Raw genomic sequence first — 72,089 nt, forward strand, 5'->3', positions numbered from 1 at the left:
GCAGCTCTCCACCAAGCGCTGACCCAGAAATCCAGGCTGTTTCCATCTTGGAGTCCTGCTATCCACATCATATAGTCTCCAAGTTTGCTGCGGAGGGAACAGAGTGAGCTGGACAAGGCATAACTGCTCTCAGCTGCCTTGGCCTCAAAATGACACCTCAATCTGTCCTTGTATTCACTGGGGAGGACTTAGTCACATGGCCCCACACAGATGCAAGGGGGCTGGGAAATATAATTCAGCTGTGTGCCTAGGAAGAGATTTAGTGGCCACCTGGCCAATCTGTGATACAAAGGCAAACCCAACCCATGTCTAACACACAGCCGGCACTGCTCATTGGCTCTCTCTGCAAGAAAGAAGGGGCTTTTCCCGCTGCTGTAGTGAATCATGGATGTTACTGAATGTCTCAAAAAGGAATGAAGAGGGATTCAGAAAAATGGCGGCGAAGTGAATGGAGGGATTCAGACCGTCTCCCAAGACCAAACTGGATTTACAACGAAAACAAAGGCAAACCGTCAGGAAAGGGCAGCTGAAGGACACCTTGGAGGACCACTTAACCAGAAACACCCACTCAGTCCTGGTAGGCTTGCGAGGACGGGAGAGGGGACCAAGAGCCCAGGGTCCGCAGTGGCCTGGGCAGGGGCCAGGGAACTAGAGGGGAAGTTAACTCTACCGTCTTTCTTCCCACCTTGCCCGGCCTGGAAACCCTGTAGCCGGCTAGACTAGGCTCTCTGCTGAAGCCGCACAGACTCGCAGCCGGCTAGGCTAGGCTCTCCGCTGGAGCCGCACAGACTCCTGGCCCCCAAGGAACTGGGCGGGACCAGGGAACTCGGAGGGACCGGGGAACTAGGCGGAAAATTAATTCTGCTGCCTCCCCTCCTGCCGTGCAAGGCCCTGTAGCCGCTGAAGCCGCACAGACTCCTGGCCCCCAGGCAACTCGGTGGGACCGGGGAACGCGGTGGAGAGTTAACTCTACCGCCTCACTCCCTGCCGTGCACGGCCTTAGAAACTCTGCAGCCGGCTAGGCTAGGCTCTCCGCTGGAGCCACACAGACTCGCAGCCGGCTAGGCTAGGCTCTCCGCTGGAGCCGCACAGACTCGCAGCCGGCTAGGCTAGGCTCTCTGCTGAAGCCGCACAGACTCGCAGACCCCAGGCAACTCGGTGGGACCGGGGAACGCGGTGGAGATTTAACGCTACCGCCTCCCTCCCTGCCGTGCACGGCCTTGGAAACTCTGCAGCCGGCTAGGCTAGGCTCTCCGCTGGAGCCGCACAGACTCCTGGCCCCCAAGGAACTGGGCGGGACCAGGGAACTCGGAGGGACCGGGGAACTAGGCGGAAAATTAATTCTGCTGCCTCCCCTCCTGCCGTGCAAGGCCCTGTAGCCGCTGAAGCCGCACAGACTCCTGGCCCCCAGGCAACTCGGTGGGACCGGGGAACGCGGCGGAAAATTAAGTCTACCGCCTCACTCCCTGCCGTGCACGGCCTTGGAAACTCTGCAGCCGGCTAGGCTAGGCTCTCCGCTGGAGCCGCACAGACTCGCAGCCGGCTAGGCTAGGCTCTCTGCTGAAGCCGCACAGACTCGCAGACCCCAGGCAAATCGGTGGGACCGGGGAACGCGGTGGAGATTTAACGCTACCGCCTCCCTCCCTGCCGTGCACGGCCCTGGAAACTCTGCAGCCGCTGAAGCCCCACGGACTCACGGCCCCCAGGGAACTGGGCGGGACCAGGGAACTTGGCTGGAAATTATTCCCACCACCTCCCTTGCCACCCTGCATGGGCCCTCCTAACGCTATAGCCTGCTAAACTCTCCGCTGGAGCCACACAGACTCCCGGAGAACAGGGGACTTGGCGGGATTAAAGTGGGTCCTCCCTGGTGCATCCAAACCCAGGAGAGGGAGCCACAAACAGCAAAACACGAACACCCACTGGGAAAACTTGGCAGACTCCAAAGCCCACTGTGATAACCAAAATGGTGAGAAACAGAAACAAAAGCCAAATGAAAGATCAAGAGACCTCTACAGAAGATGAAATAAATGAGGTGCAGTTAAGCAAGTTAACAGAACTAGAATTTAGAGCCATGATGTTGCGGAAGCTCAACAGCATGTGTAAGGACATGAGCAACATGAGTAAAGACATAGAAATGTTGAAAATAAACCATCTGGAAATGAAAAACCAACAGGAAGAAATGAAGAATGACATATCAGAAATGAAAAACACACTGGAAGGTCTAAAAAGCAGAGTAGGGGAAGCTGAGGACCGGATCAGTGAATTAGAGGACAGGCTAGAAGAAATCAACCAATCAGAAAACCAAAAGGAAAAAAAGATTAAGAAACAAGAAGAGAGCTTAAGAGAATTGTGGGACAACTGGAAACGTAATAATATTCGTATCATAGGAGTCCCTGAAGAAGAAGAAAGTAAGCGAGGGCTAGAGAATATATTCAAAGAAATAGTGACAGAAAACTTCCCTAATTTGGTGAAGGAAGAAGGCATTCAAGTTCAAGAAGCTCAGAGAGCCCCAAGTAAGAAGAACCCAAACAGGCCCACACCAAGACACATAGTAATCAAACTGCCAAAAATTCAAGACAAAGAGAGAATCCTAAAAGCAGCAAGAGATAAGCAACAGGTTACCTACAAAGGAACCCCCATAAGGCTCTCAGCTGACTTCTCACAAGAAACATTACAGGCTCGAAGGGAATGGCATGAAGTAATCAAGGTCATGAAAAACAAGGATCTGAATCCAAGACTACTCTACCCAGCAAGGCTATCGTTCAAAATAGAAGGTCAAATAAAGAGCTTCCCAGACAAAATAAGGCTAAGGGAGTACATTAGCACCAAACCAGCACTGCAAGAAATGTTAAAAGGACTGCTGTAATTACCAGGAGAAATGGGGAGAAAAATAGAACCACACTAAACAAAAATGGCAATAAATAAGTACATATCAATAACCACCTTAAATGTAAATGGACTGAATGCTCCCATAAAAAGACACAGAGTAGCTGATTGGATAAGAAAGCAAGACTCATCTATATGCTGTTTACAAGAAACCCACCTCACAACAAAAGACTCACACAGATTGAAAGTGAAGGGATGGAAAAAAATCTTTCAAGCAAATGGAAAAGAAAAAAAAGCTGGGGTAGCAATACTGATATCTGATAAAATAGACTTCAGATTGAAGGCCATAACTAGAGACAAAGAAGCCCACTACATAATATTGAAAGGATCTATCCAACAGGAAGATATAACATTGATAAACATATATGCACCCAATATAGGAGCACCAAAATATATTAAAATCTTCTGGAGGACTTCAAAGGAGAAATCGATAGCAATACAATCATAACAGGGGACTTCAACACCCCGCTCACATCACTGGATAGATCCTCTAGACAAAAAATTAGCAAGGAAACAGAGACTCTAAATGAAGCACTAGACCAAATGGATTTAATAGATATCTACAGAGAACTACACCCCAAAACTACAGAATTCACATTCTTCTCAAGTGCACATGGAACATTCTCAAAGATAGACCACATGTTAGGGCACAAACTAAGTCTCTACAAGTTCAAGAAGATTGAAATTATAACAAGCATCTTCTCAGACCACAATGGTATGAAACTAGAAATCAATTGCAAGAAGAACATACAAAGACATTTTAACACATGGAAGCTAAATAGAATGTTATTAAACAATGAATGGGTCACCGAGGAAATCAAGGAAGAAATCAAAAACTTCCTGGAAACCAATGAAAATGAGGACACAACAATACAAAATCTATGGGATGCAGCAAAAGCAGTTCTGAGAGGGAAGTTTATAGCACTACAGGCCTACCTCAAAAAAGAAGAAAAATCTCTAATAGACTACCTAACCTCACAACTTAAAGAACTAGAGAGTAAACAAAAAGAAAACCCCAGAGCAAGCAGAAGAAAAGAAATAGTAAGGATCAGAGCAGAAATAAACGACATAGAGACCAAAAAAACAATCCAGAGGATCAATAAAACAAAGAGCTGGTTTTTTGAAAAGATAAACAAGATTGATGGACCCTTAGCTAGACTCACCAAGAAACAAAGAGAGAGAACCCAAATACATAAAATCAGAAATGAAACAGGAGAGATAACAACTGACCCTACAGAAATACAAAAGATCGTTAACAACTACTATGAAAAATTATACGGCAACAAATTCGAAAATCTAAGCGAAATGGACAAATTTTTAGAAACACATAGCCTCCCAAAATTGGATCAGATAGAGATTGAAAACTTGAACAGACCAATAACAACAGAGGAAATTGAAGATGTAATCAAGACTCTTCCAGCAAACAAAAGCCCAGGACCAGATGGCTTCACAGGGGAGTTTTACCGAACATTCAAAGAAGAACTAATACCCATTCTCCTCAAACTATTTCAAAAAATTCAAGAAGAAGGAAGACTGCCAAACTCGTTTTATGAAGCCAGCATAACTCTAATTCCAAAACCAGAAAAAGACACAACAAAGAAAGAAAACTACAGGCCAATATCCCTGATGAACATAGATGCCAAAATCCTGAACAAAATACTAGCAAATCGAATCCAGCAATACACCAGAAAAATTATCCACCATGACCAGGTGGGATTCATCCCAGGGATGCAAGGCTGGTACAATATTCGCAAATCCATAAATGTGATACACCACATAAATAAATTGAAGAATAAAAACCACATGATCATATCAATAGATGCTGAAAAAGCCTTTGACAAAATCCAGCATCCATTTCTGATAAAAACGCTCACCAGTGTGGGAATTGAGGGATCATACCTAGACATAATAAAGGCCATATATGAAAGACCTACAGCCAACATCATACTCAATGGGCAAAAACTAAAAGCATTTCCCTTAAGAACAGGAACAAGGCAAGGATGCCCACTTTCGCCACTCCTATTTAACATAGTACTGGAAGTCTTAGCCACAGCAATCAGACAGGAAGAAAAAATAAAAGGGATCCAAATTGGAAAGGAGGAAGTGAAAGTGTCATTATTTGCAGATGACATGATACTGTACATAGAAAATCCCAAAGACTCCACCAAAAGCTTACTAGACTTAATAAATGAATTTGGCAAAGTAGCAGGATACAAAATTAACGTCAAGAAATCGATGGCATTCTTATACACCAATGATGAACTCACAGAAAGAGAAACTAGGCAAACAATCCCATTTACCATTGCGGCAAAAAAATTAAGATACCTAGGAATAAACTTAACCAAAGAGATAAAGGACCTATTCGCAGAAAACTACAGATCTTTGAAAAATGAAATAGAGCAAGATGTAAAAAAGTGGAAGAACATACCCTGTTCATGGATTGGGAGAATTAACATCATTAAAATGTCCATATTACCCAAAGCAATCTATAGATTCAACGCAATCCCCATCAAAATACCAACGGCATACTTCAAAGAATTAGAACAATTACTTCAAAAGTTCATATGGAACCAAAAAAGGCCTCGAATAGCCACAGCAATCTTGAAAAGGAAGAACAAAGTTGGAGGGATCACAATACCAGATTTCAGGTTATACTACAAAGCCACCATAATCAAAACAGCCTGGTACTGGCACAAGAACAGGTATATAGACCAGTGGAACAGAATAGAGAACCCAGAAATGGACCCTAGGCAATATGCTCAATTAATATTTGACAAAGGTGGCAAGAGCATACAGTGGAGTAAGGACAGCCTCTTTAATAAATGGTGCTGGGAAAATTGGACAGCTACTTGCCGAAAAATGAAACTAGACCATCAACTTACACCCTACACCAAAATAAACTCAAAATGGATAAAAGACTTAAATGTAACCCATGAATCCATAAAAATCCTAGAGGAGACTGTGGGCAACAAAATCTCAGACATCATACGCAGCAGAATTTTTACTGACACATCACCTAAGGCAATAGAAACAAAGGAGAAAATGAACACATGGGACTACATCAAACTCAAAAGCTTCTGCACAGCGAAAGATACAATCATCAAAACGGAAAGGCTACCCACTGTATGGGAGAGCATAATTGCCAATGATATATCAGATAAGGGGTTAATTTCCAATACATATAGAGTGCTCACACAACTCCACAAAAGGAAGACAAAGAATCCAATTAAAAAATGGGCAGAGGAACTAAATAGACACCTCTCCAAACAGGACATACAAATGGCTAAGAGACATATGAAGAAATGTTCATCATCACTAATCATCAGAGAGATGCAAATCAAAACAACAATGAGGTATCACCTCACACCGGTCAGAATGGCCGCCATCAACAAATCATCAAACAACAAGTGTTGGCGAGGGTGTGGAGAAAAGGGGACTCTAGTACACTGTTGGTGGGAATGCAGACTGGTGCAGCCACTATGGAAAACAATATGGTGTCACCTCAAAAAATTAAAAATTGAACTCCCATTTGACCCAGTGATCCCACTTCTAGGAATATACCCTAAGAAGCCTGAAACACCAATCAGAAAGAATATATGTACCCCCATCTTTGTAGCAGCACTATTTACAATCGCTAAGATCTGGAAACAGCCCAAGTGCCCATCAGTAGACGAATGGATTAAAAAGCTGTGGTACATATACACAATGGAGTACTACGCAGCGGTAAGAAAGAAAGATCTCTTGTCCTTTGAGACTACATGGAGGGACCTGGAAAGTATCATCCTGAGTGAAACAAGCCAAGCAGAGAAAGACAAATTTCATATGATCTCACTGATTTCTGGAATATAATGAACATAACAGTTTGAGGACAATCCCCTAAGGAGTGGGGAGCTGAGAGAGGGATGAACAACAGAATTTATATGCATATAGGCATGAACAGTGGACATGGACAACAATCGGGGGAAGGGGCGGGGAGGGAAGGGGGAGGGGGGAACCACTGGGGGAAAAAAGGAGAATCATTTGTAACAAAAATTATTCAATAAAAAAAAAAAAAAAGGAATGAAGAGGAATTCCTCTCTCCCCAGATGCCAGAAGCACCTTTCTGTCCTGCCCCCACCATAGCTACCAACTTGCTGAAGTTTGTTCCTTTCAAGCATGGGATAGTGTAATGTAGTTGGCATCACGGTCAGATGGACCTGCATTCAAACCCTGATTCCATTGGTTCCTAGCTGGGCAAGCAGTAAGCTCTCCGAGTGGCAGCTTGCTCGTCTGTCTAAACATACGCCAAGCATTAGATTCCTATTTTTTTCTCATTTCTTACTGTAACGCCAGCGATACCTAGAGTTTGTAGGAGAACTGGTATTAGTCATCGGAGGGTTCCTGAAGTGTAATATATTTTCCCAACCTGTTGTGGCTAGGACACTAAAACTAAACATACACCCGTGAAAGCTGCACAAGCTCTGAGAATAAGATAAACTATCCCTTCTTAGAGGTAAATTCACTTCCGCGTAGTGAACATTTTACTCCCAGAATGTCCTTCGAGGATTCCATCATCACAGCTCTACAACTTGGCTAGCTGAACGAAAAATGGAGAAATGGAGATGGACTAGTTCCTCTCCGGGACTCGAGTGAGGATAAGAATCTCTTCCTGGGAGGAAGTGGCTCCGTTTGGGAAGAGACTGAGTTCTAGGTGCTTTGCAAGCCCACACCTCATACACTGCCACCTAGCAGGAGACCTGAGCTTCTCCTTTTGAACACATAAGACCCTAACCTACACTCCTGGGTTGGAAACACCATGCCCAAAGGTTTAATCAAACTGTCTAACTCCAAGCTCCCATGTCCTTTCAAAGGAAATTAAGCAGTTTGCAAAGACGAAGCTTTGACCAGTCTTAGTAGGGCCAGACCAGGAGACCAGCTTGGTTTCTAATGCCCCAAAGAGCCACCCCAAATAGCCGCCCCAGTGCTCCTCATTGCACAAGCTCCCCTCCCCCAGACACTCCCACCCAACCTCAGAATTGTTCTTTCCTTCCTTAAATCTTCAAAACTTATCTGTTAGATGGATCATTCCCTCAGATCTTTACCAACCAGCCAGTCAGCCAACCAACCTGATAATGTCCCTCATGTTTGCATCCACATATATTCCTTTAAGCAGAGTCTCTTTGAAATAAACTACCTGACTCAACACAAACACAAAAGTGCATCTAAAAATTCTGGTGGCCTAAGTTTGGTTGAGAAGATATTTATCTGTCCTAAAAAAAAAACCATTGGCTTAGATTTGGCTAAAAGTATACCATCCCATAAAAGTCAGCCTCGGGTCTTGAGGTAGTTATGATTCTGCAAGGAACATAGCTATAGGTACCACCTAAATTTCCATCACATGATATTAATCTTCTGGGCAGGGGGCATTATTCTTGTCATTCTTGATAATTTTGTGCCTCTGCTTGCCAGGGAACATGAAAGGTCATTATAAAGTTTCTTTGGTTTCATTTGAAAATTTTCAGGAGGAAATCTCCATTTTTTCCAATCCACACTTTTAGAAACATCATGGTTTTGTCTCCCTAATACAGGCTTTCTTTTTTTAGGAACTGCTTTTGTCTCTTCTGTTTCCTTCAGAGGCTGACCCATAAAAGTGCTCCTCAAGTGCAGGAAGCCAAATCTGAAAGAAACATATATTCATGTCACCATTGGTTACGCCAATACTTTTAACTCCTGCTTTTAGAAGTCACATAGCGGTTTCACTATAATAGAGATTTCTGTCTGATAGACTATAATTCAGGACTTGCAGAAAAAAGGATCTACAGAACATGTCCTAGAGGAGCTTACCACCTTCCCACAAACCCTAAATCTGGGTGATGTGCACCCCAAAATAGATCAACACTCATACCTTACTGCTGCCTAAGTTGAGTTCCACTCACACCTGGATCTTATTTGCATCTTATAGGCACTTGAATCCTGGGGATGTTTCTTAGGAGCAGACCTGCCGAACCATCCATTGGGCTGGACAGAGAGAAGGCAGTGATGAGGCTGGAGCTGAGGCTGCCAATTTGGAGAACTGACCTCTAAACAGCAAAGGCCCTTGTTTTGTCCAGGTTAGCAGGGATGGAGTCATTCTTTGTTCAGACCTCTGCCTTCCTCTGCCCTGAGCTCCCACCATGGAGAGTCCTGGCTGAGGAGTCAGGAGACCTTGGGCTCGGCCAAGAAGCAGGCATGCTCGCGAAATGAGGTGGGGCGGGGACAGCGTGGCCTGGATCGGACTGTCTTTCCATTGCTGGGAGGGGAGGTTTTCCGTTCCAGGAAACAGGTAAGAAGAATGAATCCTTCCTAGAAAAATTAACAGAGAACCAAATGTTACCTAGAATTGATGGCCCAGGAGTATCTGTTTAAGAACTCCCAAGTAGCCCTGGCCAGTTTGGCTCAGCGGTTAGAGCGTCGGCCTGCGGTCCGGAGAGACCCGGGTTCGGTTCCCGCTAAGGGCACGTACTTCGGTTGCAGTTTGTCCCCGGCCCTGGTTGGTCGTGCGGGTGGCAGCCACTCGATGTGTCCCTTCACGTCGATGTTTCTCTCTCTCTCTCCCTTCCTCTCTCTCCCTCCCGCTGTATCTGTACAAAAAATGGAAAAATATCCTCGGGTGAGGATAAAAAAACAAAACAAACAAACAAAAAAAGAACTCCCAAGTAAGGCACCCTCAAAACTTCCTTGTCCTAGAAAATGACAACAAAATAAAGACTTGATTCTTCTTTTCAAAACCTGGAAGGTCATGCTTGAGTCTTCTCTTCCCCTCACCCCCACCCCACCCCCACATTTCATCTGCCATGATTTCCTGTTATTGCTAAAAACATAAGATAGACCCCAAGGGTCCAGTTCTCTCCACCTCCCTCCCCCACCTCCACCCTATCGAGCACCTCTCAGCCAGACCCTCTCACTCGGGCTCCTCCAGTCCAGTCTCACGGCAGCTGGGGAGGGCTCCCTCACACGTGGGACTGCCCTGCTCGTCCGCCTCCTAAGGCCCTGCGTGATGAGGCTCCAGTGGATCGCCCCTGCCCCCGCCACACCCTCCTGCTCTCTGTCCTGTGTTTGCCAAACTCATCCCTGTCTCCAGGTGTCCTCTACCTACACTCTCTGTCCCTAGAGCTTCACGTGACTTCAAGGCCTCAACTCACATGTTCCCTCCCAGAGAAACCCATCCTCAGAGTGTGATTCCCCTCCTGTTGTGGTGTCTTCCGCGCATGCGGCGATCACTGGAGCGACTGGGCATCGTTTCCTACTTGCCTATGACTTTCCTCTTTACTGCTGGTCCTCTTCCCTCCTTCCCAGCTCCGTCACCAGCACGTAAGTCAGGCCGGAGGAAGGCCTGTGCCGTGCTGTTCACTCTGAATCCAAGCCATGGCGGTTGCTTACAGTATGTGCTGAATTCATTAACAAGTAATAGTTATGTCATTCTTTGGACACTGTGTTATAAACTAGCAGACTGGCTTCTGTTTTAAAAATGCTTTAATTGATGCGCAAGAAGACGGCAGTGGAAGGCCATCCATTTAGCCCCTGGAATTTCTGCCTCCAGACGGAATTACTCTTGTCCTCAGCCTTCTCACCAGTCTCTCTCTTGTCCTCCTACTCGCTCCGCGGGACCTCCCCTGGGGGCGCCCCCATTTCTCTTGTCCTCCTGAGAAGCTGAGTAACCTTCTTTGTGGGATCCGCTGGGAACCCACAGAGGAAGGGCAGTCATTCTACATGACAGGGCTCAAGAGTCTGGGTGTTCCAAGCAGGCCTGGCTTCGGATCCAGCCCCTTTCTTGCTGGGTGACCTTGAGGGAGGCCCTCCGTCAGCTTCAGTTCCTCCTCTGTGAAACGGGAGGACAAAACTGTCCCATGGGGTGGTCTGTGGTGACGCTTGGAGGAGCTCCTCCTACAGAGCATTCAGCACAGGGCCTGGTGCACGCAGACACCTCCGTAAATAGAGACTATTCTACCAGTAATGAAGCCCAAACAGGAGCCAGCTGAGAGAAGCAGGAGAGCGGTGAATACACACCAGCACCAAGCTCAGAACGACTATTAGGAAGAGACTTGTATTTAGCGCACGCAGGTCCATGGTGACAGATTGCACCACGGAGCCCACCCTGAGGCTCCTCTGGAGAAGATGCATTCAGACGAAGGTGGGCCTGCTTCCAAAGACCCAGAGACCACGTTCCATCAGTCCACCACCCAGGGAAATCCTAAGCAGCTGCAAAAAAGAATGAATCGGATCCCTACACCGCGTTGTCCAAATGTAAGGTCTAGTGACAAAAGCAAGATGCAAAACTCTCTGTCCCTCTCTTGTTCCTCTCCACTCCGCACACGAGCGGGAGGAGGCCCGCACAAACACCTCGCACCTCTCACCCCATCCCTGACTCTCGCCTCCCCGAGAGGGCGGGCCAACCTCTGCACCATCTTTTCCAGAATGCAGAGAACTGGGTAAGTGTCCAAGGCCCCCCAGGTCTTGAACTGCTGCGCCAGGTGTGGCAGGTGCTCCTGCCGTCTCTTGGGCCACTCTCAGGACTTCCTGTCCCAGGTGGGAAACCAGCAGGACAGGGGCAAAGAAAAGTGAGCAGATTCACGCTTCTTTCTCTCTGGTCCCAGGCCTCCTCCTGTATCTGGGACTGGCGATCAGGCACCTCTGCCCTGAGCTGTGAGCCTGGCTGTCTCCATTTCATGGTGCCATTTTGGCTGAACACCAAGCCAACTGCTCCAATTCAGCCATTACCAGAGCTGTCAAAAATACAGAAGTTAGCCCTGGCCGGTTTGGCTCAGCGGTTGGAGCATCGGCCTGCGGTCCTGAGAGACCCGGGTTCGGTTCCCGCTAAGGGCATGTACCTCGGTTGCAGTTTGTCCCCGGCCCTGGTCGGTCGTGCGGGTGGCAGCCACTCGATGTGTCCTTTCACATTGATGTTTCTCTCTCTCTCTCTGTTCCTCTCTCTCCCTCCCACGCTACCTGAACAAAAAAATGGGAAAATGTCCTCGGGTGAGGATAAAAAAAAAAAAATACAGAAGTTAAAAATAAATGTAATGTGGCGGACAGACTTTGAGAACGACCCTCAGTGATCCCTGACCCTGGCGTTTGTACACATGTGTAATCTCCTCTCGTTGAATGTAGGCAGCCTGGGGACTTGTTTCCAACCAATGGAAAAGGGCAAGAGGGGTGGGAAATCCCTTTGTGATTAGGTGACATCAAATAGTAATGTCCAGACTGGCAGGCTCTCCTCCTCCGGCTTTGATGAAGCCAGCTACCGTGTTCAGAGCTGTCCTATGGAGAGGACCACGTGGCCAGGAACGGAGGCCCGCCATAGCCAGTAAGGCTCTGAGGCCCTCAGTCCAAGAGCCTACGAGGAACTGCCAAAGTTATATGAGTCTGGAAGTAGATCTATCCTCACTGAAGTCACAGAGGAGCCCTGCCCAACACCTTCATTACAGACACGGGAGACCTGGGGCAAAGGACCAGATGCGCTAATACAGCTCCAGTGCTTGGAATCATGCGTGTTCGGTAAAAGTCCAATAAAGCTTAGTGCTGGCTGGTTTCTGCCTGCTTTCTGTGAGGCCCTTCTGCAGATGGGATCTCTCTCGGGTTCCTATAAATAACAAAAATCCATGCAAACCAGCTTCAACCAAATGGGGAAGGAGTTATCGGATGGACTTTGGAGTATGGCACAAAGTACAAGGTTAGGAAGTGGCCAGGTCCTGGCCAGTTTGGCTCAGCGGTTGGAGCATCAGCCCACAGACCAAAGAATCATGAGTTTGATTCCCAGTCAAGGGTATGTACCTTAGTTGCAGGTTCGCTCTCCGGTCAGGGTCATGCGGGAGGCAACTGATCCATGTGTCTCTTTCACATCAATGTTTCTCTCTGTCTCTATTCCCCACCTCCCTCCTACTCTATTTTTTTTTTTTTTAAATCAATGGAAAAATATCCTTGGATGAGGATTAAAGAACAGAAGAAATGCCCAGAGGCCTTGCTGGGCCACAGCAGCACAGCCTGATGCAGCAAAGCCTCGGCCTCCCTGCACCTCTGCTTGAGGCTCCTCTGAGGCCCTGGTGGGAGCAGTGACCACGCTGCTCACATACCAAATGTCCAACAGAAACTGATTAGCTACTCCATGTCCGAATTCCAAACTCCCTGAGGGAAGGATCTGATTGGTCAGATGGATACTCATGGTCCCCTTGGGAGAGGGAAGAAGTGTCCCCAGTTATAAACTGAACTGTTGGGACTACACCGTGGGGGCAGGACAGGTTGCAAACGTGAAGAGGGAAGGGCATGCCCAAAGGGTGTCTACTCCAAGTCCTTTCCTTCTTGTTACTAGGGGACAGCAAGGAAATTGACAATAATGTCCAAGAAGCTTTCAGGGACTCCAGACAAGAGGTTGTCTAAAGGGTTCATTTGCCGTGAACCTTGGAAATCACTAGAAATCTCTCGCTTGGAGAGAAATTTAGCAAGCTCTATTAGTTAGATGTATTCATCTTTTCTCCTTGATACCCTGACCCCTATGGGGTTGCTGCTCTCCTGTTAGGCATCAAATTAAAGGTAAGGGGGTGGCTCTGTCTGGTTGATACTCTGCCTCAGCCTAACGGGATTCATGGAGCCATGGGAAGTGGTATCTATCATGCCAGTCAGGGGACCAGGTTGCACAATGGCCATAACCTAACTCAGGGAAGAGAATGTGTCCTCTCTCAAAGTAACCGTTACCAACAAAGTACAGGCCCAAGTCCAAGGCAAACTCTGTATCTCATACACAGATGCTAAAGATGAAATAGACCATTCAGCTTGAATTATACCTTACTTAGTAGAAACATTATCTCCAATTAGCATAATTATCTAATGAACAATCAAAGGGGAAAAACTAATTACCAGAATCCTGGGCTCTCTGAGTTGAAAGGAAACTCACAGGTCAGTGTAAATGCCTGCCCTCCCCCCAGCCCAATGGTACAGGAATTGCCTTTACCACATCCCTACAGGTAGAAGCCAATTCTGCTTCACACCTCCGCTGAAATCGCCTTCCATTTCTGGATAACTACAGTTATCAGGAAATCCTGACTTAAGTAAAACTAAAAATCGGCCTTCCCCTATCTTCTACCAGTTGGCACACATCTGCCCAAATTTTACATCTGAGCTTCATAAACAAACCCTCTTTTGCATACTTGTCATATTAGAAAAATCAGCTTATGCCCAGTGGCATATACATGGAGTTGCCCACCCAACAGCCATTCCTCATACCTCCTCCTTCTGAGCTAAGAGAACACCGATTTTGTTTCATTACGATATGGGCAGCAATATGCTCAAGGAACAACGTCCCTTCCTCAGCCTCAGAGATGACGTCTGGTCCGTTGTGGAGCCTGGAGGACGAAAGGGATGACCACATGACACGACCTGGCCAATGAGATATAAGGAAGCCTGCTAAGAAACTTCTGGAAGAGTTTTTGCTTCCTGATAGAAGTGTGTAAGAGCTCCCTGGCCCTAGTTCTTCCCACTTCTCCCTGCCTTGAATGTGTTTGTGTGAAGTGTGGAATTGGAGCAGTGGCAAACATTTTAGTACCATGAGGTGACAGACTAAAGGATGAGAAGCCAAGATGCCAAGGATACAGAACATGAATCTAGAAGGAGCCTGGGCCTTGGATGATACCATTAAGCCACTGCTGCTCACCCTGGCGTGGCCTGTCTCCAGACATCCAGTCCTCTGAGATAATCACATTGTTATCACCCAGCCACTGCTAGTTAAGCTTTCTGTACGTTGTAATGGAATATGTTTTAACCAACAACAGCTCACCAGAGCTTCCCATCTCTAGGCTCCCTCAGCTGAGATTCATATGATATTTCAAATCCCCACCTCAGCTCCACCGTTCTAACCTCTCTCCTTACCACAATCTCTGTTTGTCAATGTAGTGAAGAAAACTCAACCCAGCTCTTGGTGATGGCTGCCCAGAACAGAGCTGTCCCCTCTTCAGTCTACCCCCAATTTCACTGGCTACACCCTGGCAGCCTTATCTTACCCCGGGGTTACAGATTAGGACAACTCATGACTCTTTCCCAGACACGTGGCCCGAGTCTCTTACCTGCTGTCCTTGTGCAATGTGTGCTTTGGACCCAAGTGCTAGACTGTGCGTTGGTCTCTGTCATAGGCCACGTTGCTTCCTAGACTGCCAATGTTGCTTTGGCTCATTATTCTTTCATCCAGTCTATTAACTCTACTCACAGCCCCATGGCAGCCTGGAAATGTGATCAGCATGCTATCAATGTACTCACCCACACAGTTCTAAAAACAAAAAGACACAATAAGGCAGCAACCAGAGACTAAATGCAAACACAATGCTAACAGTTGGCCTGACAATGATAACAGCCCTGTTAGTGTCTCCAAAAATACACCAACTTGATACCCATTTGGACTGAACCTTTTCTAGTACTAGTTGCCAGCAGGAGAAGAAGGCAGGATTCATTCCACAGGAGCTGAACTTGCTGAAGAAGGAATGACGAAGGGAGGTCAATTATTGTGGCAGTTTCCGGTCTCTCCGTGCTGCGTGTCCTGGGATTGCAGCTTGTTAGCTCATCTGCAACACAACTTGAAAAGAAGTCCTGGAGCTTTAAGAGCCTTGCTCTGAAAAGCCTGTGTTGTATAGAATGCGGTTATCTGTTTCATAACAATAGAACATAGTCATGATTTATAAAGCAAAGCAAAGATATACTGTCTGCCAAACTAATAATATATATTTTTATTCTAGACATAATAACCAGATCTGAGGTAAAGAGAACTCCTACATGAAAACAGGTATCTGTGAATGGAGGGTGCGGGGGGAGAGATAAAGAGAGAAAAGAAATCACAAGGAAAAGAAAAATAAGTTCTGGAAAAGCAACCAGAATAATTGCCTTTGCATTTCCTGAGACCTGATTTTTTAATCTTGCCTACCACATTCAGGTTCATGTCTAACACCCACAATGCCGCTGTTACTACCACCACCGCCAACCCCATCACGCCACTACTACCAACAACAGCACCATTACTGACACTGCCATCATCAACACTCACTTCACTTACCCCAACCCCATGAATAAAACGCATGGTCTTCCCTGAGCAAAGCCCCAGGTTCTCTAAAGGACAAAGAGATCGGAGTTACAGTTCTACTTCTAATAATTTATTGAACTGGTGACCTTGGGCAAGTCACTTCTTTGCATCTCAGATCAAGAAATACATGTTGGATGAACGAAATAATTAATTAGTATTATATAGATCTGTTTTGTGTCTGTTATTCTAAAGGTCAGCAAAACTACAATACAAATTATACTAATAGCTAACGTTTCTCATGCTTGAGATTTACAAAGTAGCCCTGGCCAGTTTTGCTCAGTGGTTAGAGCGTCGGCCCACGGACCGGGGAGTCCTGGGTTCGATTCCCGCTAATGGCACATACCTCGGTTGCAGTTCGTCCCCAGCCCTGGTTGGGGTTGTGTGGATGGTAACCAATCGATATGTCTCTCTCACATCGATGTTTCTCTCTCTCTCTCCCTTCCTTTCTCCCTCCCACTCTATCTGAAGATTTAAAAAAATGTAAAATTATACTCTGGTGAGGATAAAAAAAAGATTTGCAAAGTAAATTTATATGCATAATGTCATTAAATATGACCCATAAAAATTGTGAGTTATTAGTCCCCCAGTGTCCTTTAGGTGAGCTTTGGCTTTTGTTTTTGTTTTGATCCAGGATCTACTTCCATATGGCAGTTACTTATTCGTCCCTCTAGTCAGGAGTAGGTCCCCCATCTTTGTTTTATATAATATCCTTCAATTTGTATTTTCCTAAGTTATTCCTCATGATTAAACTTCGGTTAAGCGCCCTGACAGCAACGCGGCTCATTGGCGTTGTGTTCTCCACAGAGCATGGCATCAGCCGCCAGCTGTCGCCTTATCCCTGTTGCTGTGGCAGGTCTGATCACATGGTCAGAGCACTCTCTACTGGAGTTCTCCATCATAAAGTGACCCTTTTCTCTCTGTCATTAGTAAGTAATCTGTGGGATATATAAAAATAATTTTTAAATATGAAGGGCTTAAAAGATCTGTAGGATGTAAAAAAAAAAAAAAGGTTTTAAATATCAAGAGTGCTGCCCAGCTGGTGTGGCTCAGTGGACTGAGCGTCGTCCCAGGGACTGAGAGGTCCCAGCTCCAAGCCGGTCAGGGCACATGCCCGGGTTGCAGGCTCGATCCTCAGCAGGGAGTGTGCAGAAGGCAGCCAATCTATGTTTCTCTCTCATTGATGTTTCTCTCTCTCTCTCCCTCACTCTAAAAAATCAATACAAACATATTTTGAAAAATAAATATCAAGAGGGCAGGAAATCTTAAGTGATACAGAAGCAGGTCAGCATAAGTGTTCAGCCTCCCATGAGTATTCGCCCCTGGGACCTGGCTGAGCTGGAGCCCATTCCCCCAGTCTCTTCCTCCCTCCAGGACAGAAAGTCTTAACCGGGAAGCATGAAGCCCCCTGAAACTGTATGCAAAAAAGGGGTGTGCCCCAGCAAAGAGCATCCGCACTTTAGTATGTTCTCAATGTGGTCCTCATTCCCAAAATCATTAAGAATCACTCTTCAGTGCAGACATTGTTAGTGAAAACCTAGAAGCCAGGAAGAAATATCAGACTGGAGGGAAAAAATGAGTTTTATTTTTGACTCACTGATGTGAGCTTACAGAGGGTCATCTAGAAGCCCTCTCAAAGATAGAGATGCTCATTTCAGTCATGGAACTTGATGTTTTGAAGTTGTTTACTTGTTTCCTGCCTGTCTTCCCCCCGTGGCAGGAAGCTCGCCCACAGCCTGGCCCATTCACGAGTGTCTTCTCAGCTCTGTACCCCAGGACCTTGCACCGTTCCGGCCAAGGCAGGTCTCCGTTTTGTCGGCCAAACGAGAAAATGAACCAACAGGCGCATCAATGAGGATAGCTGAGAGTAGACAACAGTGAAGCTAAGACTGGAAAACAAGACATTTTAAATTTAAAAATATTTGTTAAAGGAGTAAACAAATGAATTCACAGAGGCATGATTATTTTTCCACAGAAAAGAAAATGGAATAAGAGCTCAGATAAATCAGCTTTAACATTATGTGTAACATCAAACTCTGATGTTAACTTTTAACACCACTTGAGCCTAAAACCAAGATAAAAGTTGATTCTTCTTAGATACAATGAGAAAGTTAAATTTCAAAATGATAATAAAACTGAGTGTAGCTGAGGACGTGACAAGGCAGGCATTTGGGAAACTGAGTGCCATTGCTAAGCACACGTCCAGCTTGAGGGACACAGGTCACGAGGCCAGGTGCTGGGGTGCTTCCTGCTGCTCCCCTCTGGCTAAGGCTCTTACCACACCCGTACTGCTATGATTCTCGCACCTGCAAAGTGAGGGCGCCAGACGTGCTGGGAAGAGGACCTGGGGCAGGTGCCCCCGCCCCACACCAGCTGAGCATCCTTGGACAGCCACCGCTTCTCGGCCTCGGTGTCCTGCGCTGCTACCGGAAGGGGATGAGGTGTCTGGGTCCCTCCAGCACCAACGCCCCTGCCTCGGTGAAAGACCAAAGTAGCTGCCAGGTGCCCCTCCCCTTCCCCCCTCCACAGGGCACCGATGCCAAAGTCTAACCCATGGTTTTAGTCCAAAAGCACTTTACTGCCTCAGTTATGGAAACCAAGTGAAAAAGACAGATTTTGCTTCAAGTGGTGACCATCCTGATTCAGGTTCATCAGGAAAACATTCTTCTAAGCAAAGCTGGTGAAGTCTTCAGTGCCTCTCACATGGGACACGGTGGCTTCACAAAGCCTTTACCGGAAGTACGCCTTCTACATGAAGTTGACTGTCCAAGGGGCCACGTCCCCGAAGTCCTGAGTCACCAGTGAGGTAGGGTTCCCACCTCCCGGCTCCCAGCACGAGGAGTTAACAGTATGGGGAGCCAGACAGCAAGCTAGGATTTAGTGTCCATGGCTGCGGAAATGAGAATCCCCCTGGAGATGTTCTCCTGCATTCAGCAGTTTATTCCTGCTGGGTGTTCAAAGGACACTGTAATTTAAATTCAGTATCTAGCATCATTGATTTTCTTGGCTTTGTGCATGTTAAACCTGGTATTTTTATTGAGAAAGAGAGAGAGATTCTTGCCCCTCCTCTTTCTTTTCTCTCCATTAACCTGATTCTCTACCAAGTTATTCTCGGGATCTTGGGAGATTGCAAAAGTTAATCCTTATGCATTGTTCATTAAACATTTACAGACACTGTTCTGAGCACTTTCCGTGTATTAAATTCGTATAACACAGGATAAGTAGGTATTCTATTGTCCTTACCTGTGTTTGGGGAGACTGAGGCCCAGCGAGGTCAGGAAGTCAATAGTCTGAGCTCCACAAACTCAGTGGGGGACAGCCCTGACTGGGCCCTACCCTTGAGGACCAGAAGGTGAATGAGAGAGAAGATGAGATACTTTCTGCAACAAATAAGAGCAGCAAAAAAAAAAAAAAAAGAACAAATGGAGGAGACTAGTCTACTTTGTCCAAGGACACGTAGCACCTAGGAAGAGGTGAGGCTAGCCTGGAACCCAGGCTCTGACCCCCAGGACCCACCTCTGGGCACCCGCGTTGTTCTTCTCAAAAAAACTTATCTGTCATTTCCAACATGGTTCTTTGGGGGAATTAAAGTAAATTATTACATATATGACAACGTGGAAAAGAAGAATATATAAAATCATGTTAAAAACTTTTAGCAAATATATAAGTGGATGAATGAGAATCCTCTTAGCTACACATTTGCTTAAGCTCTGTACTTCCTTAAAATGCAGGCATATGGGTGGGATTTCTGGTTCAAAAGTTTCACAAAACAGGCCCTAAAAAAAGTTATCCAGAATACAGGAATACAGCTTCTTGTTCCTATGAAATTATTCCCAGAAAGATTATACCCGTGTCAACTTCTCCCAGCATTGCAGCCACCCCCGTGTTAATTCATCATGGATGTAAATCTCTGAGAAAGATGGCATCTCGTTGCTGACTTCCTTTGCATTTTTTAAATTATTAATATCATTTTTTTTTTTCATCCTTATCTTAAACGTGTCTCTGAATTTAAGAGAAAATTTGTAAACTCTGTATGGAGAGCATTCAGACAAGGGATAAGTACCACATATTTCTAACTTAATTAGTACCCCATTAAAATGAGCTCCGCACAATGCCTCCGGAAATGGGCTTTTGTCTGAGAGACAGAGAAGAACGTGGCATTTCTTTTCCAAATCAGACAGCCGAACAGGCCGGCCAAGTTGCGTCCTGGAGCAGGCTGTCTCTGTGCCACCCGTCCTGGGTAAACACCTCCCAGCTCACAGGACTTTCCACCCCAATCCTTTTTTTCTTATCCTCACCCGAGGACATTTGTGCATTCATCTGCAGATAGAGCGAGAGGGAGAGAGGGAAGAAGAAAGAGAGAGAAACATTGATGTGAGAGAGACACATCGACTGGCTGCCACCCACACGACCCAAACCAGGGCCGGGGAAAAACCGCAACCCAGGTACATGCCCTTAGTGGGAACCGAACCCGGGGCTCTCTGGTTCATGGGCTGACACTCTAATCATTGAGCCAAATTGGCCAGGTCCCCATTCCCAGTTCTTTAAGTCACTGTAAAGCTTTTCAGAAGAAAGAAACAGGAAACGGGGCACCAGTTTTTAGCATGGCTAATTTAAGATGTAGTAACGCAATAATGCTGTTCACTTGAATAGCCTTTAAGCTTCATTTTGAAAACAGCAGTAGCCATCTTGAGACATATTTATGGTGAGTTCTCAGCACTCAGCTTGTGGGGTATGAAGCAAAATTCTAAAATAACTACTTATAAAGCTTAAATGAATTTAATTAGACTGCTAAAAATGAAAAAAAAAATGCTAAATTATAAACCACCATGCACATGATTAATTACATTTGCAATATGCACAAAGCGCAGAAGGAAACCACCCCAGGGCTTGCTCCTCCCAGGCTCCTCCCTGCAACAGAGGGAGGTGCTGTTGCCAAGAAGACAGCCCCCAGGGAGGCAGACCTAGAGCCCAAAGCAGGGAGTTTGATCAGTAAAGAGGTCCGGGGCCTCTCCAGCCTGTGACCGCTGAGGAGCCCCTCCTTCCTGGCCCAGAACCTGGAACCCCTTCCTGTAGGGTTCCCCAGTCAGATTCCAAGATTTCTCCCGTACCAGGTCTAGCCCTTCGTCATTCCTTCCCGGGCCCTCTGGACCCACACACACCGCTGTCTTTGACCATGTTGCCCACGGCCGTCGTAGTAGGTGCTCACTAAGTCAGCGCTGACTGAGAGGAGAGATGGCAGGTGAGCTCTCCCTCAGGGAGATGAGAATGACAGACTGGAGGTCCGTGACACCTGCAGTGGGAAACAGCGTATCATCAAATGCTGTGTAGAGAAGAGAATCCAGTTTTAAACTTCATGAAAAGGAGTGAATGAGAAGAAAATAGTTCTGGAAAGATGCTCTCCCATGTCAACATTCAAAGGTGATGAGCAGAGGACAGATGCAGAGCAGGCACCGAGCAGTTCCCACTCCGAGGAGGCCTCTTCCCTCTGATGGGAAATAAACATTTCACTAGAAATTTCCTAGCAGCCCTCTCCTGAGTCTGTCCTCTGGAGACCCGCCACGGAAGGTAAACCGGGGAAGTGTGGTCAGGGCTTTTCTGCCCCTATCAGTGGAAGTGGGCAAGGAAGAAGGGAGTTGGGGTAGTCAACAACGTTTGCCCCGTGTGTTCCCAGTCATGGGTTCAACAGTAGTTACTGAGTACCTGCCAGGTGCCAGGCATTGGCTGGGAGATGGGCGATAGCTGTGATTAAGACAGACACCGTTCTAGAGCTCATGGATCCTTTGTTCTAACAGAGAGATCCAATCAATAAAGGTACTAAGATAATAAATCACATAGGAGGTTAGATAAAACAATGAAGAGGAAATATGGTAGGAGGGGCCAGGTGGGGTGGGACTGTGATTCTAAACAGAGTGGTCAGGGGGAACCACCAGGATGAGGTGACTCAGATGCAAGGGGCTCACCAGGTGAGCACCTGGGAAGGAGCTTCTCTAGCAAAGGGACAACAGGACAACCACCCAGGGGCAGGAACATGCCTGGCACATCTTGGGCACAGTGAGGAGGCCAGGTGACCGAGCAGCTGAGGAAACCAGAGGCCAGGTCACCGGGGGCCTTGTAGGATGATATGAGTATCAGGATGTGGGTCTGAGGAAATTGAACTCGGGTGCCTTGGGAGAATTTGGAGCAAAGGAGAGACAGAATCTAAGTTACACTTTTTAAGTGGCTTGATTGAGCTATATCATTCACATGCAATATAATTCACCCATGTAATGCACGAGCTTCACGGATGCATTCCGAGGAGCTGCCGCGTTTCCCAAGGAGGCGCACCGTCCGCTCTGCATCTCCACCTGCGGTGCACCAGGGCTCGGTCTTCCCACATCCTCGCAGTGCGTGCTCCTGCCTGTTTTTCATTGTTGCCTTCCTAGTAGGTGTAAAATGGTCTCGCATTGTAGTTTTGATTTGCATTTCTCTAATTACTAATAATGCTCAGCATCTTTTCATGTGCTTATTAGCCATTTGAATATCTTCTTTGAAGAAATGTCTATTCAAATCCTTGCCCATTAAGAAAAACTGGGTTATTTGTCTTTTTATGATGTGTTTTAAAAGGCTTATTCTGACGGCTGTGTTGAGATAGTGTGTACAAAGAAGACAAATTCATTGTGAAAATGTAAGAAAAAATGTTTAAATATATTTTAAGGTACGAATCTTGGAATCAAAAGAGCTGAGATCAAGTTTTGGTCCTCATGGTGCATCCTTGACCAGGTGTGGGTTCTTGACCAGGTGTGAGTTCTTGACCAGGTGTGGGTTCTTGACCAGGTGTGAGTTCTTGACCAGGTGTAGGGCCTAGAAAACCACCTCTCTGAGCCTCAGTCTTAATCTATAAGACAGAAATGCCAGGCCCTGACCAGGACTGAGGGCAAGCTCAAAACGAGGAAACCCGCAGGCCTAGGCCTAGCACATCCCAGCACAGGTCCAAGGACCAGGCTGCAGACCGACACGTAGTAGAGAGAGACGGCTGCTTTACCCTGCAACCCTGAGACCCTCAGACATATTTGATGATACTGTGGGAACTGGATTCGGCCCGCTGAGCACCTGAGATCAAATCAACGAAGAGGCGTGGAAACGGGTAGTGTGTAGTTGGATCATTTGTACCTAATGTTCTGGAATTGATGGTGAGTCTGCACTCACCAATCCCAACAGCGGACCATAAAACGTGAGGGGCTAGTGCATAAACAATGACTGTCGAATATTCATAAGGCAGAAAATCAGACGGAAATATACTGTAATAGTCAGGGAAGGCTGCTGTAACCAAGGGTGCACCAACACAGTGACCTGAGAAACAAAGAGTTGTACCTGCTCTCACACATTCCGGCGTCAAGGTGCCTGGGCGGGAGGTGGGCACCTCTCCATCCTGTGCCCTCCCACCTCGCCACACTGTCACCACAGCACGGTTGATGCTGGGTAGACGGACGCTCGTGCAGGTTCCAGCCAGCAAGAGGGCGAGGGAATGCGGAGGACGCTTCCACGGCCGCCCCAGGCCCGTGGACGGCCCACATCGCTCCACTCACGTTCCGTGGCTAACAACCGCATCACCTGTTCACACGGACTGCCAGGGAGGACGGCCGAGGTCTGGCTACGATTCTGTTTCTGTGGAAGAAGAAAGATAGGCTTGGCCTCTGCTTCATACGACAAAACGCTCGCGAGGCTATGACTGTGAAGAGAGCTTCTCTTTGCATAGGTATCTGGAATTTCTAAAATGTTCATATTGTCCTCGGGTACTGCACAACCTAACGATTTGGTTCTAATCTTGGGTTCTGGAGTCGGACTGTCAGGATGCAAACCAGCCTTACAAACTACATAACCCGTGATGCCCCCACGAGCCTCCGTTTCCTTAGCTGTATCACGGGAACAGTAGAAGAACCCACCTCCTGGCAGATGGGAAAGTTGAAAGACTAGGGATCTGTCTCCGAAGGGCTTAGCCGCAGTAACCATGGGGGGGTGGTATTGGTCATCACTAGCATTGCCATGATTATCGTGGTAATTATCAGCATCAAACCACCTAACACCCAGCCCCTGGTTGTGTTGGGGCCTCATTCCCCACGAGGGGCTGCCTTCTTTTTCTTCTCTCTCCTCCCACCTCCTCAGCCCCTTCGACAAATCTGAGTACTTATTCAACACGCGAGGCTCCTCTGTCTCATCTCTCCCGCCGCCCTGGGAGGCCTCTCTAACTCTGCCTTCTCCCTCACCTCCCTGCAGTGGTCCAAGGTCAGGGGGCACTCCGGGATCCTAGTCGGAGGTAGAAGTGGTAGCTTAGTAGCCCTGAGTTCTTTAGACCTGACTGAAGAGCGAAGCGGAGCTCCCATCAGCATCGCGGAGACATCCTGGAGAGGCGTGAACCCTGAGCTGGTCCCCTTCCTGGGCCGAGTTTGCAGGGCTGACCCCACATCTTCTGTCTCCTCCATCTGTCTTCCTTTCCTCCCACGCCCCCACCCCCAACTCGAGGAGCCTCTTAAACAGCTCATTAAAACTATTAAAAGCTGAAAATTGACCTTGGGAAATGACTGTGCAATCACTTTATTAGATTGCTTAGGGGAAAAAAAGTTAGAAAGCCTGGCTGTCTTGCTACCGACTTCTCAGGGCTCTCAGACGAGCTTCTAAATTTGTATCCTAAGAATTACTGTGCTTCCATTGAGGGAAAAAAGAAAGAAAGAAAGAAAAGAGAGTGAGAAAGAAAAGAGAAAGAAAAAAAATCAAGTCCTGCCAGGGCTCAGAGAAATTCTCCAGTTCTTCCTCCCAGGGCCCTTGGAGAGCGCAGAAGCCAGGTTTTAGATTTAGGGCAGGGAGGGTCGCTGCTGTCGGGCTTTTTGTAGGGGTGGAGGTGCACAGAGGGGTTGAGGAGTTTCCACCAAACGGAGCTCTCTCTTTACAGTCCTAAGATAAATGTTTGCAGGCAGTCATGATTGGTAGGACATGAGAGGCAGACAAAACACCAAAAACCCACCTACTACAGAAAAGCGAAGGATGCCAAATAGGTTTCAAAGACAAAGCACAGAGGCAGTTCTTTGTCCTGTTTTCTAGCAGGTTTGTGTGTTGGGGGCCGGGCACTTGTGGAGAGGAAATGGGAGTGAACTGAGGAGACGCAAGGACAAATGCCCACGCGTGTTTGAAGGGCCCAGGGCTGCTCTGGTCCAGGGTGGCATGAGGTCAGAATGGGGCTCAGAAGGCTGGGTTTGAGGCCCCCAATCAGAGCAAGGCAAGGCCCAGTGCTCCTCCCCACCCCCACTCCCACATCTAAGGAGAGGGACCACTGGACCTCCACGACCCCCTCACTTCTAGCAGCCCAAGAGCCGTCCTGGATCAATATCGTCAGCATTTCTGAGCACCTACTATATGCCCCGGGCACTGCCCTAACCATTCACCTGGCCCTTCTATTCTCCTGTCATTTCATCTGCACAGCACCCCTGTCGCAGAAGCATCATTGGCCCATTTTCCAGAGAAGGCGACTGAGACTTGAAGAGGGAAGGTGACTTGCCCCAAACCACGCAGCGTGTACCAGAGCTCACACCCACCCCATCTGAGGCTCAGGCACTGCATGCGGTGGGTTCGTGTGTGGACACACGTGTGCGAACAGCAGAAAGCCTGGTTTTCGACCTCCTTTCATTTTAGTCACGCTCTCCCCCTCCCTCAGCTCCTCGAGGGACGGCCCCGTGTCCACCTCCATATTCCCAGCACCTTGGCTGGAGCTGAGGAGGGAGGACGGAAGATGAAGAAAAGGACCTTTTCCCTCTGATATTCCATTTTCCCTGTTCAATTTTGTGGAGGATCCTGGCTAACATTCCCCAAAGGTACTGACTGCATCCTGTCCAGGCTTCCCCCGCAGTCTGGGAGAGCCCCCCAGATGGCCTGCATCCCAGTCCCCTCTGAAGAACAGCTGGAGCGAGCGTGGCCACACACGAGTAACGTAAGGCGAACCCCAGGTCCCTCACATAGGCAGCGAAGTGTGCAGGTCAAAGGTATGACACAGGACACTCATTCTGAAGTCTGAATTCGATTGCTTCATGTTTCGGAGTTGGTTCCTCTTTTCTAATGTCCATTCTTGTTTGTTTTATTTCCATCTCCTCTTCAAAAAAAAGAACAGAAGGAAAAGTGTTTTTGTAATATCCTAAGAATGGGGTTCCAAATTCGCACTGGCACGGTCCTCAGAACTTGAGTTCCCATCACCCTCCTGACCACCAGCTGGCCCCAGCAGCCTTGAAACCAGCTGCTGCATCAAGGACAGCCTGTGATGTCCTCCTCCTGGCCCTTCACGCCACCGGGACCGATGATTGCCACTGCAGGGGATGCTCCCCTTCTGGGATTGTGCTGTCCAGAGGGTAGGCGCTCTGGGTTAGCAGAGCAGTTCCTGAGCACAGGACACTGCGCCTCAGATCTGGTCTCCACTTCCTGGCCATGGGCCCTAGACACCTGGACTAACCTCTTGTGTGCCTCCGTTTCCTCCCTTTAAATAGCAACAGGGCCCGGCTGGCGCGGCTCAGTGGCTGAGCGTCGACCCATGCACCAAGAGGTCACTGGTTTGATTCCCGGTCAGGGCACATGTCCAGGTTGTGGGCTAAATCCCCAATGGGGGATGTGCAGGAGGCAGCCAATTGATGTTCTCGCTCATTGATGTCTCTCTCTCTAAAATCAATAAAGAAAAAAAAAATATTAAAAAAGCAATAGGACTCCACATGTCTTTGGGATGGTTTGAGGACTGAGTACAATAAAATAACACGTGCTGCATGGTAATTGGCATTGTTATTAATTTCTATGCAAATTGCTTCTTTCCTCTACAGACTCAGAATTCTCCCTGAGCCCATTTTCTTTTGAAACTTAAAGAAATGAAAACCACAATGAGATACCACTCCTCATCTCTCAGGTTGGCAAAGTCCACGTCTGAAGATCCAGTGCTCTGGGAAGTGGGCCGTCTCACCCACGGCCCGCAGAACGCAAACTGCCGCCGCTCGTGGACGGGGTGAGGCAGGCGCTGACGAACACATGCCCGGGTCTTCGGCAATCTGTCCCGGAGGTATACTGGCAAAAATGCATGAAAATACATGAGAGACAGATCAGTGAATGGCAAAGTATGGACCTTATTTGGATCTGGATATGAACAAACAATGTGTAATTACAAGACAGGGAAATGTGAACACTGACTGGCTATTCGATACTTCTATGGAGTTATTAGTACTTTGAGGTATGATCATGGTATTATGGTTATGCTTTTCCTGAAGGGTCCTTATCTGTTAGAGATACTTTCTGAAATATTTATGAATGGAATACAATGTCTAGGATGAGCTTAAAAATAATCCACGGAGAAGGAATGTGTGGGTGACAGGCACTTGGAGGTTTGTTACCGTGCCTATTTTTATATGTTTAAAAGTTTCCATAAGAAAACTAGGGCTTTACAGATAAGGCTGAAATCCCCCTTCATACCGTCTAGTTCTAGGACCCCCCCCTTCCTCAGGTAACCACTGTTTTCTGTTTGCTCTGAAGTCTGGGCATTTAAGGACTATGTATGTGTTCACAAGAGATGAGGGATAGTATTTTTTTAAGAACTGCTTTTTTGCCCGGCCGATGTGGCTCAGTAGTTGAGCGTCCACCTATGCACCAAGAGGTCACTGGTTCGATTCCCAGTCAGGGCACCTGCCCAGGCTGTGGGCCTGATCCCCAGTAGGGGGCATGCAGGAGGCGGCCAATCGATGTTTCTATCTTTCTCCCTCTCCCTTTCTCTCTCTCTAAAATCAATAAAGAAAAAAAAATTGTTTGAAGAACTACTTTTTTTTCATTTATGGCAGTGACGTCACCCTGATGTAGTGTCCTGCCGCATGCCTTCTCCCAGCCATATGTCATAGAGATGATCCGTGTAGCCCAGAGATCTGGCCCATTCTTCCGCCGCACAGCGCAGCACGGTGAGGGTGTGCACCCATGACACACCCACCCCCACGAAGATGGACATTTGCATTGTTTCCAATTCTTTTGTGACTACAATCATTGCTTCAGTGAATATTCTTGGATATGTCTCCTCACACGAGAGCGAGTGTTTCTACAGGACGGATAGCAGGGAATGGAATGCAGGTACAGGTTATTTTCAGCTGTGTGTTAATAGTTACTAACCCTGCCTTCCCTGCGCCTTGTTTTCTATCACTAAGGTCTCAGAGCCTGTTTCCTCCTCAAACGGGCACTCAACAACCAGAAGATGCTACTTCTATTGGTGTTACCGACATTCCTATTATTTCATAATTGTGTCCCCACCTCCTTCATCTTCAGAGTTATTTGTCTGGGCTCACACCTCTACCCCTTGCTCTGTGATGCGATCTGCCCTGCTCTCCTGCACCCCTGCCTCTCTCCTCCCTTCCTCTGCGAGACCGCTTGCCATGGGCCTGCACCCTCCGGGCCCTCATCATCGCCCCTTGCTCTCTGCCCTTCAGCCACACGGGCCTGTCTCTCTTCGCATGTGCTCTGACCCTCCAGGCTTCACACACTGTTCCCTCTGCCTGGAATGCTCCTGTCCTGCCCCATCTAGTGACCCAGCTTAACTGTCTCTTCCTAAAGGCAGCTGGCCCCCTGGAAGTTCCAGGTACCTTTCATGATGGCACTTAGATCAATTGTTAATAATACATGTGTGCTTTGATCATCTAAGGTCTGTCTTTCCCAATAGATCTCAAGCACCATGAGGACAGGAATCGAGTGCATGTTTGCCCACCACCGTACACCCAGCGTCTACCACAGTGTCAAGAACGACCGCTGTTAAATAAATGCATCGACAAGAGAAGGAACTATGGAACGCTGCTCGCCTACGGACAGCTCCCTCCACTTGCGTGTTTGCTCTTGACCTCCTGCCTCTGTGGAATGACAGTTCAGGCGCAGGGACCACTGGTGGAAGAGATTCCAGCCCTTAATGGGGCCTCTGGCCGGGCCTCTCTCAAGGCCCCTCTGCAGATCCCAAGTCCCGTGTTCTAACAGCAGAGCAGCTCCTTCTGAAACACGCCTCGGGCTAGAAGTCTCACAGCTGTCTGTCCATTCCCGTGGCACCTCTCAGAGCATGTCAGTGTGTGGTCTGCTGTACTGCCCCGAGGGGTCAAGCCTCCTCGGCCTCCCCAGCCGATGGCTGTGCGTCTCCTGGAGACAGTGAACGGGAGATCGCAGGGCCTTTAATACCGATTCTCTTCTTTTTTTTTTTTAATTATCCTCACCTGAGGACATTTTTGCATTTATCTTCCAATAGAATGGGAGGGAGAGAGGGAGGAAGAGAGAGAGAAACATCGATGCAAGAGACACACACAGAGCGGATGCCACCCACACGACCCCGATTCCCAACCAGGGCCTGACAAACTTCAACCGAGGCACATGACCTTAGCGGGAACCGAACCTGGGACTTTCTGGTCTGCGGGCCGATGCTCTAACCGCTGAGCCAAACAGGCCAGGGCCTGATTCTCTTCTAACTCTGGGGTCTCACTGTGTGTTGGTCCACAAGCTAGAACATACCCCCAATGCTTTCAAAAATACAAAAAAATCCTGGCCCTGCTGCTTCCTCTCCGCAGCTCATTCGCGTTTGCCTGACTGGACCACCACCCTGCATGGGTCTTCATTCCCACAGCGCGAGGCCTGCTGCCACGCCCACTTGCCACGCCCACCTGCCAAGCCCTGCCGGGGTTGTGAGAGCACCAGGGGGCTTCCTACCATGCGGTTCCTTCTTTTTTTTTTTTATCCTCACCCGAGGACATTTTTCCATTTTTTGTTCAGGTAGAGCGGGAGGGAGAGAGAGGAAGAGAGAGAGAGAGAAACATCGATGTGAAAGGGACACATCGAGTGGCTACCACCAGCACGACCAACCAGGGCTGGGGACAAACTGCAACCGAGGTACATGCCCTTAGTGGGAACCGAACCTGAGTCTCTCTGTACCGCAGGCCGACGCTCCAACTGCTGAGCCAAACCGGCCAGGGCTGCGGTTCCTTCTTTAATCCAACTGCCAGAACACTGAATGCCAAGCTCTTCTGGGCAAGCCCAGCAGCTTCCATGGCTGGCATAGTTGTTTTCTTCCCCACCTTTTTTCCCTTTGAAAATTCTTATTTCGCAAATTTTATTATATGGTGGGGTTTTTTTTGGTAAGTTGCTTCAAATTCTGTCAAGGGAGAAAAAGAGTCCGATAAGTATCCTGAATAAAATTTTACTTCTAGAATCTCCACTTTCTGGTTCTACCACACGAACTTGGAAAGATTCTCAAGAGTGAAATGGTTTCAGGCAGCGGGCCCTCCGAGGGGAGCAGGCTTCTCGGAGAAGCCAAGGGCCAGGCTGGCACCGGGTGAGCGGACCAGCTGTGGCAGAAAGTGAAGAAGTGTGAGGGGACGTGTCGGAACATGGCCCAGCTTGAGAAGCCAAAGCAGAGAAAATGTCAACCTCCCAATAAGTCATGGTAATAAAAAAGCATAACTCGCTGCATAAAATAAGAATGAGTAAGCCCACACTCAATTAACTTATTAATTAGTTGGGGGAGACGTTGTCCTTCTGACAGCACAGAGACAAGAAATGTAAAAGAAATGATGGAATTAGAAAATCGCCATTTGGCAACCACCGGACTAGCAGCTTCCTGGCAAGACTCATCCGTGGAGGAGAGCACGGGAGGGTGAGCGTCTCCGACGCCATCAGCAGTGAAGGAGGAATCGGCGCCAGGTGCTCCTGATGTGAAGCCCTGAGAAAAATGCAACATCCTTCAGCGGCATTTGTGCTGAAGAACCAAAGTCTGAATGTACTCGTGGGGAAGCATCAGGCACATCTAAGGGAGAGCCATTCTATAAGGTAACTGGCCCGAGAGCTGTGCATACAAAAGGGTGAAATTTGCCTGGCCGGGGTGGCTCCGTGGTGGTCTGAGCCTTGTCCCATGAACTGAGAGGTCCCCATTCGATTCCTGGTCAGGGCACATGCCTGCCCCCTGTAGGGGGCGTGCAGGAGGCAGCTGATTGATATTTCTCACAACGATGTTTCTATCTCTCGTCCCTTTCTCTCTCTCTAAAAAAAATCAATAAAAACCTATTTTTTAAAAGTGAATTTTACTGTATAAGGATTATTCTTCAATACTCCTGATTTTTTAAAAACATTGTCAGGGAAAACAAGGAAAGACTAGGAACTAATCCATATTGTGACAGACTGAATAACAAGCCAAGGAAATGCAACATGGGAAAATTATAACCGGATTTTCTTTTGTCATAAAGAACATTGTTGGGATCATGGGCACAATCTGAATAAGATTTGCACATAAACAAAATATCGTGTAAATGTTATTTCCTGATTTTGATAACAGTATTATGGTTATGTAAGAGAATTATCTTGTTTTTAGGAAATAGATTTCTTAGTATTTAGCAGCAAAGGGGCATTATGTCATATCTACAATTTAAGATTAAAAAGCAGATAGATTGACTAGATGAATGGATGAATCGGTGGATGGATGGATGAATAAATGAACGAATGGCATTAAAATAAAATAAAATGGAAACCAGGCTTGAAGATCCTCCTAGCAGGAAAAAAAACAAGTTAAGCCCCATAAGCAAAACTTATTCTAGCTTATTTTATGAATGTAGGCAAAACTTGACGTCGGTTATTTCTTGTAAATGCCTCTGATAATTATAAACAAAAATTAAGTCACCTTCCTAAAATGATATAAGATAATCACTTTTAACCAACCCCCTGCCATCTGCAAAACTCTATTGAAATAACCAATCATTGTGAAGGTTAAACAGCTTCCTCATTTTCACATGAACAGCTATCTTGTAATGTCATGCCTCTGAGCTTCATACCACTTTCAAGTCTGTCTTCATGAACGTTTTGTTGCTTGCTCAATAAAATATTCATGTCTAGTAAAGCTCTGTGAATTTCCTTTTGACAATAGATGGATGGAGGGATAAATGGATGGATAAATGGATGGATGGACAGATAGATAACATGCTAAAATGTAACATCTGAATGACCTGGATGAAGGATATACTGTATAGGAATACTTCATACTGTCTTTCAACTTTTCTGTAAGTCTAAAATTATGTCAAAGTAAAAATGAAAAGAAAATGACTCTTAGAAAGAGGGAGAGAGAAGTTTGGCATCCAAAGCACCCGACCTGACAGGTGGCTATCTTCCGAATCGTCATAACCTTAGGGGGACTTGCCCTCCTCCCAGAGCCTGCGCTGGTCTCCCACGACACACTCACTTTCAGTAATCCAAACTTAAAGCCTTTCCCTCTACTCAACACAGCCAAGTGAAACCGCAGAGCTGTGAAATGACCTTCTGTCCTGGCATTGCATCCCTGTCCCTCCTAGCACAGCTCTCAGCTGTGATTCTACATAGATTTGTGTCACCTCTGGGTTCATGTTCGTCTCTCCCACTGTAGCACATGCTTCTGAAAGGCAGGGACTGTGTCTGGCTTCGCTGAACATTGTACCCGCAGTGCAGGGCCCAATACAAAATGAAAATGGGGATCCCTGGTTCAAAAATGATTAAGAATTTCAAGAAGGGCCCTGGCTGGTTTGGCTCAGCGGTAGAGTGTCGGTGTGCGGACCAATGAGTGGCGGGTTCAATTCCAGCCAAGAGCAAATATTCGGTTGCAAGTCGTCCCCCCCCCCCCCCGGCTCTGGCCAGGGTCATGGGGGAGGCAAGCAGTCGATGTGTCCCTCTCATGTCGATGTTTCTCTCTCTCCCTTTTTCTCTCTCCCTCCCTCTCTCCCACTCTATCTGAAGATAAATAGAAAAATACCCTTGGGTGAGGATTAAAAAAAAAAAAGAATTTCAAGATAGCAACATCAAGCACTGGACCCAGCTCAGGGTCCTTCTAACCACAGTGCCCTGTGCGAATGCAGACTGCACACCCACGAAGCTGACACCGGCCTGCTCAGCACCAGGGACAGAGAAGAGACCTGTAAATGTTTGCTACAGAAGTAGATGAATCAATAAAAGCCCCTTGAACACAGTTCCAGACTGTATCTAAATCTCAGATCTCCTGCTGCCAAAACTTATATTGATAATTGATGTGGGCCTTCATAAACCAACTTTGAATGGATTCTGGACTGCAGGGGGCGCCAATTCCCACAAGGCAGCTGGGACAGTGTATTCTTAATGCTCCACATTCTCCTTCCTCAGCCTGACCTAGGACAGACCACCCTGGGCTGTCCAATCTCCATGCAGGAGGACAGCTCCTGCCTGCCTCCCCTCACAGCTTCTGTGCCTCCTGTTTCCCCCGCCCCCTCCTCTTCCAACTCCGTCCTGGTACAGAACATTCTGAGGAATGCCAGCCCCTCTGGAGGCCTCCCCGCATTAACAGTCCCCGGCTGTGCTAAACTGGGCACTGAGGCGAAGCCACCAAACCCCTTTTCACCCGTGACCTACATTGCCATTGGTTCCACGGACTGTGCATTCTGCAAGTCGAGGGGGGAAGTGTTACTATGACAACAGCTCCTGGAGCTGCAGGGATGCAAAACACCTACTTAAAAAAAGTTCACTTACCCATATGGCAAACGGACTTCATTAATTGTTTCTAAATCAAATATTCAAACAAGGTGGGCTGAAAGGAGAATATTTTTAAAGGGCTAATTCAGATTTTGGCATCAGGGCTACCAGATGAGAAATCAAAAATATAAAGTACCATCTTTTTTTATGTTTGGTTTTTTTTTTTAAAGACAACTATTTTTGCAAATTAGTGGTGTGCTGACTGCTCACGTGAACTTGCCATTGGAGTAGGAAACAGACATCTACTCTCCTGAAAACTCCAGCCTTGGCTGATTCCTATCAAGTTTTCCTCACTGCGGTCTGGGTTTTCTAGCTCTTTCCACTTCACCACCCAGCAAGTGCTGTGTGTGAAAGAGAATGAGGTTCTTAGATCTGAATTCCAGCTTTGCTATTTGTGAGCTGTGTGACCTCAGATAAGTTATTTCTTCCCTGAGGCCTAGTTTCTTCACGGGAGATGTTTGGTTATTCATTCATCCAAATGTTCACAAATGTTTCTTGAGCAATTATTATGTGCCTGAAGTAATAACACTTCGTATGGGGTTGTGTAGCCTCAGACCACAGTTAGGGGCTAAAATCATTGTAAAAATCCCCCTGGCCAGTTTGGCTCAGCAGTTAGAGCATCAGCCCACAGACCAGAGAGTACCGGGTTCGGTTCCCGCTAAGGGCATGTATGTCGGTTGCAGTTTGTCCCCAGCCCTAGTTGGAGTTGTGTGGGTGGCGACCACTCGATGTGTCTCTCTCATGTTGATGTTTCTCTCTCTCTTCCTCCCGCTCTATCTGAAGATAAATGCAAAAAATGTCCTCAGGTGAGGATAAAAAGGAAATCATTGTAGAAATCATGACCACTCGCTATTGTCACTTCCTTTCCTGAGCCCATGCCCCAACCAAAGCTAGTAACAGCCTCCTCTGACTTCCAAAGCAGCAGGTTGGCGGCAGGGGGATGACTACCCGATTTGATTGGGTCACATCTTGACTGTGTATCTGTGTCACCCACTAGACTCTCACAGGGCTCCTCAAGGGTGAGGGTCAGCTTCCAGCCCAGCCCTGTGTCCTCAGGGCCTGCCGCCAGAGCTTGTATAGTCAAAGTAGCTGCTCAACCAAGTGTCAGTAAGTCAGTAGGTAGTTTTGCACTTTTTCTTGGGTGATCAATGAATTCAAATCATAATCACCTCCCAGCAGTGGTTCCAGAATTCCCACACAGGGGTGCGAAGGAGGGCGCCCGGTGGGGGTCCAGAGTGACACCTGAGCCCTGGCCGGTTTGGCTCAGCAGTTGGAGCATTAGCCTGCGGAGCAGAGAGTCCTGGGTTCAGTTCCCGCTAGGGGCACGTACCAAAACAAACAAACAAACAAAAACAGGGTGACACCTGATGGCAGCACTGTTGTTTCAAGCCCAGCGACACCTGATGGCAGCACTGTTTGGAGGGCTTGAAGCCACAGCAGCATGGGAGCAGTCTGTCTGCGCTTGGATTATTTGCATATGGGTGACTTGGGCAGGGTGTTCATAAGGATTATGAAGGACCTTGACCCCCAACCACCTTTAGAGTCCTCAGTTCTCATCACCTTCCTTGCAGCTGAGCTTTCTGTGATGAGAGTCTGTGCATCCCACAGAGTGACCTGTGACAGTCCTTAACCCCTTCATCCAAAAGGGTACCTTTCATTTCCTTTCTTCGCAGAAGCCTGGTCCCAGGGGAGCTCTACAAGAAGAGAAAATCCACATAAAACAGGGCATCAAAGCTCTGGGGACGTGAACCTGAAACCACGTCACCTGTCCTTAATTTCAGAGTCGCCCTCCCCAGCGGGGCCTGGAGAGAAATGGGGAACATCACTCTGGTAATCGCTTCCGGACACGATTATGTTCTGGTTGGTGCCTACAAGGACCTACTTGGTATTTCTCATCTCACGCTGATTGCATTCAAAACTTGATTAGATTCTATCGATTCTGTCATAAAAAATAAAGTTGGCCTGCTTTTTCCCCTGAAGTCTTTCACTCGCTTAATATAAAAATCCCACCTGTGCCTCATGGGCTTAAACCTACATTTCTTTGCTTCGCTCTACTTCTAGTCCTTCCTCTTTCCCTTCTTGAAGCTGACATCTCCCCTAAGTCTTGTGCACGGGCTTTAGCTTTTATTGCTGTTATTTGCTGGTCTCTGTTAGGGCTATTTTCTGTCCCAGATAGCAGAGAAGAAAGGAGAAATATTTCTCCAATTCCCAGATAGTTTCATGGGCCAAACTGCTTTTCAGTGAATTCTTCACTATTTATTGACTCCAAGTGTTATTTCTTCCCATTAGAAGCAATTTCCCTTCTGATGAAGGAAAGGTTGACTGTGACCATTGCAGGGGGTCAGCCACCCTGAGGGTCTCTATACCTGCTCTGTATGGTGTGGGAAATGCTTTCACTCACCTTTCAAGACCCAAATAATTGTCCCTGCTGTCTGAAGTCTTCCTTGGCTCCCCAAACAGTTGAAAGCAGATGAGAAAGAAGCAGGAAAACCAGATTGAAGACCCAAAAATGGATCCATGAATGACAATCATACAAAGACACAGTTATAAAGAGCTCACACCGGCCAGTGACTATGAGGCCTGGGTCAACTCACTTTCCCCCAAACCACATTTACTTCTATATCATGTCATGATTTTTTTTTTTTTTTGCCGTATCTTTAAATATAGATGATTGATAGATAGATGATAGATAGATAGATAGATAGATAGATAGATAGATAGATGATAGATTTTTAGAGAGAGGAAGGGAGAGGCAGAGAGAAAGAGAAACATTGATGTGAGAGCAGAACATCCATCCGCTGCCTCCTACACGACCCCTACCAAGGATCGAGCCCACAAGTCAGGCAGGTGCCCTGACCGGGAATCAAATCAGCAAACTTTTGGTGCCCAGGATGATGTCCAACCAACTGAGTAGCCAGGGTGAGTATCACTTATACACTTAACTATTTATATTTTTTCTTTTTAAAAAAATATGTTTTTTTTAATTGACTTTTTAGAGAGAGAGGAAGGAAGAGAGAGAGAGAAACATCTTTGTGAGAGAGAAACATCAATTGGCTGCCTCCTGCACACCCCCTACTGAGGACCGAGGCTGAAACCGGGGCATGTACCTTGACTGGGAATCAAACTAGGACCTCTCAGTCCATGGGACAGTGCTCAATCCACTGAGCCACACTGGCCAGGCTATAATTTTTCTTTTTCTACTTTCTTTACTTACATTTTTTTATTATTTTTTTTAATCCCCACCCAAGGACATTTTTCCATTTTTGTTCAGATAGAGTGGGAAGGAGAGAGAGGGATAGAGGGAGAGAGAGAGAAACATCGATGTGAGAGGGACACATCCAGTGGCTGCCTCCTGCACAACCCTGACCAGGGCTGGGGACACACTGCAACCAAGGTACGTGCCTTTGACTGGACTCGAACCCGAGACCCATTGGTCCACAGGCTGACGCTCTAACCACTGAGAAAAATCAGCCAGGGCTACATTTATTTTAAATAAATCTTATCAGGATCCCTTGCCAAAACCAGAAGGTAATGAGATAATTTTTAAAATGAGTACAGTGAAAACAAAACAATGGCACTACATTGTAGCCTGCCAGGACTCTGAGCCTGAGGGCTGCTGGCTCCTTGTCAAAAGAAAAGTCAGCCCTGGTCAGTTTGGCTCAGCGGTTAGAGCATCAGTTCTCGGACCAAAGGCTCTTGGGCTGGATTCCTGGTCAAGGGCGTGTACCTGGGTTACAGGTTTGATTCCCAGCCCCAGTTGGGATCATGCAGGAGGCAACGAATCGATGTGTCTCACATCAACGCTTCTTTCTCTCTCTCTCTTTCTCTTCCACTCTCAAAAAAAATCAATGGAAAAATATCCTTGGGTGACGATTAACAACAACAAAAAGCACTCATAGAGAATCTGCTGATACTACTCCACAGGAAAACAAAGCTTCATATGATGGCGTGTTTTAGGGGATGGGCAACCCCAATGTTCATTATGAGAGTCAAAATGGGAAAAATGAAAACTCCCAGCAATAGTGTATTGATTCTACAGGCCATGGGACATCCATACAATAGAATTCTATGCAGCCATTAAAACTTTTGTTTTAGGAGGATATAACTGACATGGAGAGACATTGACACCATGGAGTCAATTCAGACAGTCTCTCTAGTACAACTTTATAGACTAAATATGATTTGGACTTAAGATCAAGTATCCCTCAGCTTCCTTGGCTACCTTGAAACTGCATTAGTTCCCTGAGTTATAGAAAATAAGAATTCCTTGCTCAAGTACATTGGAAAAACTCTAAATAAATCACAGTGAAATGAACTTCTTTGCTACTAAACTTCTCAGATCTTTGAATATAATAATGCACATCGTGAATCTCCAAGAGGAGACCCATTTTCTCAATGTATTTCATCATGACATGCGTCCTGGGGACCACACTTTGGAAAAGCAGCTAGATGGATGATTGAGTGCACACATTGGTGAATCAATACAGAAGTCTAGAAGATACAAATAAAAAGTTAACAGTGCCCTGGCCAGTTTGACTCAGCGGTTAGAGCATCAGCCTTCAGACCAAAGAGTTGCAGGTTTGATTCCCAGTCAAGGGCACGTATCTCAGTTTCAAGTTCAATTCCTGGCCCCAGTCAGGGTCGTGCAGGAGGCAGCCAAATGATGTGTCTCTTTCACATCGATTTTCTTTTCTCTCTCTCTCTCTCCTTCCCTCCCACTCCATCTAAGAAAAGTCAATGGAAAAATACCCTTGGGTGAGGATTTTTAAAAAAAGTTAACGGTGATTCTATCTGACTACTGGAAATGTGGGTGACTTTATGGGTATATTATCATTATTATTATTTTGTGATTTTTCCCACATTGAACATTTCTGCTTATATAATTTTAAAATAACGAACTACTCTGTTATTGTTTTATTTTTTTAAAGCTGGCTGGAGAAAGAATGGAGATGGGAAGAGAGTTCTCCCTCTCAAAGGCAGCCGTGTGACTGCCTTGTACACGTGCCAATGTTAATTACTGCTCTTCTAAAGCAATGAGGCAGATGCTCTAAATGCTTTCCCCTTGGTTCCCATTGGCCATCATGGAAAACACTCTACGTTCAACTAGAACCGTCGTCATCATCGTCATCATCATCATCATCATCATCATTATCATGTCGGTCACTGATACGCTTTTCTTTTTCCATTTTTTTATTGAGGTAAAATTCACCTAACATAAAATTAACCATTTTAAAGTGAGCGATTCAGTAGCATTTACTTCATTCACAATGTTGTGCGACCATCACCCTGATCTAGTTCCAACTGATAGGCACTTGATGAGGACATCTAGTATCGTGCCTGGAATTTACCCCCACCTCCCATGTTTTTCTAAAAAAGAATTGAGGTGAAGTGTCAAAGGAAGTGATATATACTAAGGTTAATAAAACAGAAAATAGGGGCCATAAAAAGGAGAAGGTGCTAACTATCCCAATCACGAGGTTGATACGATGCTGGTGATTAAGATCAAGGGTATCTCTGAACCTTCTGGCAGCCAGAGAAATATGGGAAACACAGCAATGAATGGCTATTATCAGAAGGAGAAAGCTCAGTATAACTCAAATGAACTAAAGAGTTTTTCTAGAACTTAATTCTAAAGCAAGTTTTTCACATGGATTTCATACATAGAATATTAATCTACACAATAGGCAATGTCCTTGATTGTAATTTTATAACAAATGCACAAGAAAATATTTTAATATGGTTGTTTTTCTTTCTTTTTTTTTTATCCTCACCCGAGGACATTTTTCTATTTTTTGTACAGATAGAGTAGGAGGGAGAGAGAGGAAGAGAGAGAGAGAGAGAGAGAGAAACATCGATGTGAAAGGGACACATCGAGTGGCTGCCACCCGCACGACCAACCAGGGCCAGGGACAAACTGCAACCGAAGTACATGCCCTTAGCGGGAACTGAACCTGGGTCTCTCTGGACCTCAGCCAACGCTCTAACCGCTGAGCCAAACCGGCCAGGGCCATATGGTTGTTTTTCAATAAATATTTACTGGATGAATTATTAGGAAAGTGAATAAATGAATGAATAAAAGATAAATCTCTTTCGGCTCAGAAGCATTCTCATCACACAAACCCTTCATAAGTTTGTCAGTACGAGAGAACTGAATGCCCAGTGAAGACTGTAATCATTGCTAAACTAATAAAGAAATTCTTTTTAAATAAACCTAAACTATAGGGAAGATAATAACTATTTTAATCAAAGGAAAGTATTAGGAAAGTCTGAATTATCTCCTGATAGCAGTAACAGTGTAGGAAAACCATGAGTCTCTGAGTACTATCTAATTGCTCTGCCGTTCTACAGAGCTTTTAGGATGAAGTGGTCTCCATTCTTCATTCCAGATGTGCACACTGTTGTTTAGAGCTCAGTTTTTAGTTTAAATGGTTTTAAGAGTTTCCGGAATATATCTGCTCCCCAGACCATAGAAGTCTGAGAGTTAGAAGTATGAGAATTGACGCTGCCTAATTCTGTAGGTGGACTCAACTCATTCCATCCAAAACCGTGATTCTTTAGTCATTCTTATCTTAGATGTCAAGAGAGGAAATTCTGCCACACAACCAGAGTTGTGTGATTTTCTAGGCTCTATCTCAAGGCTAAGATTTAAGAACAAGTATTTCTCCTTCCTCTTCACTTCCCAGATAAAAAACACACCAGAAGTTCCTGGTGAGGGGCGAGAGAACCTCAGTGGCGGCCCTGAGGGGACTTGGCCTGGACCGTATGTCCGAAAGGTCAACTGTGGATTCCCGGGTGGTGACGCGACAGACTATTTTTTATCTTAAAGTGTTTTGTCTTTTTCAGTATTCTCGACTTGTTTTATAATAAGCTTTGTTACTGATTCATGTAAAGTTGTTTGGTCTGGTTTTACTAAGAAAGCAGCAGCGGTTGAGAGAGCAGGTTTAAAGTGAGAGGGGCCACTGGCCGGTTTGGCTCAGCGGTTAGAGCATCGGCCTGCGGTCCTGAGAGTCCCGGGTTCGGTTCCCGCTAAGGGCGTGTACCTCGGTTGCAGTTTGTCCGCGGCCCTGGTCAGTTGTGCGGGTGGCAGCCACTCGATGTGTTTCTTTCACATCGATGTTTCTCTCTCTCTCTCTGTTCCTCTCTCTCCCTCCCATTCTACCTGAGCAAAAAAATAAAATAAAATAAAGTGAGAGGGGCCATGGGGCAGACTGCTTATCTGTCTCCCTAGACTCTAGGGCCTGGAGGCTGTGACACTGGGGGATACTCCTGTTCTCCTTCACCCCAGTCCTCAGGGATTAAACCTCCCCACCTCATAGATGCGCTGGCAGGGTTAAATGAGATCATGCAGAGCTCTGTGGCTCAAACTGAGCATGCACTTATTATTACATTATTGATACAATATCACAAATGATAGCTATTAACATCGTTAACTGACATTTTCATTTTTAATGATAGCAGGAACAATAGTAAAAAGAGGAAAAAGTTGTCTCTAATCCCATGTCCCCAACAGATCAAGCCATCGCCACTTGCCCACGGCCTCTTCTTGCCCTGACCCACATGATCCATACACAGTCATAATCGTATTGTAAATGCAACTTTTCATTCTGACTTCTTTCAGTTAACATTAGATAATAAGCATCTTCTGCTACATATGAATCATTAAATGGTGACTTTAAAAGCCATGTGTATTCAGGGACAATAAGATGCATTGACACCCCCTCTATAGCATAAGCTGTCTTCTTCATATTTTCTAAATTAAAATCTCTCAAGATGACCAGTGCTGGCCCTCGAAGTAACCAAATTTGATGTAATGAAACCAGCATCACAAGGAGGCAAGCAAATCAGGGCACTTTGGGTGATGAGGGAGCATTAACCTTTTATAAGCTTGAAAGCTGATGGGTTTCACTTTGCTACAACGTACAAATGCACCTCAGCATAAGATCCAAGTAGTACTGCCTTTCCGAAGGCAGGTGCAGAGTCTGACCTCCAGAACCAAGCCAAGAGCATGTGAAGCCAGCAGAACAAGGAGGGCCGACCCTGGCATCAGGCTGCTGCTCTTCCTGGCCACGTGCAGAATCTGGGCAGGTGGGGCTGGGGGGAGGACAGGGCCTGCCTGAACCAGTCGTGAGAGGGAACAGAGCTTGCTTAGGAGCGAAGCACATTTAGGCAGGAAGATCAGGTGTGGCTCAGGAAATGTGGGGAAAATAATACGCTGTCCAAATAGTTTGGCCTGGAAATTGGAAAGCCTTGAATTCTGCTAAGGAGCTTTGAATGCATTTAGGTGGGTAACGAGGAGCCCCTGAGAGTTTTTGAATAAGGAAGTGGGCCAGCCAAGGTGCTAAGTTGCAAAGAGACAGAACAAAGTGGTGTGTGGAGACAAAGGAGAAAACAGCTCTGATGGGCAGTGAAGAAAAGGAACCACAGAGAGATGGTGGCTGACAGGTACTCGGTACTGTGTCCCGCCTCTGTTCTGTCCCTGTATGTGTACTCAGTAATTTAATTTTATAACAATCCTCTGATTTGGGTACTATTATCGTTCCTGTTATCCAGATGAAAAATGGAGGTCCAGAAGTCTTAGGTGACTTGGGCAGCTTTCCAAGGTCACAGGCAGTAAGTGGCAGCACCAGCATAGAAATCCAGACGGGCTGGTTCTGGAGCCTGGGGGTCCCTCCACCCCACACTGCCTGTACAGAAGCAGGAGACCTGTGACTGGACCACATGAGAGGCCACCAGGTGGGTGGGGAGGCATTCCAGGCAGCGGGGAGGACGACACGTGCAAACGCAGAGGTGACCACCAACGTGCTACTCCTGGGCGAGGCCAAGTCCCAAGGGTGCAGACGGACGGGCCGGAGAAGGAAACCTGTGCTTCGAATTTCCGTGCCTGGCAGTGTGGAGGGACCAGTGACAAAGGCCAAGAAGCTCTGTGCCCTGAGATAGTTGTCCCCAGGAACTTGGTTTCACACACCGCATGGTGAACAGTTGGAAGGATTGTTTTGGTCGAGGCTGCCTCCATTCTGGCTGGTCTCAATGACAGTCATTCATCCATCTAACACACGTGTATCATGTGCCTCTCAGGGTAGCACCGGGCTCCGCAGAGACGAACGACATTGGCACAGCACCTACAAAAACCCATGCCCGAGGTGAACTTCCTTCTGCTCAGCATGGAACTAGCTTGGGCAAAGGATCTCCCCATGTAGTACTTCAAACCTCTTTGTTCTTTCTTGGGAAAATCTCATCCTACAGAGCAGTGTGCTCACATAACCCGCCTCCTGCTGGAGACCAGATTGTACTTGCTCGTGACTGATGAATTCGACAGCCAGTGGAAGTAATTTCACCTACGGCTGCATAGGGACCAGATGACCCCAGCCGGTGTTTTTCTTGTTACCCTCAGAATCCTTCAGCCTGAAGCATATCCAGGAAGCCAGCCTCGCCTCCCTCTAGGTCCCTGAGGTAAGGGCCATAAAGACGGTTCTCCCAATGGTAGGCTCTAACAAGACCCAGATACACATTTGGATGGGTTCCCTGAAGCTGGATCATCCATGGGGCACAACTTGAAAATGTCTGCTCTGCACTTGCTCTGTCCAGTCTCCCCACGGCCCTATGAGGTGACCATGCACCTGTCCATTCTTCAAACCACGGTCCTAGTTACCTGGCTCAAGACCCTTCAGGTGGCGTCATCAGAACTAGAGTAAACTTGCACAGAGAGGGGGGATGCTGAGAATTGCCGAGTCTCTGTATGAGCAGCACATGGCCCAGAGGCAGCGCGACACACCCATGAGCAAGCGTCGTGGAAGTCAGGGGGCATTTAGAAAAGCAGCAGGGGCAGCAATGGAGATCTGTCTAGAGAACCTCCACCTCCGCCCAAGAAAGACTGCTTCTTATGCAATTAGAACACACCCTCCGTCTGTCTAAAAGCCACTTCCGTAAAGCACCCCCTTCTCCCTCACTTCTACAGGGTCTCCATCGGTGGACAAGGTCAGGCTTTTGGCCCGCAGGCACCAGGCCAAGGGTTAGTGGGTGCATAGCCACGCGCGGCCCAGAGCTAACTGCTAGGGAAGAAGTCCCATAGTGGATAGCTGGCTCTAGACATACATAGAGCAGTCCTTATGTGGGGTGCATGCTTCCCCATGCTCATTAGCAAATAGACCCATCTGCACCCCTGCTGCGAGCAGTTTAGAAGTAGATAAAATCTGAAAATATTACACATGTATGTCTGTACACACACTCACCCAGAGTATGTCCCTGAGCAGCATGGATGAGAGATGGCTTTCCTGGAAAAGGCTCAAATCTTCCCTCTCTACCTACATACACACTCATTTGTCCCTTCAAAAGATGACAGTGCTAAGATGGACTTGCAGACTCCAGGCGAACGCTGGTGGCCTGTTTGCCACCTACATCCCAGAGGCTCAGTAAGTGCCACCAGGGCAAGTGGCCACGTGGGTCTCAGGGAGCAGCGGGGCTCTCCCCAACTTCTCCTGATGTCCACCTTCCAGACTGACCTCAGGCTCGCACTGTCCTGCTCCCCTTCTGCGCTCCTGTCCGGGAGAAGCCACAGTACAAGGGCATGAGTGAGAAGGTGAAGCCACCAACAGCCTGGGCTTGGGCATCAGGCAGGACTTGATTTGGGCTCTGCATTTACTATGTGAACAGCTCACTTGATCTCTGCAAACCTCATTTTCCTCATCTGTACAACAGGGACAACAGTGCTTGCCCATCAGATTTGCTGTGGGGACTGAATAAGACGACGCGTGCAGAAAGCTCCATTTGCTGTGTGAGCACACCCCGCTGATGGTGCTCCCACGGCACTTGGCACGCTTGGCTGGCTTACCTGCTCATTGGCCACTTACTAGATCGTCGGCCCTTTCAAGGCAGGGTCAATTGTTTATTAACTGCTTTATTCCATTGGATAAACACAGGCACACAGTAAACATTTATTAAATACTCATTGGATTTGTTAAACTCATAATTAATTATAGACCCCACATCATTAGTACCTGTGATGATTAATTTTATGAGTCAACTTGGCTGGGTCATGGTGCCCAGCTATTTGGTCACACGTTATTTGGAATGCTTCTTTGAGGGTGTTTTTGGATGAGATTAACATTTGAATCAGTGAACTCTGAATAAAGCAGATTGCCCTCCGTCATGTGGGTGGGCCTCGTCCAAATGGTCGAAGGCCTTCATGGAACCAAGACTCCACTGAGCGAGATGGATTTCTGCCAAATTGCCTGTGGTCTCGAGCTGCAACTCCTTCCTGAGTCTCCAGCCTGCCAGCCTCCCCATCAGGTTTTGGACCCACCGAGCCTCCAAAATCAAGTTGAGAAGAGAGGTTCCTTTGCCGTTTAGCCATGAGAAAGCAGCATGCCTACCCGGCATCGGGCTGCCCGGCGGGCAGGTGCCAGGCACAGCCTAGAAAAGCAGGGGCAACAGAAACGTTGTTTTTTTTAAGAACTTGATATTTCAAAAAATAGGCACTGAAGTAGTCATCATAACTCAGAATTTCTAATGCTATTTTATGGTTTAGGTTTTTTTTCATGAGAATTCCATCTTGAGAGGTGGGTATGTCCCCAGAATCTGCTGCCGGTTGACTCTCTAAAGGGTCAGTGTGCCTCCTGCTCCGTGGGGGCTTGGGGGAGCCAAGGGCTGTATTTAGCCTGAGCAGCACTGCAGGGCAAGCACAACGTAGCATATGAAGCAGCTTGGGGGGCGGAGGGTGGGGGACACCCCAGTAAAGGAGCTGGGTTCTGCAATCTGTTTCCAACTGCTTGTGCCTATGAATCATCTGCAGCCACACTCCCTCACAACCCGAATGTTACATAAATAATGTACAAAATGAGCAAAATCGAGCCACCACCAAGAATGAGCCTGACCTTGGACTGTCATGGAGGAGCCAGGATAAAGGGCTTCTTTAAAAGAGAGTTGTGGGTTCTCTCCAGAAGGGTGAGTTTTGCTTGGCTTCTGTAAGTCACTAATAGCTTTTAAAAAGTCAGTCACTTTCAAGGCCCAGGCACTTCCGAAACTGTCTTCAGTGTCCATTTCTCACCTAGTAAAATCTCTAAAAAGGAAAATAAAAGTAGGCTTGCATTGCGAGGAGGATGAGGAGCACAGAGCAATCCCAGAGGCCTTGAAATGCTGGTGAAATCCAACCTGGGGGCATGATGGGCATGGGAAAGGAATGGCCACTAATTAAATGAGCAAAAATACAAGTGCCAGACTCTTTTGTAAAATGCGGGGATAGAATTCTTTATGTGTTTCCTCCTTGAATATTCAACGGTTATGCGAAAATGTTATTGTCAGGTAGGGCTGAGCAGAGACCTCCAGAAAGTTTCCCAGACTCTAACTTGTTTCCAGGGAAGATCAGCTGAGGAAGTGAGCAGGAGAAATCACCAAAGCCCAGGTCATTTAGCAGGGAAGAAAGGAGGAGGTCAAGTGAGGGCGGGGGGAGAAATTTTTATTGAGCGCTTACTTTGTGCCAAGCATTATCTAATTTAATCTTCCCAACAACACTAGGAAGTTATTCTTATTATTCCCATTATATAGATAAGAAAATTCAGAGCTTAGGTAATTTAGACAAGACTGCTGAGCCTGTACTTGTCAGAGCCGGATTCAGAGCCTAGCCTCTTTGATTTAAATCCCATGGGCTAGGGTTAGGGTTAAATTATGGGCCTATACTGACTTCTAACCAACAGCTCAATTACCTTGACACATATTTAAATGTTTCCCATTTGCAGAAATGCATCTAGAGCTGCAAAGCACTTTATTCTATATCAACATGGAAAGTGGTTTACTCTCAAAACACATTTCTTTTTGAAGTAAATTTTGTTTAATAGAGGCTTCCTTAGTGTGCCTTAAATAAACACCTTACAAACGTATTTGGTAGAGAGGCCTCCTTCTCCATCTTAAAAATGTTGTTTACTTATATTCACTCATTCAGGAAATATTTACCGGGCACCTACGAAGTTCTAGGTGCCCTGCGGATTGCCAGGACTTAGCAGATGAAGTTCCTGCCCTGAGGGCTCACAGCCTGTACCTGGGTCTGGTCAAGGGGAGGCACCCAGAACCGGCAGCCTATTAGTGAGATGTCAGGTGTCAAAACAGATTCACAGCATAAGAAGAGATTCTGGGCTCTGAATAACTGAATGCATCTGCCACTAAATGACCAAAAGATCTTCCGACTTCTGACCACGTCATCTATAATCAAAAAACCTCACTGCCTCCTTGCTTCCTCATTTGATCCCACCAGTATAGCACCCTCTTAAAATAAAACAAAAAGAGTCAAACATTTCAGCTTTCAAAAACTGGACCAAAGCCAGTACACTGGGCTTCTGCTATAGAATAACCAAGACCCTTTCTGTAAACCTATAAATACATTTCAGCAGATGCTTGGACTCAAAGAATCCATGTGGAAAACCAACCCTCTGGTCCTCAGAATCATGCATGCTTGCCTCCTTTCCCGACCCCTCTCCAGCTTTAGAAAGTTGTACTTTGGGAAGCTATTAGTGCAGAAAACAGTATTTGCAAAATGAGGGGTTACCCCAGAAAACCCTACGAAAATAGGTAGCCCCATAGAGAAGGGAGTGAGCTCAGATCCCAGTTCCAAGAGGTCTCTTCCACCCTGAGGTTCCCAGGAAAGTTAGGAGTGAAAGCCACCACACAGGACTCTTTCAGGCTACTGTGATGAGCTCCCTGCCCAGCTGCTCTGTCTCTATCATGACCCTCAGAATGTCAGATCACAAACTCAGGACTTCAATGGTCACCGGTTGCCAACTCAGATTTTGCAGCATCATATCATATCTAAATGGTGGCACATTATTTTCACAACAAATTAACTTTAATTCATTTAATTTGAAAAAGATAAGGTGCCAGAACCCTTTTCGAAAGAGCAGGAGCACAAAGAGACTTGATAATGAGAATAGTAAACAACAATAAATAATTATAATAAACTAGGACATAAGTTTCTGGAGAGCAGAGACTTTTTCCATCTTGTTCCCTGCTGAATCTGTAGTACCGGAACATTCAGGAGCTAATACATGTCCATGGAATGAATGAATGGATAATACTAATAAGGATTGTTTACAACGTCCCAGATTCTATGCTAAATACTTCATCCTCGTTATCTCATTTAAACCTCCTGATCTAATACCCAGTAACCTGTACAATCCCCAGTCTGTTATGAGGAAGTAGGTTCAGGACCTGCACATCACTTCTTCAGGGTCACCTAGCTATGGGGGCAGATCCAGGGTTTGTGGAGCCTGAAACTTATACAATTTGAGAATGACTGCTTTAAGGAAAAGAACGCAAAACTCCATTGGTATGTAAGTGAATATTTACTTAGAACAGCAACTTTCAACCTTTTCCATCTCATAGCACACATAAACTAATTACTAAAATTCTGCAGCACACCAAGAAATATATTTTTTGCCAATCTGACAAAAACATAGGTATAATTTTGATTGACTTACCAAAAATAATAATAATAATAGTAATTACCTACCCACACCCTTACTCCAAAGCAACTTTTTAAAAAATTAGGTACCTATGCCTGGCTGGTGTAGCTCAGTGGATTAAGCATCGTCCCATGGACTGAGAGGTCAGGGTTTGATTCCCAGGTCAGGGCACATGCCCGGGGTTGCAGGCTTGATCCCCTTTAGGGGGCGTGCAGGAGGCAGCTGATCGAAGTTGCTCTCTCACATCGATGTTTCTGTCTCTCTCTCCCTTCCTCTCTCTCTAAAATATCAATAAAAACATTTTTTTAAATATCACGTACCTATACTTGTATATAAGGATTTCTGATACCAAGAAGTAACCAATCAGATGCAACCTATTATGCGATGTGACCAATAAGATGCAAGTCTGTTGTATGACCCATATACTTATGGTTCAAGACAGAGGATGCACACCTGACGGCTATTGTTGTGTTGGCTATTGTCATTTTTTTTCTATTTGGCAATCTAAGGGAAAAGAGGTCACTGCCCCCGACTAAATAGTCAGATATTGCATGTTTTAAAAATTCTTGACAGCACACTGGTTGAAAACCATGACTTGGGATGAGGAAAGAAATTGCAACAAATTAAAAATGTGGAAGTATTACAAACATCAAAAATTGGGAAAATAACAGGAATTTTTGTCATCTGCCTGACATATTTTTTCCTACCTTTTTGGGGGGGCCACGTATTTTTATATAAAGAGAACACAAAGATAATGTATCTTTCTTGTACTGTGGCTGATCAAAATTTGCTTTTATTGTTAATAGTTGGAGAAATATACTTCAGCTCTACTACTCATTACAGATGCTATCAAGTAAGTCCTTAGGATTGTCCCTCAAGTCTCTTTCCTCTCTGTGCCATAAGATTTCACAGCATTTCAAGTGTTCTTGTCAGTGATGAATCTTGAACCAACATCCCTGAGTTGACAACACTCACGAACCTGTGCGCCTCACTATAGTGACTTCATGTGGATTATGGATTTCATGTTATCTTTGTTCTGTGTCAAATCAGCAAGTAGTTTACATCTTTTCCCACTGTGGCCAGATTCACTCCCCTGCATTAATTGGATTATCGTGGCTCCAGGTGATGTGCGTTATTTCTAATCAATATTCCTTTCTTGCAAAATGAATAAATAAAATTACCCTTTCTGTTAATTAATGAGTTTAAATGATCTGAAAATTTTTGTTATGATTTGCTTCCCAGTGCCTATTGATTTCATTGTTTATCTTTGTCACTTCCATTTCACGTTTCTATCTTTCTATGAATTTTCTTTCAGTTCTTTAATAATTTTAAAGATGACCATGCAAAAAAAGTATAATTCGCCCTTGTTGAAATAAAAAGACTAATTCCTCACTTGTCTTATTGACACATTCCAAAATGACTTTTCAAGTTGCAGTTAAAATGGCATATTCTTTTTTTTATCCTCACCTGAGGATATGTTTTTATTGATATGAGAGAAAGAGAAACATCGATTGGTTGTGTCCCCCATGCACCCCAAAGGAGGGTCAAACCGGCAACCTAAGCATGTGCCCTCACTGGGAATCAAACCCTCAACCTTTTGATGTACAGACGACACTCCAACCAAATGAGCCACCTGGCCAGGGCAAAATGGCATATTCGGCACTGAACTTGCCCTTCGTCAGATCCTGAAAACACCCTTGGCCTTTCCAGTGCCATCTACACAAGGTAAATAGAGACCAAGATGTAGGCAGACTGGAAAGAGACAGTAATCTTCACTGACTATTAGCGAGGGCCCCTCTGGGAAGGCAGTCACCCTAGAATTGAACTGTTACCAGCTTTGTGGTAAGTGGGCCTCCACACAGCAAGTGTGTGGCGGAGTCCTAATCCAAAGTCCATCTGGCTCCAGGCCCTGAGCATCTGACCCCGGCTCTACCTACTGCCTATCTAAGAAACTAACAAAACAGAGTGTATAACTCCAACTAAGTTAGATAGTCCTCCTCTAGCTTGGTCTTCCACAAAGTGCCAAAGGAATACCCAAGATTCTTTCTATAAATTCACATACACAACAAAATTTCCAGAGAATCCTTGAATTTGAAAGAGCTAAGCTAAAAACCAGGTGAAGAGTCCTCAAACACATTCAAATTTATTAAGCACCAAAAAGTAAATAGAGGGGGCAAAAATGGAACCATCTCTGTATTCCCTTGTTCTCTCATGTGGACAAATACAGCTGGGAGGGCTTACTGGTCAACCAGGGCCACATCCAGCTCTCCCTTCTCCCAGGTGGTCCCTGTCTTTCAGCACCAACAGGCCCCCGTCTCCAAACTCATCCCTTGAGAACAGGCCCCCGTCTCCAAACTCATCCCTTGAGAACTGTCATTCCCAGCCCTCTAGGAATAGAAGCCTTCTTTCTACTCAATGCTAGAATTGGAGACACATCTGTTCCCCTCCCACAGGGAACAGTGGGATCGCCACTCCTTTCAGAGTGTGTGTGTGTGTGTAAATTTGACATATTCTCTAAGATCCATAAATAAATATGTCACTAAGAAAAACAGGTTTACAATAGACACATCCATATTTTTCTCCAAAAATCATTAGATATAAATGGAGTATGTATTGTCCATCTCAGAGTCACCAAGATCAGATTCTTAGAATAAGAACTCCACCCACTCACGCCTCTAGGGAATTCAGTTGATAAAAGCATATACAGGTGTGTGTCTACTGTCAATAAATTCACAATCTAACAGGGGAGTGAAGACACGAACACAACAAATACCTACAACATCACGTAGAAAGTGAGAAATGGCTCATGAGTGACCTGACACAGAGCAGCGGGGGCTCAGAAGAAATACATTTCTGAAGAGGAAAGACTGGAGCATGTAATATCAATCATCTCAATCAGAATTGCATTTTTTTAAAAAAACTAATATAGTTCAGAAAACTTGGGAATAGATTGAAAAATAGAAATGAGAAAGGAGAGATAGCCGAGCACCCTCCTCTCCTGCCCATCTGTGAGTGATTTTTACACTGAATCGACATCGCACTTATTCCGTGTAACTGTGCTTCACTAATCAGACATCCTGCTCTAGCATCCTCCCGATTATTCTGTTTTCCTGCCTCATTTGCTTTCTGCTTCCAAACTCTGGCAATATTATCTTACAGCATTATTGCAAAGTAAATTTTAACTGAATTTGCAATTTGAAGTCATTGATTTTTCTAAGTTTAAACAAACAGAAGCTACTGCTTCTGTTCCCTAAGGAGAACCTGAAAGAGAGTATTGGATGGTTTCACGGAATTCCAGTCGGGAGGGAGAAATGCGAAAGAGTTGGGAATGTGAAGTTTTTAAATGAATGTGAAAATGAGCCATAAGCAGAGGGGTATGACTAGAGAATTCTCCAACAGCAGAGCAATTTGAGGTGATCCTATTTACTACTAGCAGGCAGAGAGCTTTTCATGAGACACTTTGAAAAACTGTTCACATGTCCTATTACCATGAATGGGGAGCCTGTAAGAAGATTAGGGAGCAACAGACACTATTTGGAGGAGCCCAATACCAGTGTGACTCTCACAGAGAAGAGGCTCCCTACCTGGGCAGGGATGGGTTTGGCATCAAGATCCACAAGGGTGACATCCAGACCTGTGCAGGGCCAACGCCAGCATCCTAGATCCTGGATTTCACACGTTCCCCTTCCTGGGGTGTGACCGTGCAGCTGGACCCGGCCCTGGTGCTCGGGGAGGCCCTGTGCCTGGGGTGTGGCCAGCCCCTGCTGCAGGTCCCTGAATGCCCCTTCTTCATGCCATGGAACGAACCTCAGCCCCCTGTAGGGCTCGGCCTCGTGTGCACCGGCCATCACAGCCAACCGTGGCCAGAGCTTCCATGGCCAGAATATCACCCTCCTCTACAAGAAACAGCTTAGCCTCCGTCCCCACCTTGGACCCAGGGGCAGAGCTCACAATGGGAGCACCCCTTAGGCTGTGCTCCTTGATCCCACCACGGGCTGCCTACCAGATCCGCCGCAGCCTGGGACCCGGCTTCACTGGCTGGCAGTGCTGGACTGGGCAGAGTAGTATCCACTGGGCTTGGAACTGGGGCCACCACTGAGCCTATCAGGCAGCCTCATGGGCTGAGTACAGCAGGGGTTCCCTCACCTGGACCCACGAGCAGCTCCACAGACCCATCCTGGCTTTGAACAGGCAGCCCATGTGCTGATGGAGGGCACACTGTGGCCGGCCAGGCACTGCAGCCCATGGGCTCTGGGTTTCTATCACTTCCCAGCCTGTGGCAATGGCTGGCAGAGTCTGGCTTCCAATGACATGGGTCACTGTCACACAGCCACCCTTGCCTACAACACCCAACGGCTTTGGCTCTGGGCCGTCTCTAACACCCTGTTGCCCAGCATCCACCTCCCACCCAGGCTGCTGCCGCTACCACCCTGCCTGTCCTGGCTTATGCCCACCTCACAGAGCAGAGCTCTGGGACGTTCCTGTTCCAGGATAGGTGCTGGCATCTTCATGACTATCTGCTGGACACCCTGGGCCCCTACAGGATCAACATGACCAGGGTAGCCACAGTCTGTAGTCAGCAGGGTGCTGTGGGCACTGTGCCCGGGAGACCCAGGACAGCTGGAAGCCTTTCTGCACCTGCACCAGAGGGCAGCCCTGGAGCCTGGGGGTCCTTCAGCTGCCACCGTTACTGGGGCTGGGCTGACCCACCTGCCAGGAGCCCAGGCCTGAGCTTGGGCCTGAAGAAGCAGCACAAAGCCAGGGGTCACCTGTCCTGACCCTCTTGTCCCTGCTGCCATTTCCCGGTCCTGGAAGGTTCCACCCCACTCTCATTCTAGTTAGTTTAACTGGCCCTCCCATACATATACCCTACTTCCCATGGCGTCCCTGGGGAGTGGAAGGGGCCACTTTAAACCAGCGGCCCCCTGAGATGACCTGATCCCTCCCACTGGACGCAGCCCAGGGAGAGACAGGGTTCCAGGTAGTCAGAGTTGCCAGCCCAGGGCTCTGTTCCTGTACATCACTGGGTCTGTGGAGATGTCACAGGAGGGCTGTCCAAGAGCAGGTGGACCCCAGGGCCTTGGCTAAGGTCTGTAGGTGCTAAACTGTTGTCCTTGGCTTTCATCATAACGTCACTTTTTCTTTCACGCCCACACAGAAGATCCACAATGAAGAGGAAGCACCAGCTCGGAGGTGAGAAACTGAGTCAGGGCACGGGAACGAGCAGTTAGGAGAACCATCCACAGCAACATCAAAGGGCGGAGTAGGAGGAGGGGAAGAGCGGCGATCGAGCGAGAGCCAGCAGCCCTGGAAGGGGCCGTAAAACGCAAGGACAACTTGAGAACGCCAGAGCCCATGACCATTGCCAGGGCACCTCACACCCTGGGAGGCTCTTGTCCTGAAGGCAGTGAATCCAGATGAGCCTGAGCTTCCCCAGGCGCTGAGCTAGTCATAGTCCCAGGCGCCCGTCACCGGCTCCTAACCCACACCAGGTCACTGGTTACTTCCGAGAGACGCTGAGGTGTCTTGCCTGAGTCACAAACAGCCCTGTGGTTCTATTTGAGCCACTAATTGATGTCAACTCTCTACCAAGCCAAAGAAGGGCCAGACTCATCCCCACCATGCTGGGACACCACAGTCTGTGCCCGAGGGCTGTGTCCCAGGGCGGCGCCCTCTGAGCCCAGACGGAGCCAGGCTCCCGGAGTTCTCACTCCGTCAAAGCAGCTCTCCGTGGCCCTCCCTGGCCCACTCTGTGCTGTCCTCACCCCCTAGGCCCTGAGGGACTCTGCTGCTGCGGCCACGGCCGTGGTCCTGGCGCAAACTACTGCTTGGTTTGTGCCTGCGGCCCCTCCACAGGACTCAGGCAAGGTCCAGGGCCCCCTGGGAGGACCCCTGCTTGAGGCACATAACAGGCCATTCTAGCCTCCCGGGCCCCACCTCTTCCCAGGTATACAGCCTCCTCTCCGAGCAAGTCTCTTGTGCCCATGTCCAGAAACACAGGCTGGTCACCTGCCCCGCTGACTCATCGGACACACCTGAAATGTCAGAACCCCAACGCAGGCCCTGGGACGCCTGCTCCTCGGTTAACGGCCATCGTTGTGAAGATATGGGCGACAGGGATCCAAAGGGAAAGGGGGTCAGAAGGCCCCTCTCTGAAATGCAGAGCGAACATGAACTCTGGATCTTTTCCAAGAGCCTTCTACCCACCAAACTGCATGGGCATTCCAGAGGACAGCCAGAGGACATTTTTGCTAGTGCCAGAGTAATTTTTTTCAACTATAAATTTACTAATAAATATTTGGGTCGAACCGGTTTTCCCACCTGCACCACAGCCCACCCACTTATCACACAGATGTGTGCTGCGTGAACTTCCTGCGGGGAGCCCCAGGTCCGGGAATTCCACAGGTGACATCATTAAAGCTACTTTGCTTGTCAACTCAGAGAACCTACCAGGCCGAGGTGGAGACTGGTGATTGGTACTTATGCACAGTGCTCTCCGCAGCTGCAAGAGCCTTGCTGGCCTGTGGCAGGCCACCCACTTGCAGCCGGCCTCACTTCCACGCTCCCTCCACACCCACCTCCGCAGTGAGAACCCTGTGAATGGCTTTCCTGACTCCTCTGCTGCTGGCTGATGAGCCTGTATGCTGGGAGCTGAGGTGGACTTCGGGGCCTGAGCAGCTCACCATGTGTCCCGTTCCTCCCCATATCACCCAGATACTGTTGATGCTTGTCAAAATCTTAATTCACAGGAACACCCTGCACCAGAACTTTGGAGTTCTCGGAGATCTGGGATGGAGAGTCAGCCTTTCTGCCAAGACCTCAGAAATAGCACAGAATGAAATCTGCCAGCTGGTGGCTTTAAAAAGTCCGCTTACCTTTCTCAAGAGAAATTAGTGCATAGCAAATTAAAATCACTAATGTCCCTATTCATCTGGCATATTATTCCCCTTGGATACGAAATGGCTCTTCTCAGGGCTGCAACTAATGGACGTCTTGACCTCTGATGCTAAAACCTGTGAGTGACTCACTGTGTCAGGTCATCGGCACAGAGGACTCGGAAGGCGGAAAGGGGTACCTGGACCTGCAGCCTTGGTTTCAGCTCCGCCGCTGACGGCCAGTTCTGCACAAGCCCTTTCTCCAGGTCCAACCAGGGCATGAACAAACTCTTGGACGCCCCTCCTCAAGAACGTTCAAGATCCTATTCAGTCTAAGAGATCTGAACAATTTGAGTCTGAAAAGTCAAGAGAAGGAAACAATTACTTGCTGGCTGTCTGGCCTTAGGTAACACGTATTAACCCATCTGCCACACCTCACCCTCACCTCCCATTAACTGGAGCTGACATTGGGGGTGGGGAGAGGAGAGAGGGCATTCTGGGACACAGGAGGCTGGCCCCATGGCAGAGAGGTAGGAGCAGGGAAGGCCAGGGAGGTCCGGTTATATTTAGGCTACCCTAACATTTGAAAACATGAATGACCAAAAAAGAAAAGGAGGTGATTATTTGCATTGTAAAGGAATTCTTAGTACCAAAGATAATATCAATTACCAATACACTTAAATGCTTTTGTTTCTGGGCAGATTTAGGGAAACATCTGTGGATCGTCTCCATCACAATGAGCTAATTATGGTGCCAGGTGCTTTAACGTTGACGTCGACGATCTTTTCTAATCCTTTTAACTACCCAGATAAACTGAGGCCCATCCAGGTTACATAACCTGCCTAGATCCATCAGCAATAAGTGCTGGTAGGATTTCAACTCAGGCTGTTTGACTTCGAGGCTCATGTTCTTCCCACAATTCCATACTACTTCTCAGGCACAATTTGAATTAATAAATATTTAGTTGTCTAGTTTGTGAAATATTTCCCTGAAGATAGGCATAATGTAAGTTAAAGAAAAAATAGAATTCTAGTAAGACAAATACGTTGTTTACATACCAGCCCTCGGAAACCTGACCTGCAGAGGTGAAGCTCACCTGTACTGCTTCGCTGGTGAGCAGACTCAGGTGGTCTCAGGGCAGAAGGCTCTGTGCTGGGAGACGGGAGGGGGGGGATCCCTGCCTCAGCAACATGCTGCTTCTCAACACGGGCTCTCGTTCCACATCCAACACAGAACTTTTCCACTTTCCCCAAGAAAATAAAAATTGTTTGTTTCTTTTAGAAAGCATTAGCACTTACACCATTGGAGAAGCCTTAAAGAAAAAGATAGATTTGAGTGTATAATCTTTTTAAATTTTATGACAGTAACACCGAGAATAAAGTTAAAGGCAAGTGACAACTTGAAAAAATATTAGAATACATGATAACCATCAAGTAAATATTCAATATAGAAAGAATCCTTTTAAATTATTTTTCAAGCGAGCACCTAGAAAGATAGGCAAAGGACTTCAATAGGCAATTGGTGAGAAATCGAAGTACAAATTAATATATTTTTTACTTATCAGATTTGTTGATAAAACAACAGGACAAGAGGGAACTGGTAAGAATACAGGGAGCCCTGGCCGGTTTGGCTCAGCAGTTAGAGCATTGGCCCACGGACCAGAGAGTCCCGGGTTCAGTTCCCACTAAGGGTACGTACCTCAGTTGCAGTTTGTCCCTGGCCCCCCGGTTGAGGTCATGTGGGTGGCAACCAGTCAATGTGTCTCTCTCTCTTCCTCCCTTTCTCCCTCCCACTCTATCCAAAGATGAATGCAAACATGTCCTCGGGTGAGGATTAATTAAAAAAAAAGAATGCAAGGAAACCGCCCTCTCTTCACACTGCTAATCAGTGTGGGTTAGCACAGCAGTTCGAGTGGCACTATGTATTGGAACAGTGTGTTTCTACCATGTTTGGGTTTTTTCCAACAAGCATACATTGTTTTTGCAATAACAACAAAAAATAGATAACATTTTTAAACGAGCTTATCCTTGGCCTGACACAATTATTTCCTCGACATAAATTCTAAGGAAATAATCATAGATGTGTCAAAATATTTAGCTAGAAGAGACAGCTGACAGCATTGATTTTAAGGGCAGAATTGGTGTGGCAGAAACCACCAGCCACTGTGACATCCTGTCCCCCCCTTTCCCCCCGGTAGTGAAGCTCTGACTCCCCTCAGCCGCCCTGCCGCTCAGGCTGCCCAAGCACAGAAGAGGGGGTGTTGTATTGGACTTGAGGGAGGCTATTTAAGGCGGCTGGCTTATCTGGGGAGTAGCCCTTTCAACCTTTCTTCCCTTCCTCCTCTGCATTACCTAGAACTTGGACGTGATCAGAGCTCCTGTAGGCATTTCGGGCCAAGAAGTGACCTTGCGGATGGAAGTTACCCAGAAGAGCGAGGGAGCACACCGGCAGAAGCTGCCAGGGGCTCTGCTGCCTGCCAGCCGCAGCAGCCGGCTCCGCCTGGCTCGAGGGGAGTGATGGCCATCTCTAAGCCACACTGCTCTTCAGAGAGTGATGGCCATCTCTAAGCCACACTGCTCTTCAGAGTTTTCTGTAAATAAAGCTGAACCTAATTCTAACTCATACATGGGATTAAAACCTGAAAGTCCAACAGTAGAAAACTAGTCCAGTAAAATATATGAAATTCACATAATAAAACCTAAGTAGCCATTTGTAAGGATACTCTGGGGATAGAAGCTCACAGTATGTTGTATCCGATAAAGGTTTAAAAAGAGTAAGCACGTACGGTGTAATCTCACTTTTGTGAAAGATGAAACTTGAGATTCGTTTATTGAAAAAAGTCTAGAGAGTTGTACTCCAAAATAGTTATCTATGAGTAGCTGGACTATAGTGATTGATTCGTCTGTGTTTTTATACAAAGTGGCTAATTAACTTTTCATATCGTGAATAGATATTATGCGCTGACCCTAAGTACCACCTGAAACCTATTTACTTCCACTCAAACACTCAAAAAGGGAATATTTAGCCATTACTTAAGGTGTTACTGCCGAATGGCACCTGGGGGATGTGGAGGGAGCTGAGGGTGACTTTCAGGAGGTATATTCACTCCTACAGATCACTAGGGAACCACTAAATAAATTAATGCTCAACTCCAAAAAACAGCTCCTGTCAAGACCCAAAGGGTTAAACACAAGTGCGCATTATTTTTCAGGGGCCATATGTATCTCCAGCAAAGGAGGGAGCCTGCGGAGTTGCTTCCACATGTTCAAAGGGTAAGTTTCCAGGTCTACAGCTGGGCTTTATTAGGGAGCTAAAGTCAATATCCATAAGAATTTGGCATAACCTTGTCTGAAAATATGTTAGTGTGCACTGCAAGCAGATTTAGTATGTACGGGGAGGGGGAACTGATCATCCCCTTTGTGGAACGCAGGAGTCACACAGTCTAATAGACGTGCTCAAATGTTTTCTGTGGGGCTTTTCCAACGTGGTCGGTGCCTTCCACTTCTCACTGTGGAACTCAATTTCCCGACTCATGAGGCAGCGGATGATTCTCATCAGCTGAAGGGAACGTCCGAGAACTGTAATGAGTACGTCACCTCAGCAACGCCATGCCCAAAGGCCTGCTCAGAGGCTCCTGTCTCAAGCCTCCTGTTGTCAAGGGTTATGGATCTTTGCTCCAGCATCTCTTCTCTTCCTAATAGCAGCCATGGGGCTGGCGACAGGGAGGCCTGGGCAGCCCCCCTGTGTGGTGGCCACATCCTTTGTCAGTCGTGAAAATCAACAAGAAAAAGACCATTGGGGTTTCAAACAGCTTTCCGTTCCCATCTGGCATTCAAAAAGGGCTCATTTAACTTAACACAGCCCCATTTCTCAAACACCAGGCTCTTTGTCGGCATTCTGCTGGAAAAAGTTCTCCCAAACCAAGAACGAGACGTCCGCTCTCAGTGGGTCATTCCCCAGCGTGTGCTGAGTGATGCTCGCTCTCCGTGCGTGGAAGGGTTGGGTGTGGGACTTTGGGGCTAGCGACGACGGTAGCTGGGTGTGAGCACCACTGTGGAGTACTCACACTCTGCTAAGTCCTGCACGGATATGTCACATCCTACCTCCCTATGGAGTTAGCCATTATCACCTCCACTGGGAAAATGAGAAACCACAGGTTTCGAGATGTTAAATCACTGCCCCGTTCATACAGATAGGTGACAGATCAGGAAGTCACACCTTTGTCGATTTGACTCTTTTTATGATGTTAGGCTTTTAAAAAAATTGTTGTAAAATATACATAGCATGAAGTTCACCATTTAACTACTTTCAAGTGTGCAATTCAGTGTCATTGAACATATTCACAATTCATATAACCATCATCACCAACTGTTTCCAAAGCTTTTCCATTATTTAAAACAGAAATTCTGTAACCCAGTAATTCCCGATTCCCCTTTCCCCAACCCCTGTTAACCTCTATGCTACTTTCCATCTCTATGAACACGCCTATTCTAGGTACCTCATAGAAGTGGAATCATACACTGTTTGTCATTTTGTGACTGATTTCTTTCACTTAGCACAATGTATTTAAGATTCACCCACATGGCATGTGCAGTATCAGAATGTCCTCCCTTTTTATGGCTGAATGATATTCCACTGCATGTATATACCACATTTTGTTTATCCATTCATTCTTCATTGGACATTTGGGTTGTTTCCATATTTTGGGCACTGTAAAGAAGGCTGCAGTGAACATTGGTATTAAAGCATCTGAGTTCCTGTATTTTATTCTTTTGGGTATATACCTACAAGTGGAGTTGCTGGATCATCTAGGAAATCTATGTTTAACTTTTTGATCCAGCCTTTATCCACATATGCTCCCAATTTTATATAGATATAAATATAAAACATATCACGCATATGCACACTCAAACACAATCTTTTGTTGATTCAGGTGGAAAGAAATGCCTATTGAATCAGACAGACCTGGGTTTGAACCCTGACTGCACTACCTGCTAGGTCTTGGACAAGTCACTTCACCTCTTTGAGCTGCAGTTTCTTCATCTGTAAAATGGGAATAATAAAATGTGTCTTGAGACTGTGTCAATTTGACTTCAAATAGGCAAAATGACCATTACATCCCTGGACACAATAAAGTGTAACTATTTTCCTCAGTTTCACTGAGTCTGTATTTTTAATGTGTGAAGAAGAAGTCTGTATTTTTAATTGTAAAGTACATTTTTAGGTCCAGTTTACAGGTGATAAACAAAAGCAAAGCTACATCAGGACAAATCTGGGGACTCTGGATGCCCGAGGGAGAGTAGGTCTGTAGTTTACAACTCCTGCCCAGGGCAGCAATGAAGGGATGGACACACTTGGCTGGCCATCATTAGCTCTCCCGTGTGCCTTTCCTACAGCCAAGGGATTGTGAATCAATCAACACGGTTATTCAATAAAGCTCCCTGACTGTATGTGGCTCAAAGCATTAAACAACTAAATCCAATTTACCTGGAATACAAAGACATGTTACATCTCCCCAGATGAGAATGAAACTCTTTAAATACAGAGATTATTTTTTAATGGATCTGTGGGTCCAAATTGGTTGGAGTCCATGGAACAACTGATGTCTTGAGCAACATAAATGGAATCGATGTGGTCAAGGATGCTGTCCTCCATCCTCCTCCCCCTCCACCCCAACCAAAGACCAGGGCTGCGCCCAGCTCTGAGTTTGTTGCCCTTGAAGAAATGAACCTGTGTTCAGAAGCAGTGATAACTCGCACCCAGAGGACACTTCCAGAAATGTGACTTGATGAGGGTGATTAACTTTTCAGATCAATTTTGCTTTGGGTTCATATGCATTTAATGACTTTTTGTTCCATTTAATAATGATAAAGCTGCTTAACACCGTCACTTGTTCCTCAATGTCAACTCTGCCATTGTGATCTTGCTTTGTCAGTTTCCTCCGACTTTCCTAAAAGATTGCTATGGACGGGTCTTTCTTTTGGTAAAACATGAACGCATATTAGGAAATTAAAAATATGCTTAGGATATAAAATTGACTGCAATCCAATTCACTAAGTACCACAATAGATAGAAACCATTTTGAAGAGTCCAATTCTCATCGTAAATCTAGAAGGTTGTTTGTTATTGCTTATATTTGGGAAACACAGAACTCCAGTGGTCCCCCCTTATCCATGGGGGATACATTCCAAGACCCCCAGTGGGTGCCTGAAATAGCGGGTAGCACTCTACATACACACTGCTCTTTCCTGTATATACCTATGATAAAGCTTAATTTATAAATTCGGCACGGTAAGAGATGAACAACAATAACCAATAATAAAATAGAACAATTGTAACAATATACCTTAGTAAAAGTTATGTAAATGTGGTCTCTCTTTCTCTCTTCTTCAAAATATCTTATTGTACTGCACTCACCCTTCTCGTGACGGTGTGAGATGATAAAATGCCAGCTCTATTTCTGAATCTGGGGAGCCGTCCTTCACCTGCAGTAACTGGCTTGATGCCTCCCATTTCAGGGGATCCCTTGCTAGAGTCTTCCTACAGGCTCAGTGCTTTCTGGTGCAATGCGTTTCTGTCGATCAGAATACATTTTCTGTTCAGGTCTTTCACCCACAAAGTTAATGCCTTTGCCCTCTTAACTAAGCACTTGTCATGCACTGTGGCTGTAACTTTTGTAGTTTGAGGTGCAACAGCAAAACTAGAAAAAATGTTTTTCCTTCTTTACAATTTCACGGATAGAATATGCGTTCTTACCATAGATCTTAGCAACCTCACAATACAATTTTTTTTCCTTATTATATTATTGAGAACTTTTACCTTTTTACAGAAGTACTTTACAGAGTCTCTTTGGCGTATCTGGTTTGCCAGCATCACCACTCTGATTTGGAGCCATTATTAAGTAGAATAAGGGTGACTTGAACACGGGCCTGCAATACTGTGACAGTGGCTCTGATAACCGAGACAGCTACTGAGTGCACTAGACAAAGCGCACTGGACAAAGGGATGAGTCGTGTCCCAGGCAGGACAGAAAAAAGAGTGTGATGTTTCATGCTACTGAGAATGACATGCAATTTAAAACTTACAAGTTGTTAATTTCTGGAATTTACCATTTAATATTTTCAGATCACAGTTGACCTCGGGTATCTGAAACCACAGAAAACAAAACTGAGGCTGAGGGGGAACTGCTGTAACCAGACACTGTGACTGGTGATTTGCTTCAGTAACTTCCTCTGTTTGCAGAATTCCTGTCTCGGCTACTCCTCCGTCAACGAGGCCAGGAGACGAACGGAGGAACGCTACCAGAGCCGAATGCCCGTGTTTGGGATAACATGACAAGGTTCGGTGCTTCATGTTTTATCATTTCTTCCTGCCTCTAAGTCTGAAGATGCAGGCTGACATTTAGAGCATGTGAACACAACTTCAACCTCCATCTGCAAGCAGAAAATAGTTCATTAAACAAATGTCTGTCGGTAGTACAGCTTGAACATAAAGTCTGGTGTTTTATTCGGCCCTGAAGTTTTCTAAAATAATAATGACTTGATTCATAAGCACCCCATTATGTTAATCCAGATTCCTTCGGAGGCCACCAGGATAAAAGCTGGAGCTGACAGAACCTATTGGTGCATCAGGAGCCCCTGACCTGGTCTGTCGGCCGTGCATGTTGGTGTGACCAAACGCTTTGTTCCTAATCTTTGGAGCTAGTCCTTCATTAGACTCAGAAAGCTCACCCGGTCTCCATTTGGCTGGAAAGAGCATGCAGAGAGTGTGCATTTTAGGAAGGGCAGTGAGCACCCAGGAATGGGACTGAACTATGAGAGCTGGGCTGATTAGAGAAATTACAAATCTGCCTGTGTCTGCTCTGCACAGTTCTAATACGGTGAGTGCTCTCATGTTGGAGGCGCTGGGCAGCTAGTTGGCATGAAGAAGAGGATCAGAGCATTGAGAGCATCTCAGTCATAATTCCCCAACCCAAACAGGTGTTCAAGGGCAATGCCAAGTAACTCTAGTTATTCGAGGGAAGTTTTGAACTCTAAAGATTTGCAAAGGGAATTACATTTTTAATTTCCTTGATTCGAAGATTTTATTCTTTAACTATGTGCAGACCAAAGTATTATTTGAAATATTTTCATTCATTTATTCACTCAACAAATATTAATTTACTTCAAAAATTGTATACACTTAAGCTGCACCAAGCACCATAGTGGGTGCTAAGAATAAGATAATAAGAAGGTCAGGTGCTCTGTCCACAGAGAATTACAACTCTGTGGATAAGGAAGACAAGTAACCGGCCACAGTAGAGTCCGTGACAGAGTCATGCACCTTCAGGATGTGATGAGGCACATAAGACATACCAAAAGGGTCTAAAGACATGGATCAGCCCTGACCAGTTTGGCTCAGCGGTTAGAGAGTCAGCCTGTGGACCAAAGAGTCACGGGTTCGATTTTGGTTAAGGGCACGTACCTCGGTTGCGGTTCATCCCTGGCCCTGGTCGGGGGTCGTGCTGGAGGCAACCAACATTGACATTTCTCTCTCTCTCTCTCTCTCTCTCTCTCTCTCTGTCTCTCTTTCTCTCTCTGTCTCTCTCTCTCTCTCTCTCTCTCTCTCTCTCTCTCTCTCCCTTCTTCCCACTCTGTCTAAAAATAAATGGAAAAATATCCTTGGGTGAGGATTTAAAAAAAATAAAGACATGGATCAGAGAGTGGGAAGGCACGAAAAACTTCCAGAAAATGGTGGCAGCCAAAGCGAGCACTGCAGGAAGAGCAGGACTGGCCCTGGGCTCTGCAGGGCTGGCAGAGCACAACTTGAGGGACAAAGATATAAGCAAGAGCTTCGGGCCTGTGAGCCACAAGTGAGTCAGGCATGTGGCTACTCTGCATCGGGAAGCCTCAGGACATTCAGTGATAAGATCTGCATTTTGGAGACAGGATCTGGCTGCTCTGTCGAAGTCTCTGGGCAGCCAAATAGATGCCACCAAGTCCATGAAATAACAGTTACCCATTACACCTTAGGAAAGCCCCCACTCAGGAGTTTTACTTTAGTCTAATGTGCTGGGCAATTCAATTTCTGAGTCCACCGCCTATTTGTGATAGGAAGGAGAAAGGGGCAAGGGACAAGCTTCAACAGTAGTAGCACTAACCACTGCCATTTATGGGACAGTGACCTTGTTCTGAGTGCTACCTCCTTTGGTTCTATCCACAGTCACGTGGGAACGTATTATATCATCCCTATCAGACAGATGAAGAAACTGGATTTCTGAGAGATAACATGTTTTGTCCAAGGTCACATAGCTGGTAAGTGGTATCCGTGGGGCTGGCACCAAAGCCTTTGGAAACCAACAGCTACATCTTCAACTTGGCTGATGGGAAAAGACAGCAGAGCACAACAGAAAGCAGACAGCAGTACTTAGACACCAGGTACCTAGTAAAGATGGCAGATTGAGCACACCTACCTAATTTAGTTCCCCTTGGAGACCCTACAAAAATTACTATAAAACGGATTTTGGAAGCTAGAAGAGCAAGTAATTTAGCAGTCTAGAGAATACTGATTCCTTGGTCAGCAGAGAAGAATGCAGAAAACCAAGTCTATTTGTTAGGGAAAATCTTAATATGAGAGATCTACCCAGCAGACCCAACATCCAAATTGTAGTATTTATTACTATAGGAAGAGAAAACAAAGGAGAGACGATGAAAACCATGCAAGAACATTTCCTAGAAATAAAGAGCTCACGAAGTACCCAGCATAATAAAGGGAAATAAATCCACATCATGTGAAATATCGTAATATTAGAGTCAAAGGGAAAAGTTTATGAGCTTCCAGAAATTTTTTTTTTAAGTCACATAGAAAGATTCTGGACCCAGAATGGTCTTAGACTTGTCAACAACAGCACTGGAAGACAAGAAGGCTATCTGAAGAAAAATGAGTTCCAACCAAGAATTCTATACTCAGCCAAATAAGCAGTCAAGAGAGTAAAACAAAAACATTTTTTATTTTTTGACATTCCAGATCTCAAAAAATGTATTTTCCACATACCCTTTTCCAGGAAACTATTAGCGAATATGCTCCATAAAAACAAGGGAATAAATCAAAAGTGAGGACGGAATGGGAACCAGAGTAAGAGGTAGGAAGAAAGAAAGCTAAGGGCCAGGCCCATGAAACAGCAGTGTAGCTGGCATACAGAAGGCAGCCAGCTCATAGGCTCCACAGAGACTTCTTCAGGAAGACAAAACTGACAGAATACTCAGCGTATTTAGATATGTTAGCCAGATTAAGTGGGGTTCTGATAGTGCTACCCACGGTATGGTCAGTCCACTGCTGCTATTCATGAACTGTTCTAGAAATGTATTTTTTGTTGTATTTTATCAAAGTATCTGTAGCAGATTAGAAATGTTTTTAAAGCCTGTCCTTTATCACAGATAGTTTGAGAGGCACTAAATTTAAACAATGGGTTGAATCAGAAATAAATATACAGAAAACTGATGCAAATTATTTTAAAAGACAATTTGCCTGGCTGGTGTGTCTCAGTGGATTGAGTATCGTCCCATGGACTGAGAGGTCCCAACTGATTCCCAGTTGGGTCACATGCCCCAGTTACAGGTTTCATCCCCAGTAGGGGGCAGCAGGAGGCAGCTAATCAATGTTTTGCTCTCACGTGGATATTTCTCTCTCTCTCTCTCTCCCTTCCTCTCTTTCTAAATAAAAAAAGAAAAAATAATAAAAACACTTAAAAATAAATAAAAATAGCCCTGGCCGGTTTGGCTCAGCGTTTAGAGTGTCGACCTGCGGACCAGGGAGTCCCAGGTTCGATTCCAGCCAAGGGCACATACCTCAGTTGTGGTTTGTCCCCTGCCCCGCTTGAAGTCCTGTGGGTGGCAACCAATCAATGCGGGTGTCTCCCTCACATCAATGTTTCTCTCTCTCCTTCCCACTCTGTCTGAAGATAAATGTAAAAGTATCCTCGAATGAGGATTTAAAAATAAATAAATAAATAAATAAAGACAATTAGTTAACTTGAGAGAAAACAAAATTGTGCAGGAGAGAAAAAATAATGATTGTTTTCTGCATGGGTAAGCTCTGAATAGCACGTAGAGTCACAATAATGTAAACACTAAATATTGATTTAGCTAAAATTATGATAAGTTTTCCTGGAATGTAGGAAGTGTGTGTGCCAGAAAGGGGAAAGGTAAGAGTTAAATCTTCGTCTTCCATAGTGGGAAGTCAATAGATTAAAGCCAAAAAGAGAGAAAATAAACAAGTAGCAACACAGCCGTGTTATTTATTGATATGAAAGGACATTTTTAAGTCTGCTAAAAAAATGTAAAAGGGATTCCCTGTGGGGAAGGAGAAATAGGAGTAAGGAGACTGCTGCTTTTCTTAACACACCTCAAAGAATTCATTGTCTCTTTGAACTATGTGCCTGGATAACTCTAATAAAACTGAAAATCTGTTGTCCAGGGGCAAACAGTTCTGCAGATACTTCAACAGGCAATAAGATTACTTGTGCCTAAAGATGATTAAAGACTACCACATAATGCAATATGATAATCAATGCTCATAGTGAGGCAATGTCTCAGATAATCTGTGTAAGAAGGCAGTAAGCGTATAGCACGCTTCAGGAAAATATCTCTCTAAAATGGTTAAAGAGAAAGAAAAGATTTACTGCTTCAAGGGGTAAATCCTCAGCCAACTAGAAAACATGACTATCTAAACCAAAGCTTTACGTCATGGTTCCAGGTAGCATACAGGAAGCTAACGGTGAATATCAAGCTACTATTTTGAATGCAGGTAGGTCTAGAGATATATAGAGAGAGAGTCTGATATTCTGTGAGACATGGATTCTTAGAGATAATCTCCTGAGAATGTGTAATTAACCTTGCATTGTAACATGGAAGCCCAGATTCCATTGCCTATTCCCTTAAATGTTGTCCATCTACTTTGTACATGTTTTTAAAATATTATAACTTTGTTCTCAACTTACAGATGGCATTGCACCACAGTCCATAGTATTATAATTAGGCATTATAAAACGTCTGACTGCATTCTAGCCACTGGCACAAATACCAAGACAGAGACAGCCTTTGCCTCCGGGACTCCACTCTCGTAGGCGCCCAGGGCAATTCAAAGGGAAAAGGAAGAACTCAGCGCTAAGAAAGGCAGCACCATTTTTATCCTTGTTTCTTTGGGAGAGATAAGGGGATTTAAAATGCTGAAGAGGGCGTGTGTTGGCTCACAGAACCATAAAATCAGAGAATTTAGGAGCATGAAAGAACTTTGGAGACCATCTAATCTATAAGTGTGGGAAGAGTGACGTACAAACCCATGAAAGGGTGCATCATGCCATGCATTTTCCTAGGGAGAGGTCCTTGGTGTTCATCAAATCATCGACAAAGCTTATGAATCTTTGTTTAATCCAACTCTCTCATGTGGCAGATTTAGGTATTTTAGAGCTAATAGGACTGAGACTTTCCATGTGTGTTTTTCGTTACCAGAGGAGAAGGGAGGCCCAGAGAGGAGACAGAGTCTGTCCAGCCTGGACAACTAGAAAGTCAGAGGGAGCTGGGAAAGGAACCCTGCTTCCTGACTCTCAGTCCTGGTCTCTTTCCCCCACTGAGTGCCTCAGGCATGCTGCATCTGCCTGTTTGCAAAGTACCACATGTTTAGCTAATTAAATCAGTCATACATCGGAGTTAACTTTCAATAAGAGATTTCATTTCAATAAGTGATCAGTGCTTTTTACATAAAGATTATTTCTACTGCCGTGGCCAGTTTGGCTCAGCGGTTGGAGTGTCCGCCTGCGGTCCCGAGAGACCCGGGTTCGGTTCCCACTAAGGGCATGTACCTCGGTTGCAGTTTGTCCCCGGCCCTGGTTGGTCGTGCCAGTGGCAGCCACTCGATGTGTCCCTTTCACATCGATGTCTTCTCTCTCTCTTCCTCTCTCTCCCTCCCACTCTATCTGTACAAGAAATGGAAAAATGTCCTCGGGTGAGGATTAAAAAAAAAAGATTATTTCTACTCAGTTGTCCCAGCCAGAAACCTGGGCAGCATCTGACCAGGACAGCCTCCTAACCTGACTCGCCAGACAGGTTGGCAAGCAAAATATATAAAGAATTCAGAATCCGCCCGGGCCGCTTTGGCTCAGCAGTTAGAGCGTTGGCCTGCGGTCTGGAGAGACCCGGGTTCAGTTCCCGCTAAGGGCATGTACCTCTGTTGCAGTTTGTCCCCAGCCCTGGTTGGGTTGTGTGGGTGGCGACCACTCGATGTGTCCCTTTCACATCGATGTTTCTCTCTCTCTCTCTCTCTCTCTCTCTCTCTCTCTCTCTCTCTCTCCCTCCCACTCTATCTGAACAAAATATCGAAAAATGTCCTCAGGTGAGGATAAAAAAAAAAAAAGAATTCAGAATCCAATAAGATATTCAAAGTGATGAAAAGTAACAACCTACAACCAAGATTACTCTATCCTGCAAAGCTATCATTTAGAATTGATGGACATATAAAGAGTTTCCCAGACAAGAAAAAGCTAAAGGAGTTCATCACAACCAAACCAGTATTATATGAAATATTGACAGGTCTTCTTGAAGAAGAACAAAAATATGAACAATAAAATGGCAATAAATACATATCTATCAACAATTGAATTTACAAACAAAATGAGCAAGCAGAACAGAAATGGACTCATAGATACAGAGAACTTTTTGTTGGTTGGCAGATGGGTGGGGGCTGAGGGGATGGGTGAAAAGGATGGAGGAATTAAGAAGTACAAATTGGTTGTTAGACTGATGAACCTCAAAGGGAAGGGGTGGGGGGCAGGAGGAGAAAATCCAAAGAAATTATATGCATATATGCATAACCAATGGACACAGACAATAGTGTGGGGGAGGCAGGAAGGGGGTAGGAGTGGGGAGGAAGGCGTCAATGGGGTAAAAATGAGGAACATCTGTAATACATTCAACAATAAAGATGTGGCTGCCATCAACAAATCATCAAAAAACAAGTGTTGGCGAGGGTGTGGAGAAAAGGGGACTCTAGTACACTGCTGGTGGGAATGCAGACTGGTACAGCCACTATGGAAAACACTGTGGTGTTTCCTCAAAAAATTTAAAATTGACCTGCCTTTTGACCCAGTGATCTCACTTCTAGGAATATACCCTAAGAAGCCTGAAACACCAATCAGAAAGAATATATGCACCCCTATGTTCATAGCAGCACTATTTACAATCACTAAGATCTGGACACAACGCAAGTGCCCATCAGTAGATGAGTGGATTAAAAAGCTGTGGTACATATACACAATGGAGTACTATGCAGCTGTAAGAAAGAGAAGTCTCTTATCCTTTGAGACAACATGGAAGGACCTGGAGAGTATTATCCTAAGCGAAACAAGCCAATCAGAGAAAGACAAATATCACATGATCTCACTCATTTGTGGAATATAATGAACAATACAAGCCGATGAACAAAATAGACCCAGAGACATAGAAGTAGGATACAGACTGACAAACCTCAGAAGAGGGGGACAGAGAGGAGGGAAGAGATAAACCACAGCACTTATATGCATGTACGCATAACCAATGGACATAGACAATAGTGCTGGGGGTAAGGGGGAAAGGAGAAACATCTGTAACAAAAATAAATTAATAAAAATTGCAAAATAAGAAAAGAAAAAATAAAGAATTCAATGTGAAGGTGAATAGATTCATTGAATCCAATCAAGTGACTAATTAGCCGATGCACAGGTGGTCAGAGCTGAAGGAGGTTAAGGAAAATCATGAGCAATGGTGAAAGATGCCCAAGGGAAATGGAATTCACTGAGTTGCAATAAATCCCAGGGAAAGGTGTGGGCTTAAAAGGCGTCTGCCAACAATGGAAGACAGAACCTGACTGACAAAGGTCCCAGTGTCTTTTCCGGTGGCATGGGTAGAATCATCCAGGAGGTAGGTAGTACCCAGGTCCCAGTCTCAAATATAATTGATAGGTAACAATGCTGTTTTGACCAAGTAACCTTAGCCTGCCTGAGGTGGTAAACTGCTCCTCTTACTTGAGTAACTGATTTTACAATCTGAGATAGTTAAAAAAATAATAAGTACCTTAAACCTGTAATTTATTACTGCTGTAATTTATTATTAAAATGCAGTGGTTAATATGGCATATTGGTGAAACTGTGATTTATATCAGATTTGGGTGTGTGTGTTTTTTAAGTTTTTTAAAATGTACTAAAATTTGATCAGGTTGCTAAAGGTTTGGGGAATGTTCAAAAGAATATGCTTTACAATATACATAAATATCAAATTATTGTGCTGTACATTTGAGATTAATATAATGTTATACCACAATTACACCTCAACTTTAAAAAAGAATATGGCTTGCAACATTTAAGGTTTGGTTTTGTTATATTTGCAAGAAATGCTTCAATGCTCAGGAAACTGTGGCCTGTTATGGTTTAAGTCTTCCCAGTCAAGCATTTGGAGTGCTTGAACGAAGTCAGGTATATTAAATAGATCTCTAAATGAAATATGATGTGTTTAAGATCATTTATTTGGATAATTGGATAATTATGGATCCATGCTTAGGGGAATTTAATGCACATTAGTGAAAGGTTGCTCTTATTTTCAACTCTATTTTAAATATCTGCCACTGTAAATAGTTCTCCTTGATGATAATGAGATTGACCATACAGACAAGGTCCCGACCACATATGAACATAGAACTCTGACCCACAAGTCAAGGCAACCTGACCAGGAAACCAACCCCTCACCTACAGTAGCCAGCCAGGAGGCCAGCCTGCTCCATGTCAGACTTGCAGGAAACCAGACTGCTACTCCAGTAACAGTCCAGGAGACAAAGGTTAATCTGTAACACTCGACCTCAAATAACCAGGACTTGATGAATCACTGACAGCTTTCCTAATTTTTCCCCTGCTTCCAAAGTAGGACCAACAAGCCAAATATGCTCCCTTAATCAATCACGCGGGATCCTGGCTTCCAGTCAGCCTGCGTACAGCTTCCTCACACCAACTGCCACCACTCGGGGGCACCTGAACCCTTCCCTTTCCCCACCATGAAGCTCTCGCACGCCTCTGCCTGCCTGTGAGTCTCTGCCGAAACGCAAGTGACGGTAGCTGACTCCCTTGTACAGCAAGATCTGAATAAATAGGCCGCTTGTTCACATTTGATTGGTCTTCATTTATTTCCACAATAAAATGCTCCCTTGGATGGTAAGAATCCAAATGGATCCTGGTGTCGGTCTCTGATTCATATTCCAGGCTTCAGCCAGCATCACCTTTCCTGTCTCCTCTCCCCTCCTTGGGATCCACTTCAACTCTTCTACACAGTGATCAAGGTCGCTCCCAACCTGCCCAGGCCACCCTCTGCTGCTGCCCTCCCCATTCTACAGCACCCCTCTAGACTCTGGCTCTGCCGCGTTCCTTTCAGTCATTGTCCCTGGAACCCATTCCCACCCCACTGCCTGACTAACTCCTCCTTGTCCTTCATGTCTCAGCTCAGACGTCAGTTCTGCACCACCCTGTGCCCCACCTTATCAGCACCTGCACAGTTGTCATGTCTTACTCCTCTGCTTTGCCCCTTGATGTAAGCTCCGCATGGGGCAGAAACCCCACCTGCCGTGCTCACTGTATCCCCAGCTACTAGCTCAGTGCCTGGCCCGTGATAGGCACTCAAGAAATGAACTCATCGGTAGGAAGCCAGCATTCTACAGATGGCCTACAGCCGGGAACATTAAGTAATTGTTTTAATGAACTATACAAATGAGAGGATTTTTATAAGCGCAAAATCCACACTGTTTCCAAGGAGGAAAACATATATAGCTATTTCAATTCATCAAACATTTTCTGACTGCCCCCGGATGCCAGTCCCTGAACCAGGTGCCAGGATAGGAAGAAACTAAGACATGAATCCAGCTGTCAACTACTCTGCAGGATGCTGAAGATGCACAGATGATTAAGACACGCTCCCTGCCAGCAAGGGACTCAGCGACAATGGTAGTAATAGACATGAAAACAGATCATCGCAACAGATAGAGTAAGATAGTTTGAGTCACAGAAATATGTACAAGGTGTAGCAGCAGCACACATGTTATGCCCACATAAATCATACTCATCCATCTTCCTCTCTGCACATGTTTTCCTGAAGTGTTTGTAAATCAAATTATTTGAAACGCCTCAAGGTACCTTTCTGTTTAAAGGAAGCTTGTGCTAGTCTTTTTAAAATCAATTCCTAATTTAATTCTTTTGTAGATTTGACACTTAAATAGAATAATCTTTTCTCG

The 72,089-nt window shown here is 46.0% G+C and overlaps 1 non-coding gene and 1 pseudogene across 1 annotated transcript; both read left to right on the top strand.

Moving 5' to 3' along the window:
- Window positions 1–18,872: 18,872 nt before the first annotated feature.
- LOC118633650 lies at window positions 18,873–19,008 on the top strand. The gene has a single exon (XR_004960208.1). It is a non-coding gene; the product is annotated as a small nucleolar RNA SNORA8 (small nucleolar RNA).
- A 19,560-nt stretch (window positions 19,009–38,568) lies between these two features.
- On the top strand, window positions 38,569–52,712 carry LOC118633523 (annotated as a pseudogene).
- Window positions 52,713–72,089: the final 19,377 nt, after the last annotated feature.

Source organism: Molossus molossus, unplaced genomic scaffold, assembly GCF_014108415.1.
Source record: "Molossus molossus isolate mMolMol1 unplaced genomic scaffold, mMolMol1.p scaffold_m16_p_18, whole genome shotgun sequence".
NCBI lineage: Eukaryota > Metazoa > Chordata > Mammalia > Chiroptera > Molossidae > Molossus > Molossus molossus.